At 33.5% G+C, this 72,089-nt stretch overlaps 2 protein-coding genes and 1 long non-coding RNA gene across 4 annotated transcripts; 1 reads left to right on the forward strand and 2 right to left on the reverse strand.

Moving 5' to 3' along the window:
* Positions 1-15,684: 15,684 nt before the first annotated feature.
* Positions 15,685-19,379, forward strand: LOC131618312 (4-hydroxy-tetrahydrodipicolinate reductase 2, chloroplastic-like). The gene is made up of 8 exons (XM_058889561.1): positions 15,685-16,003; positions 16,151-16,388; positions 16,540-16,673; positions 16,774-16,848; positions 18,510-18,611; positions 18,731-18,840; positions 18,951-19,038; positions 19,127-19,379. Exons 1-8 carry the CDS (start codon positions 15,785-15,787, stop codon positions 19,193-19,195), a joined length of 1,035 nt encoding a protein of 344 aa, XP_058745544.1. The 5' UTR covers positions 15,685-15,784; the 3' UTR covers positions 19,196-19,379.
* Positions 19,380-23,238: 3,859 nt separating this feature from the next.
* Positions 23,239-29,585, reverse strand: LOC131616575 (common plant regulatory factor 1-like). 2 transcript variants are annotated; one of them, XM_058887938.1, is made up of 13 exons: positions 29,429-29,585; positions 27,867-27,979; positions 27,720-27,782; positions 26,339-26,434; positions 26,125-26,205; positions 25,867-25,908; positions 25,600-25,760; positions 25,434-25,482; positions 25,266-25,314; positions 24,743-24,963; positions 24,543-24,620; positions 24,096-24,221; positions 23,239-23,840 (listed from the first exon to the last, which is right to left on the reverse strand). In XM_058887938.1, exons 2-13 carry the CDS (start codon positions 27,927-27,929, stop codon positions 23,604-23,606), a joined length of 1,266 nt encoding a protein of 421 aa, XP_058743921.1. In that variant the 5' UTR covers positions 27,930-27,979; positions 29,429-29,585; the 3' UTR covers positions 23,239-23,603. The 2 variants fall into 2 exon arrangements, with proteins under 2 accessions (XP_058743921.1, XP_058743922.1); XM_058887939.1 differs by having other exon boundaries at positions 27,867-27,995; positions 29,429-29,584.
* A 2,880-nt stretch (positions 29,586-32,465) lies between these two features.
* Positions 32,466-33,034, reverse strand: LOC131618313 (uncharacterized). The gene is made up of 3 exons (XR_009288798.1): positions 32,897-33,034; positions 32,714-32,816; positions 32,466-32,637 (listed from the first exon to the last, which is right to left on the reverse strand). It is a non-coding gene; the product is annotated as an uncharacterized LOC131618313 (long non-coding RNA).
* Between the last annotated feature and the right edge of the window lie 39,055 nt (positions 33,035-72,089).

Consider the following 72,089-nt stretch of genomic DNA (forward strand, 5'->3'; position numbering starts at 1 on the left):
AAGGGGAGGGATTTTGGTTAAAAATATGTTTGGTTCACGAGGGGAGGGGAGGGATTTTATTAATAATTTACTTTTCTATCCTTATAATTTTATATAAATGATATGATATTCAAAGGTGGAAATTTCATAAATATTTTTTTGAAAATAATATTTGTAATATTAAGTGATTAAAAATTCATAACTTAACATATAACGTTAAAAATTCAGTACACTTGATTCATATTATAACTTTTTACATAAATTAAACTATGTTTGATAACAATTTTTAATTACATAAAATAACTTATTACTAAAATATTGCAGTGATTATAATTTTTATTAAATAAAAATTTAATTTGAAGTTGAAGAGTAATTATAATAAATTGATAAAAACAATAGAGAAAAATCACAAAAAAGAAAAGCAGAAACACAAAAGAAAACAATAGTTTTAAAATAATAAAATATAATTGAGGATATTTTAGTAAATATATCAATTTATTAAATATTAAAAGTGACATTCCTTCCCCTCCCCTCCGATTCCCCCCAATTCGGGGGAACGCAAAAAGTGTGATTTGGAGGGATTTTGCTCCCCTCCCCTCCCCTTCTCTCCCCTCCTAAAAATTGAACCAAACACATTTTGTTATAAATATCCCCTCCCCTCCCCTCCCCTCCCCTCCATCTACCTCCAACCAAACACACCCTAAGTCTCTTCTCTTTCATCTCTCAATCTGAAGAGAAAGAAAGAAATTTATGTGTTCTTTCAATTCAAAATTAATATCACAGACCTTCCACCACTAACAACCAAACAACATCATACACAACAATTTCTTCTTCATCAACATCATTTCATCACTTAGTTCCACCCTTTACCAATCATTATAATCACCAACATCAAAAACACAAAATTGAAGGAAAAAAAAAGAATAAGAGAGTAGAAAAGAGAAAAGAGGAAGTTTTTGTCACATTAGGACCATGCACGCTACCAGAAATCGCGCCTCCCTACCTCTCCAAATCCGTTGCTGATAATCTTCCTTTGATCTTTCATTTTTCTTTGCTTTCATTATCCCTTTTGATTGAGTTTTTTAAAGGAGAGTTACGGATTTGAGTTATGTTTGTTGTGTGTTTTAGTTTAAGGGAGGAAAAAGTTTTTTTCTTAAAAAAAGAGAAAGAGGAATCTATGAAGAAGGAAAACCATTGTCTTTTGTGTTTTTCTTACTGACTTTTGTATTTTGTTTTTTTAAAAATAGAAAATGTTTGTTTGAAGACCTGGAGAACAAATATTTGGGGTTGGGGTTTGACGATGATGAAGTTGTTGGATTTTAGTTAAGGTTAAATGAAGATTTTTTAAGGCAATATGAAGATTTATTGAAGTTTTGGGTACTTTGTGGGAAGAAGATCATGATTTGGTAAGAAGGTTTATGTGTTTTTGGTGAATTTTTTGGTTTCTTTGGATTTTTGATTGAAGGTCAGATGAATATTTGTTTAATGTGTTTTTAAGGAGTATTGCATTTTCTAAGTAATAAGGAGATAGAAAATGGGGTTTGGGTGAGTTGAGAGAAATATGATGAGAGTGAAAGAATGAAGGAAAAAGAAAATCTAAGAGAAGGACTGAGAGTTGACAGCTGGGGATATATGGCAGAAGACGTGGCAGATGAAAAAGAATAGGAGAGAGAAGATTAATTGCAGGGATATGAATCCTCTCCTCCCCTTTCTCTCGTACTTCCATCATGCTCAAAATCTTAACCATTAATTCACTTGATTTATTTGTCTTTTATGAATCATTACTTTATAGTGTGGATCTATGAACCATTAAATTAAAATATGAGAGATGGTGGAACCATAAAAACTGAAGAGAATCCAAATGCGTGTGTATATATATATATATATATATATATATATATATATATATATATATATATATATATATATATATATATATATATTACAATTTTCACGGTAACTTGAATTACTCTGCGTTAGTGGAATAGAAAAGACCAATAAAAATTAATTAATATTTGTTTTTAATAATAATTTTATTGGATTAAAAAATATTTAATATTTACTTTAAAATCTTTTACTATTAATAATGTTAAATGAAATTTATAATAATATGAAAAAAATTATATAATTTTTTTACATCAAATTTATGATAATATGAAAATATTTAAAATCATGAAAATATTGATAATATGAAAAATATTTGATATTTGAAAATAAAAATTTATGATAATATAAAAATATTGGATATCATTATAAATTAAGTAATATTAAAATTATAAGATAATATAAAAGTTTTAACAGTAAGTGTAATTAGATTACTAGAATTGCCCTACATTAGTGGAAAAGAAAAGACTAATAAAAACTAATTAATATTTGTTCCTAATAATATTAATTAAAAATATTATTTTATTGGATCAAAAATATATTTAATATTTTATTTAAAATATTTTTACTATTAATAAAGATGCCATATATATTTGATATTATTATCTAAAATAAATGATGTTAAATGAAAACAATGATAATATGAAGAAAAAAGTTATATAAAAAATTTTTATATATAAATTTTTGATAATATGATTAATTTTAATAAATATTTGATATTTGAAAATATTTGATAAATTTTATATGGGAAAATTTATGATAATACGAAAATATTGGATATTATTATAAATTAAATAATATTAAAATTATATGATAATATTTTTTTAAAATTATTAAGTAAGAGAAAGAAGATGTTGTAAAAAATAATAATATGTCAATTTGTTAAAAATTGACATAAATGCTAATTGAAGATATAATTTGTTTAAAAAGTAGGTTTTTGAGATAACTTTAACACACAACTATTTATTACATTTCACACTAACAAATAAAATATATTGTCATACACCAACTAAAAATTAGTGTATGGTTTTTAAAATAATGATTAATTTAAGATATTGTATACTTTAAAATAATGGTTGCGTTATTAGATAAAAAAAAACTCCCATATGAAAGAAAAGATGTAAGTAATTAAAAATAACTGCATCATATGCTATAGTATATTCATTTCCGACTTCTTTCTATTCCATACCATTTTATTTATAGTAACTTTTCTTGTTAAAAATAATGAATAATTTATATAACATAATTAAATATAATTTCAAAAATAAATTAAAATTAAAATTTGTTTAATTAAATAAATCACATTTTTGCATATCATTCAAATATTTTTATAACTATCTTAACAGTATTAAATACGTGAAAAGTTATTATTAAAAATATCATATTTTAAATGGTAAAAAAAATCATTAGAGTATAATAATTGGTATTAATTTTTAAATTTATGGTGTAATGTTAGTATTATTTTGTATGGTTTGTACAATGGTACAATAACTATTACATTATTTGTGCAATTAAAAAAAATAAAAGTAAACATATTTAAAATAATTTATAAATTCAAACACGAGAAAAATTATATAGTTTTTTTTAAATTATTGATTTTTTTAATAAGTAATTTGTACCTAGCGGGTTTCAAATTATTGATGTTACTAATATTTTTAATTTGAAATTTCTTTTAAAATTTAAGATACAATATTATTTAAGAAAACGTATGAGAAATTGAGCTATAATTAACGTGTTTATGTTATAGTTTATATTACCAATTAAAATTTATACAATTAAAATGATATTTACACGATTAAATATTAATTTAAATATTTAAATATGAAAAAATATATGTTTCTTATAAATTAATTTAAAATATATTTAAATATGAGAAAAGTATATTTTCTTATAAATTAATTTAAATTATTTTCAAAATTTAATTTAATTTAAATATTTAAATACGAGAAAAATATATGTTTCTTATAAATTAATTTAATTTTTTTAAATAAACGAGTGAATCATAATATTTTTTTTAAAGGGGAGTGAATCATAATAGTTTTTTTTTTTAAAGGGGAATAAGTTTTCTATTGATATAAATATTTTAATCAAAACAAAAAATAATATTTAAATACGGGAGAGAATATACTTTTGATTCAATTTTTTTTTATATATGGAAAAAATTATATTCATAATCTAAATATAAATAAAAATGTGTCTTTCTTTTAAAATTATAAAATCTTTTGGTTAAGTCATTTTGTTTTTTTTTTCATTTTATTTTTATTATATCAAGGAAAAGTGTTACACAAAAATCTTTTCATTCACTTCCTCTTCACATTTCAGGTACGTATACGTAGACGTTTTCGCCTTTTATGTTATGAGATGTGATATTTTTGATGATTTTTTTATATGTTATTGTTGATAAAAGTTCTATGTCATTGATGATTTTGTTTTCTTGAGCTCTGTTATATGTTGTTTAAAGCGTGTTGTTGTTGATAAAAGCTCTATATCTCTCATATCTAACATGTCGTAGGTCATGTAATATGTATGCTTTTTTGTTTATTCTATTTTTGCAGTAAAAGTATAATGATATCATGGATAGAGCATGCCTTGTACAATTAATTCCTATACGATTAAATTCAATAAAAAGTATCAAAGAATCATATTTGACGAGGTTGACTGAAAATCATGTCAAGTTAATTGCATCTTGTATTATAGTCTTGAAGGATAAAATCCATTTCAATAATCTTTATGTTGTTTCATGTCTAAAGGCAGATATTATGTTCAATTTTAAGAGTATAAATGATGACATATATATATATATATATATATATATATATATATATATATATATATATATATATATATTAGAAAAAACACTTGTTAAGTTGGTTAAAAACAACTCGTTAAGTTGGTTCCGAGCCTGACCTAAGAATTGTCGACATAAGAAGTTTTGACCTCTTAAGTCGGATTTGGACCTGACTTAAGAAATGGTTATTGGGTCTGTAAAATGGTGTCCGACTTAATAAGTCTAGGTTTTAGAAAGCACTGATGTCATCTTTACCCGACCTAAGAAATCGTTCTTAAATCAGATATACTTAACCGATCTAACAAGTTAGATTTTTTATCACACTTGTTAAATTAATAATACGGCTCCTGTTGCTTTTGAAAAATACATACACCTAAGCTAATACCTAATAAAATTTTATTGATACATATTTCTGTAGAAAAAGTGTATCATATATCTAGAAAAATATGCATGCATTTGTAGGAATTATATATATATATATATATATATATATATATATATATATATATATATATATATATATATATATATATATATATATATATATATATATATATATATATATATATATATATGCCCATGCTGATGAAACCTTGACCTGTTTACTACATCCGCACTCTATTTCTGATATATCTATATCATCAATCGCTTATTTCGTTGCATTCCTCATGCTTAATTCTATTGCACTTATTTTATATACATTCGTCTACACAAAATCAAAACCAAAATAATTTAATATGTTTCATCATAATTCAAATTTCTAGATCTCGCAAATAATACATGTAGATCACAAATTACTAAATTACCAGCAAAAACTGAAGTTGAGCATCCCAAAAAATTATATTCTCTATAATGTTATTGCTTCCAAAATGAATATTTTGAGAATATTCATCATCTTCAAGCTGTAAGCATGTCAAACACATTGAAAATAACAAAAATATTAGATACGTCTAATAATTGTGATAAACATATATAGAAATTATATCCCATATTTGGTAAATAATTCATTTACCACAATATGAATTGTAACTGAGACTTCATAAATCTACATGAAAGAGGAAACATATTAGTCAAGATTTTTAGCTGTGCAAGTGCGAAGAGTATTGGAATAAAAAATTAGCTGCTTATTGTATAATTTTTCATTCTCTGAAAGATATCTCGGCTGGTCAAAACAACACTGATAATAACACTTAGGCCATGTCCAGTTAAAACAATATCAAATGTACTTCGAGCAGCATCAATAGCATCTGCAACCGCTTTACAAATGTCTATCTTCTTGAGAGCAGATGCATCATTCACTCCATCATCGGTCATTCCGCAAATGTGTTTCCTAACTTGCAAGCATTTCAAAGTCTCATACTTGTGCTCTGGCCAAATACGTAAAACATTTAATATAAGTAAAGAGCCACATGATACATGATTACTATATTAAAGTGCACACCTCCATACGCAAAAGGGAATTTTGGGAACACGCATGCACAAATTGATATATTAAATACACATGGATCACATGCATTCTTTTGGTAAGTTATAACAATGATATAAGCAAGTCAAAGGAGCATGTTATCATATGCAACAAACATGCAATCGTTTTGACATTCACTCCAAGGTTTAGTGCCCTCCGCATTGTTTTTTTTGTTATAGTCCTACTTCTACATGAGCCCTGAGCACCTGTATAAAGCACTAAGCAACATTAACCATTGAATCAATAAGGATCTGGTAACCTTCTACTACAACACTCTATGTCAGTACACATCCTGTCAATGCAGGAACATCAGTATGAGAAGAAGATGAAAATCTAAAATTCACTTCACAAATGGAAGATTTTTAGTCCATTCAAGATGACTCTTCAGTGCCTTTGCAGTCACTTGAGTGCTCTGGTTCTGAACGGGAAATGTCGATGAAAGAGGACCCTGCAATTTGGTAAAAGCGCACTCATGAGTTTCACATTGCTTTTATTATTTTCAAAGACTAAGGCTTCAAATAATATAACATGCCAAATTTGTATCCCATGCATGGATAACATAACAGGAAGAAAATGCTTCAAATAATATGGCATGTCATACTAGTATTGACTAATCACATGATATTAAACCAATGAATAAATCATTATTATATCTAACTTCTTTTATGCCAAGATAACCTTGATTGTTTTGTTTCAGTTTTATTCGGTGTGAGGGGAGGTAACCAATTTTCCTTCTTAGTTTCATTTTAGGGATAATAGACATTTACCCCTCTGCCATATAGGCGAGATTCGGGTTACCCCCCTATTAATTTTTTTTGAATAACCCCCCTGTATTTTTAGGGTACCCCCTTAAGCGTGTAAAAAACAGTGAAAAATCAGGGGGTAAATCAAAAAAACAACTTTACAAGGGGGTCCTAGGGGGGTAAATCATAGAACTTTTCATATTTCAAGGGGGTAATCCAAAAAAAATAAAAATAATAAGGGGGTAACCCGAATCTTGCCTATATGGCAGAGGGATAAATGTCTACTATCCATTCATTTTATCACAAATAGCATTTTTCAACAGAGCACACATTTGTTCTACTTGACTCGCGTCTTGGGCAATCCTCCACCAAAATAAGGATTTAATTGTTATTGGAATGTAGAAGAAAAGAATGATTCTTATGACACTGCTAAGTTTACACTAAACATATACTTACTTGGTTCCAATGACAAAGGTATACAGAGGAAAAATTGGACTATAAGACTTTAAACATTTATACAACTCTTTTAACATTTGTTTAGCTTGTTAAAAAAACAAAATAAATATTGTAGATAATTTACCAACCACTAAATAAATAAATTTGGCTAATCCAATTCAAAGAGAGTGACAATTGGAATCTAAACTCAGATTAACCGAGGACAACTATTTCAAAACAAGAGCGTCCCCACAGTAGCAATCTGGTATAATCGTTCCAATTAACTAGAATCAACACTAGTTAGTAACTTAATCAATAAATAAATTTTTCTTATCCAATTTAAAGACATTTTCTTCCAGTACATAAACTCATACTACCAAAAAGGACAAATATTTTACAAAGAGAGCCCCCGTAATAGAAATTGGCAGACTCAATTCAAACTCATCACTATGAAACATATCTTAGTAGATTAAAATACTCAAAAGAATTTAATGGTGGTGTTGATATCTCACTAAACTTAGACAAAATAATAACAGTATGTCTTAACAATACAACTATAACAAATATCTAGAAGCATTCAGAAACCACAAGCATACACGTACTTGGAAAAACAAAACCAATATCATTGTACAAAACTTCCACATACTAACTTAGTTTCAAATATTTACATAATTTCCATCGCGTCACTTCTTAAGTCAGGTGGCAAGTGAACTGACTTAACAATCCCTGCTAAAAAGGTATTTTTGTACTAGTGTGTGTGTATTGTTTTCATTATAATTCATTTGTATCTATATTTTATTGAGTTAGAGTGTGGGGTAATATTATGGTTGGTTGTCACCCCTTATTAACTCTACTCTCAAAGTGTGGACAGAGGCCGGTATGTGCGCTTTTTGTTTTAAAATGTGTTAATGTTTTTTTTTTCTCTTCTTGAATCCTTCCACAAATATTTTAAAATATTTTTTCAAAGTGTCATGTATTTCCAATGAACCCTTTTTTATTCATGATATTGTATGTCTACCCCCAAGTTTCCTTTTTATTGGAGTTCTCATTATATAAGTATATGGATTATATATTGTAGTTTGTTTCCATTTACAATTCATTGTCCTGTTGAGTTGAAATTCTCAAATTCATACGAAGTTTAACCTTATTTAAAAGCTCAAGTCTAAACCTAAAGAATTTGAGAAGTACTTCATAAAGTGATATTTATTTGTTGCTTTATATATTAATTTTAAACTTAAAATATTTGTTCATCCTTGTTGTTTTCTAGCAGATAACTTGGCTCTTAGAATATTTAGGAGAAATTTTGTTGGGTTCCTTGTTAAGACTAAGGCATTAGTGAAAGTTCCTAAAAACTTCAGAAGCTAGGCAAAAGACTTAGGTGATATGTTTCATGTCCCTAAGAAAAAGGAAAGGAAAAGTAATTGTTTAATCATCCCAAAAAAATCTCGAGCATATCAATGTTAATGTTAAGGATTGGTAATTTTGTTTACATAATTTTAATCATTTTTGATCCACCTTATTTTTTATTTTGTCAACTTCTCAATGCTTTCACATTAAAATTGGACTTTTTTATGGATCTATGTGCTTGTAGGTGATCTAAGATGGTGAAGCTTATGGATAGCAAAGTTGCAAGACAATTGAGTAAATATTTAATTTTGATGATGACAATACTTTAATATCAAACAATATCTTATGAAGTTAAGTATTTGCTAAAGATATATCATGCAGTCTAATATGCACAAGATGATTGATTAACCTATCCTCCCGAATGAATCTATGTTCTTAAAAATCAAGATAACTATTTAAAGTCAACACAATGGTCAAACAACATTCAAGTGAAGACTTCTATTTCAAAGATCAATGGTGGTCTAACCTCTCATATGATGGTAATAAATATGAGATATCTCAAGCCTCGTTAAAAAGATTCAAAGCTCTTATATGTTGTTAAAGTCAAATATAATTATGCCAAGACTTTAAGTTTCAAAGCTGTGAAAGTTCGTTCGATCGTGTCTGTCTTAGTGACTAGTGTCTATAAACGATGATATTTCTGGAATTCTCTTATTATTTTACTCAAAAAAAGTATTTGAGGCCTAGCCAGTTGATTAGAAAAGTGTATAATTAACTGGAAGATATTTTCTAACTGAACAATCGATTAACTGTGAACATAATCGATTAGACCATGCTTAGTTGAGTCTAAAATTGATAGGGATAGTCTTTAAATGATTGATATCATCTTTATATAAAAACCTTCCATTTGTAGCATTAAGTATTAATTATTTAAGGTGTAAGCGATTATCCTAATCGATTAAGACAATAATTTACCTCATGGATTATTTTTTTTAATTTATTCCAAGCCTTGGCCTATAAATAGAGAACATTTCTATCACTTTTCACATCCAGAAAATGAGTTTATATCTCACTTTTAATTTCTATAATCATCACTTAAAACCTCTCATTTTTCTCACATATATTTAGCCATATTGCTTCAATAGTATTTCAAGTCTAAGTGAGGTTCATTGTTCTCGGTGAGGAAAAATTGTAAATTTACCAATAGTGTATTATCTATTGAGTAAATAATTCTTCCATAGGAAGTTATCATCTTGGTTGCAAGATAAACCAAGTAAAAGCTTTGGTTTATTTTAGGGGATTTTCTTAGGCAGTCTCTGTTTAATTCAGGAGTTTTGCCTTGAAGAAGAAACTCTTTTTTGGTTCGTGAATATCAGCCAGTGAAAATACCCATAACGAGACTTGAACTCAACCCGGTTAAAAGCTCTATTGATTTGAGATTAGCCTGGTTAAAATCTCTCTTGGTTCCTAAGTTCAGCATGATGTAAAATTTGAGTAGGTTCAAGATCAACTTGGTAACAATCTTAGTTCGGCTTGTGGTCAACCTGTGTAAAACTCAAGTTTAGTTATAAGGATAGGCAACTCAAAAATCCATCTTAGTTCGAAATCAACCCGTGGATAACCTCGGTTTTGTTTGGAGACCAACCGCTCTAAGCCTTGTTCGTTGTTTGGTTAGAAGTTAGTCTGAAAACTTCATTTCCTTGTATAAGGAGCACTACAACAAAATACACTTAAGGTAAAATGTTATTAGCTCGGCTATTAAGCCAACCGAAGTAAAAGATCTTATTTAGGCGCATGTATTTTTTTATTTAAATACATTTTACTACGGTCCATATAAATAACCATAATGATAGGTAAAGACATATATAGGCTTCGAATCCCAACAATAATATTTTTTTTGGTTACAAAATGGGCGTGTCAATTATAATCTTAATATTTATATTAAAATTAAAATACTTTTCACCATGATCTAGAGTAGAAATCATTGTGAAATGTACTTACATTTAATCATGATCGTTTATATCAACTGTGGTGAAAAGTATAACTTATATTTAAGATGAATTTTGTTCTTTTATGACAGAACAACCGTTGCTTAACAAAACCATAACATTTTATCACGCCTTATCCTTGCCACTTCTACTTAAAACTCTAACATATATTATTTAACTCTTATGTATCAAGGAAAAGTGTTACACACAAATCTTTTCTTTCACTTCCTCTTCACATTTCAGGTACGTATACGTAGACGTTTTCACCTTTTGTTATGAGATGTGATATTTTTGATGTTTTTTTTTTTGGATATGTTGTTGTTGATAAAAGTTTTATGTCATTGGTGATTTTGTTTTCTTGAGCTATGTTATATGTTGTTTAAAGCATGTTGTTGTTGATAAAAGTTGTATGTTGTTGATGATCTTGTGTTTGTTAAGCTATGTTGTATTTTGTTTAAATTATGTTATTGTTAGTTCTACGTTGTTGATGATTTTGTTTTTGTTGAGTTATGTTGCATGTTGTTTAAAGTATATTGTTGTTGATAAAAGTTATACGTTGTTGATGATTTTATTTTTGTTGAGCTATGTTGTATGTTGTTGATGATTTTATTTTTGTTGCACTATGTTGTACTTTGTTTAAAGTATGTTGTTATTGATAAAATTTCTATGTTGTTGATGGTTTTATTTTTGTTGATAATGTTATTACTTTACTATGCAGCTATCATGTTGTTCATTCAATATGTCCCTAAAAGATGATTTTATTATATCGTATGTGGACTGACTGTTTTACCAACCCCTAGAAATTAATCAATGTTTTTCGAGCTTTCTTCATCATATTATCTGTATCTCGCTCTTTTATTGTTAGAAATTGATTTAATGCTTGTAGATCTTCAATGAACATTTTCTTTTTTACTAGTTTATTTTGCAAAATTATTAACTTTATAGAATTTGTAGAATTTTTACTGAATTTTTTTAAAAAATAAACACGATCATTCATAAGCAAATTCAGGATAGGGATTCACAAATGTTCTACAACCACGGTTGGAAGATTGCGGCTTTTGCGCAACCTGACCAGCCGTGGTTCCAAGATGTACTAGCAGTTTCAGGCCTGAGGGACCTCTGTCAGGTGGGATACACAACGATACAACACGTATCCATGAGTACAACTGGGGAGCGGCTGTACTGTCGTACAATCACTACAGACTGGGAGAGGGATGCCTATGGAAGACAAGGACAGTTAGGGGTGGACATCGGTTCGATTCGATTCAGATTCGGGCCCAAATCACTGAACCGAGCCAGCCCACGGGTGAATATTAAAGGCCCACTTTCGACCATTTAAATACTCGGTTTATTCGGGTTCGATTTAGAATATCGGTTTTTTTCGGTTAAACATGCAAATGGGCTGAATTAAATATCAAGCCCAATTTTAAAATCAATCAAAATTTTATTTTAATTAATTTTTTTTACAGGATTGGGCCATTTGAAACTAATGTCATACATTAATTTAATCAAATTTTTACTTTTTCTACTATGAAACGAATGTCATACATTAATTTAATCATATTTTTACTTTTTCTACTATATTCCATGTCTTTCCAGCTAACAAAAATTATCAATTTTTTCCCTTTTTTAATTTAAAAACAAAAAGAAAGGCTATTTATGTCTAAATATTATTAGAACTTTCATGAACATCCAAATTTTGAAATTATTTATTTTGTGAGGTTAAATGTCCTGCTGGGTTGTGCTTCCTCCAAATAAATAATTTCATAGAGAACAACCAACGTTCATATGTTATAATCCAACCCCAAAAATTTCTTACATAAAAAAATTATAATAGAAGTTAGAAAATTAATAAAAGATATGATAGAATAGTTTGCACATGAAATAATAGAAAACATTTTTAAATTCAATCTAAATAATATAAGCCAACCTACAGATCACAAATTTGTTCTTGGTGTTGTCTTTGAAGAGGCTGAGTGATGATAACTTGCAGCCATCCTTGGAAGTCTACTTCATCTAATATTTAAATTCAATCTAAATAATATAAGCCAACCTATATGATAACTTGAAACAAATCATTTTAATCACAATCAAATATAATATAAGTTAATAAAAAGATATCGTAACAAATTTTGACAATGAAAACTCAGCATAACTCAATTTACTAAAACAAACAGAACTAACACTAGTTTTAAAACATGTTCATAACAAGTTACCAGCAAATTATGTCCATTACTAATGATTATATGTTGAATTTACCTGTCAGTTTTTGAGGACAAGATGGTGAGTTGTGCAGTGAACCATTAGAGAGTCCAGATCTGGATCTCATATACAAAAGTTTTTTCAACCAAGGGCAAGTGGTATTGAGTCCCATTAGAGAGTCCAGATCTGAATCTTCTATACAGAAGCAACCAAGGACAAGTGGTATTGAGTCTTTGTGGAGTGGACCATTAGAGAGTCCAGATCTGGATCTTCTATACAGAAGCTTTTTCAACCAAGGACAAGTGGTGTTGAGTCTTTCTTCATTGGATTCATAAATTAAAATAAATAGAGTAAAAAACAACTTAACTTAACTGAAACCTTAGGTCAAAAATCACTTAAATTTAAACATAAACTTAAATCAAAGCCATAAAATGTTGCAGCAAACAAAACAAAATTGAAACTTTAAGTAAGATGTGATTCTTTAGAGAAATGAGATAAACTAACCTCCTCAAGAGTATGAAGCTCCTCAAGAGTATGGAGGTTCTGGTTCAGCAGATAAATGAGGTATATGCACATCAATGACAGGGGTGGCTATAAAAAGATCATAAAACACACATGTTAGTGAAATAAATCAAACCCTAATAATATACATCTATGAAATTAACAAACCACAACATATTATACCTTCCAGACAAACACCAGTAGATCGTAAATCGTTCTTCAAGTATTGAGATGATATTGAAAAAGAAATCTAGTTCGACTGGGGTTTGGTTAGATTTCATAACAAACCCTGTATTTAAGTATCATTATTTTGGTTGTGACAACTACGAAGGGGAGCGACGTGATAATAAACGACACCAGGAACATAACGATGGTTCAATGGTGTTGATGGTAGTGAGTAGTGACAAAGAAGATGAACAAATGCAGGAGAGCGACGACTGAGTGATTTCAGAGAGGATGAATGAATGATGTTAGGGTTAAAAATTGGTTTTATCAAATTGGTCTGGGCCTGGAATTTGGGTTGTGTTGTTTGGATAAATCAAATTAGTAATAAACCAGTAGAATAATAAAGTTATCGGTCGGTTCGGGGTCCGACGGATCCAACAAATTCATCTGAAACCGACCACACTTACCCATTTAAACCCATTATTCTCACCCGCACAAACCGCAGATCCGAAGAAGACCGACCGAAGACTTAAATATTCATATGGGTCGGTCGGTTATTTTCGGTTGGTTCCAAGCTGTCCACCCCTAAGGGCAGTGGCAGGCAGTTGTACCCTTTTAGTGGTAACAATCTTATCCCCTTATACTTATTATATATTTGTGATAGTAAATTAAAATAACTGTGTTTTTTTCAGGCTTGGATACTACAACACTTCCCAGACATTATTGGCTAGGGAGCGGTGCCTACCTACACTGAGCTCATGCCGCGTGCCAGTGCATTCAGCTCCCAGAGAGGGAACAAGGTGCCGGATCCTCGCGACCCTATAGTCTCCGCTCCTATCACCATGACCCGTCGGCACTTAGATAAGGTCTTTGCAGACTAGCAGCATCACATGGTTCCTGAGGAGGCTCGGGCGATGAGAGTAGAGAGGGACTGGAGCTGTGTTGAGGGGTACATCACCTGGTACTACAGAGTGTCACACCCGTACATGCTGCCCGCTGCACTTTGAGATCCGCCCATACCAATCCACGAGGAGATTCTGCAGGCTCATCAGGATGAGTTGGACCATACTCACGATCTTCTTCCTCGGTGTCGTCAGATAGCTGACACGGGCCTGGGAGCCATTACATATGGTTTATTCTCTGAGGGGTCTGAGGAGAGGCATGTGGTGGATGTTATGATTAGGTTGGCACAGGAGGCATTTGTGTACTGTAGTAATCGTGCCAGGACTGGTAAAGCACTTGACGCTAGAGGCAGAGCCAGGAGAGGGTATGGTGGATGCAAAGGCGGAGGTGGGGCCAGAGGCAGAGGAGAGCAACAGGATGATGTCCGACACACACGGTAGTGATGCATATGATTTTTTTGACGTTTGTATTTCTTTGATGATGTATGTATGTTGCTCATGTTACTTTGATGATGTATTCTACATTATGACCGACGTTATTTATACGATGTATTTTTTTTGGTTTACCTACTATTGTGTTTAAAATGCATTACTTTAATTTTACATTTCTGTAACCAAAATTTAGTTTTGGAATGAAATGAACATGATTTGAAAATATAACAGACTGTTTTGTAGGTGCATCCATGGAACACTCAGTTTTCACCACGTTCCGTAGATGCATTTACAGAAGGCTTCATCAACTCAAATCATTTGCTTTTAAACTATACTATACTATTTTTTAAATGTTTCTGTAGATGTATCTACGGAAGGAAACATATTTTTTTACAAAATAGGAGTGATTCTGGATGTGCATCTATAGAATTAAGTGACAAAATTAAAATTTCGCATGGTATCTTAGAGATCTATGAGGTATATTGAGAAATCATCTTGTATAGAACATCCATTATCTAAATAAGTGAAGTAAACGTATGCTAATGAAATATATAATTTTTTGGAAAAATTCTCGATCATGTTTTATTTATGAGTTAAAAGGTAGTGCACTGGCAGTGTAAAATAATTACACTGTCATCCAATAGAAAATCATAAATGTGCCATGTTATTAAGTTTTTTTTTAATAAAAAAATGGTTTAATTGGATACATGGGTGGTGATTGGTTGTGCATCACCCCTTTTCTCTTTATTTATACTTTTCTAGAAATTATAAAGATTAAACAAATCCATCGTTTTTGTAAAAGAAAACAAAATACACATCGTATCATTTTTTTGCTAAATATAATAAAAGACAAAATTTAAATAACTATTACGATCGAACGCTGAAACTCTGCATTGGCATATCGCAGCTTCTTCCCAAAACCCTAAACCCTAATTCAACCTCAATCTCTTTCCATGGCAACTTTCACACTGAAAACCGCAACTAACGTGTTTCACAGAAACCACAACAACCTCACATTCTTCTCCAATAACGCGAATCCGAAGAGAAATTTCTCCATTTCTCAGAAAAAGAGTTCGCGTTTGGTTCCTAAAATCTCAATGTCAGCCACAAATGTTCAGACTTTTCTCGAAAATTCTGTTCCTTCCACTCAGAACACCGCACTTCCAATAATGGTAATTAACTTTGAATCTCGAAGAATCTGTGTATCTGTTTTAGCGCATAATTCATGATTTAGCACAATGTTGTTGATAGCGGTTTGCGGAAAATACTATAGCTGTGAATGTGAAGTACTGATGTTGATTTTTGTTTATTATGGTTAGGTTAATTCGTGTACTGGAAGAATGGGGAAAGCTGTCATTAATGCAGCAGAAGCTGCTGGACTGAATGTTGTGCCGGTGTCGTTTGGGGTTGAAGAGGAATCGGGAAAGACTTTCGAGGTCGGTGGAAGGGAGTTTCTTGTGAACGGTCCTTCTGATAGAGAGGGTTTTCTTCAATCTGTTGTCGATAAATATCCGAATTTGATTATTGTGGACTATACTGTACCAAATGCAGTCAATGGTAGGTATTGGTATTTTGAAGCATGTTTCCTTATCATTTGAATATGTGGGCTGTACTTGGCTATTTATTGATTTTATAATATACCATTAGGAGTATTTAATGAAAATTTTAATGGTGTTGGTGCTATATATTGATTCATTCTCATTTGCAGGCAATGCTGAGTTATACAGTAAGGTTGGAGTACCATTTGTGATGGGAACCACCGGTGGAGATAGGGATTTGTTGCATAAGACAGTTGAAGATGCAAAGAATTATGCTGTCATATCCCCACAAATGGGAAAGCAGGTAAATCATAATTTTGAAAACCTTGTTCAATTTTCTGTTTATCATGTCTTTTACACTCATGTAGTGTGTCATTCTTATGCTGCTATACTTTTTCCTCTAGGTTGTTGCTTTTCTTGCAGCTATGGAAATTATGGCAGAGCAATTTCCTGGAGCCTTTTCTGGGTATTCCTTACAGGTATCTCTTTTGCTGTATTTACACTTTCGGGTTTTGGGTGGACTTTTTTATCTGTCATAACATTCCTATTGAAACTAAAAGACTAAATGGTTAAAGAGAATTTTACTCAGATAGGCAGATTGTCAGATTGTTCAAACAAATTGACTTTTCTTTGCTAGAAACTTGAATTGAGTTCTAGGCAAGCATGGTTGTCAAACTCAAGTTACCTCACATCATTCAATCCCTAAATTGAGTTATAGCTTACATATAAAAATTGTGAGTAAAGAAAGATGACTAATAGAAAATCAGATCTTAGTAGATTTGTGGCACTCATTGATAAGCTCCCAATGTTCCTTTTCCATAGAGTTTTTCTACTTCTCCATCAGTATATAGTATCTTCGACAAAACATGCTAGAGTAACATTGTGTCAGAATCGTATCACTTAGGTGGCAGAATAACTTTAGAATAAAAGAGTGAGCTTAGCACATGCTTCCTTTTTGAAGAATCATAAGACTGAACAGTTCATTCATAAAACCTACAGAACATCAATATGCCAGAATGAGAACTTGAATTATAAATCCTAAGAAAACAACAGAACTGAGGGCTAGAAGGCGACTGAAAATTAAGCCAGTAATTACTTATTGGCTTACTGCCCTTTGCGCAGATATTTATTTGTTTACAGGGGTAGTACCTTCAGTGAAGAGGAGTTATATTTCACCAATCCTATCTCAAGGGTTGAATTCAACAAGAGAAGACGATATGCTTCATTTGTCTCTACAAAACCACTTTTAATTTCATGCCTACTAGTCGACCTTATACTTGAAAAACCAAAAGAAACTTTAGGAGGAAGATGGATGTCCCTGAGCCTGAACCTCCTCTAAATAGCAAGATGAAACTGGATTTCATATGGATAGTGAAGAACAAATATTCCTAGTCATTAGAAAATGAACTATAGAGTGCACAATTCAGCCCTTATACCCTGTTGTAAGCTTCTTTTTTTTTTTTTTTTAAACCATGTTGTAAGCTTCTGATCTATTAAGAAATTTTTACCATTCCATAGTCTTCTTTATAAGCCTAAAAGCCATTATCATCCATACCATCTCTTTGTCCTTGAGGCTTTACAACACTAACAAAACTGAAACCTCTTCCCACCAAGCGGGATCGGCTACATAGATCAAATGATGTCATAATGCTTTATCATGAATTAAGTTTGAAGTTAGACTGTATACACTTGAGTGAGTTGAGTCGTGAGTTTGAGGATAATTGATTGACTCTGAAATGTATCTGGTCTGCATACACGTGGTTAATTCTATTGGTTAGTTGCATAATGTTTATATTTTGTTGTTCTGGTTTGCTTTATCCTGGTCTGGTCTGCAACCTCATGTTTAAGTAGATCGGTTGATTAAATTGCCTATTACTTAAATAGTATTGGCGTATCTTGTTTTAGAGAGTACAATCCCGTGGATTGTGATTGGAAAGATAAATTGCATTTACATTTAAATTATTACCTTACTTATTACAGAAGCAAATCCTGCTGTATAAATTCTCTGTTAAACTCTCATGTTGCTAAAAGTAACATTAGGTTTCATGAATTCATCAATTTTTTTGGTTCTCATCCATCCTTTAATAAAGCTTCTGTTCAATGCAATATTAAAATCTGATGCATTCTTCCAAGATTGTAGGTATTAGAGTCTCATCAAGCAAACAAAGTTGACGTGTCTGGAACTGCCAAGGCTGTGATATCTTGCTTCAATAAGTTGGGGGTCTCTTTCGATATGGATCAGGTGCGTTAGATCACATTGCACCAGTCATTTTGGTACAACATATTCCCATTCTTCTTTCTATTTTAAAAGAACCACAGATTCTTACTGGAGTTTTCCCCTTCTTTCCATGAATTTGTTAGATACAATTGATCAGGGACCCTAAGCATCAAGTTGAAATGGTGGGGGTTCCAGAGGAGTATTTGTCGGGTCATGCCTTTCATATGTATCATTTGACATCACCAGACGAAACGTAAGAATTAACAATTTTCATTTTCTTCTCTGATTCTATGTTTCGACACAATTATTGTCACTAACTAATTTTTCTTTATTGTGTATTGTTTCTTCATCAAACCGTTGCAGAGTTTCGTTTGAATTTCAACATAATGTTTGTGGTAGATCAATATACGCCGAGGGCACTGTTGATGCTGTACTATTTCTTGCTAAGAAGGTGCTTAAAATTTAAGACAACTTCCTCTATTTCCACCGTCGGTATATAACAATTAATCTCTTACTATAATTATATTTGATGTATGCAGATTGAAGCAAAGGATTCCAAGAGAATCTACAATATGATTGATGTCTTGCGAGAGGGTAATATGCGATAAAAAGTTCTATGCAGTATGATGCAAGATGAGGAAATTTGGGATTCTAATAAGGCAATTTTCATCTTGTGTCCAATTTTCGTGTCGATTTATTTGAGGAAAGCTTAGTTTGTACTATTGTGAATCGTCAATCAAAAACTGAGTATTTTTGTATCAATTTCAGTTTCTAGATCCTTTTATTAATGAAGTAACCTCGCAAGTAATTTTGGTTTATCTATAACATGATTCGAGTAAGAACAATATAATATGAAGAGACGTATGGTTACTAATTTCCTTTATTTTAACTAAACGCCTGAATATAATAATAATTACAAATTCTACAGTCCGGTTTAAAAAATTAAGGAATTGTTAAGTTTCGTTCTAAAAGTCTTGAAATTTTTTTTAAAGAAAAAAGCAATCTCAAAATCTAATTTTTTTTGGGTTTGAATTTAGAGATACATCTTAGAATGCAAAAAATATTATTTTTTGATAAAATTTAATTTGGAAATGCATTTTTGAATATATCCTAATAGTAAATTCAGAGATATACATATCCAATTTATTCTTTCATTTTGATTATTTTTTTAAAACTATTTAGTGATTTTTTTTTGGAGATGCATATCTGAAAATGTTCGGTGAAAATTTGAATATATTAATATAATCACCTTGCATGATCATCTTTCTGACTCCTCCATAACCAAAAAAACCTTGAAAAAAAATCTCATTATCATTCAATTTTTTGATTTTAAACCAGATTTCTTGCATTTTATCACATTAAAGGGAGCATAATAAGATGCAATTTAAGGTAAAATTCTCTCATTTCATTCCTCATTGCTGGCATTGATCTTGAGATTGGGGTCCAAAGTGACCAAATACTTATATAAATAGGGTGTGTCTCAACTCTTATTTGTTGCACAACTTAAAAAGACTACTGAGATGTATCTCTGAAATAGACATTTTAGACATTTCGCACGGGGCCTGGGAGAATGTATAAGAGTGCAGTGAGAAATTGCCAAGAAAAAAAAGGACGTAATCAATAACCTACAATTTATCTATTAAAAATCAATTGCATGAACTCTCTAAATTGTCTTTTCACCACAAATTCTTTACTCTAAGAAAATGACATTTAAGAGCATCCACATCCATACCATTCAATTTGGTGGTATAAATGGACCCCACTTAATATATTACATTATTTTATAATTTTCAATTATTTAATTGATTAAAATACATCTTTCAAATATTCATACCACTCATTTAAAATTTTAAATTGGGTCCCACTAATACTAAAATATACTACCAAAACCTGCCAAAGTCATGGTGCCACAAAAGGCAACGATGGTTTATTGATATCTGGACCATTGCATTTAAATATTATTTTCTGACATTGGGTGGCCTTATATTGTTAAGGAACCATCGATAATCATGCTCTAAGTAATCAAGCGTTTACTTTTTTCATTTCCATCATGACAAGTGGCAATTATTCAACCTTTCACCAATTAAATCACAATTAAATATTACACACTCATTTTTCCTCTTAATTAAAATTTTAAATATCTCTTATTTCTTTTTCCCACACTTTCTTATTTTTATTTTAATTTTTTTCTTTATTTATTCGATACGACTAAAAATACCAATAATTTACTTTTTAATTTTAATAAAATTAAAAATTTATTTATCTCACAGGTCACAATTAACACAATATCTATTTTATTTTAATCAACCATTATTTTAATTTGAGACACAAAATTCTTATTTTTAAATATTAATTTTTTCCTTCTCCATCTATTGATTACTTTCTTCTTTTTTGTATGATTATTTAATAAAGTTCAATTTATAAGATCACTATTCATTTTATAATTAAGTAAATCATTTCAAATTTTGAATAGTATCTTAATACATTTTATATCCTATTGATTAATTTTTTTATCACACGGATCATTATCAGCACAATGTCTATATTATTTTAGTCAACAATTACCTTTATTTTCAAATGTTAAAATTTCACTTTTTTTCCCTCCATCTCACAAATCCCTTTTTATATGATTATTTAATACATTTGAGTTTATATATGATAATTGTTCATTTATAATTAAATCATTTATTTTAAATTGACATGGGTCTATGTATATTTTATATCATATAAAATAAATTTACTCGTAGGACAACACAAATATCTTGCTAGTTTTAAAATAAGTGTTAAATATGTTTTTAGTCCTTATAAATTTTTTAAAAATGACACTTAGTTCCTATAAAAAAATATTGACTTTTAGTTCTTATAAAATTACTTTTGTATGCAGATTTAGTCCTGGTAAAGGGAATAAAACTTCGTGCAAAAATAATTTTATAGGGACTAAAAGTCAATAATTTTTTTATAAAGACCAAAAGTCAAAATTGAGATATTTATAGAGACCAATAAGATATTTAACCCTTAAAATAAAAGCTTAATCATTTTGGAATCCGTGAATTTAATTTAGGGTTATATTTGTCTCTTTTCTTAGAGATGTTTTTAGTCCAGTTAAATTTTGTCTAAAAGTTTTATAATTGTGTTTATGTGACAATCCAATCAGCAAATCTCATTTAACTCAAAATAATTAATTAAAAACGGAAAGAAGTGAGTAAATTTGTTAAAACTTTTTCTCTTCGATTTCTTCACCATGATCTCCATTTTTATATGCATGATGTTTTTTTTTTTTTAATATTTTAACCAAGAAAACAATTAATTAAAACATTAATCATTTTCTCCCTCCAACAAATCTTTCTCAAGAGCACAAGCCAACATCCTCTCACAATTCAACCTCCTAAAATTAAAATTTATACCGAATACAAAAATGAGTAATTTATTCCAAATTAATATTGAAAAGTTAAAATTTATATCAAATTCAAAAATGAGTCATTTATTCCAAATTAATATTGAAAATGATGTAATTCAAAATTTGTGACCTGGTTTCCTATTTTTATTTGTTTCAAATTATTTGTCCATTTTTAATACCAATGTGATATTTATTATTTCTTTCTACTAATTTACTTTTATTTATTGTATTTTAATTCATTTAAGTACTCCACTGCCTATTATTAATAAAGTTATTTTAGTAAATGAGACTTATTTTATCATTGAAATTAACATAATTAATCATTTTTTAAAAAAATGTGAAATTCTAAAAAAAAACACCTATTGTGAGACGGAGAGAGTAACTATGAAACCGATCAAATTGGATGATTCAATTTCTAAAAAAATCACGACACCGCCAAAATTCTAAAATATCTTAATTTCACACGTTCATTCTTTAAATTTAAATTTTAAACATAATCATCACATACAACACAATAGTACAAAATTCATATTCAAATAAATTTTAAACAAAATTTAATTTTAAGAGAGAAAAGTTGTTTCCAATATGTTTTGAATAAAGTCTTTATATTTTTATTTTAATTTTATAAAAAAAATTATCAAAACATCGTTCTGCCTTTGAAAAAAAAAATTAATCCACCGATTTTTTTTCAATCCAACCGGCCATTTGACGCTTGCCTTAAACAGTATATCCAATGGAAAAACTAAAAAAAAAAAAACAAAAAAGAGAGAGAGAGAAAGGTGCCTTAAACAGTATATCCAATGGAAAAACTAAAAAAAAAAAAAAAGAGAAAGGTGAATTGTAGTTATATAAACGGTAAAGAGAGAGAAAAGAATAAACCAGTTCCTAATCAATCTAAAAAAATAGAAAATAAAATACTTTTTAATAATAATATATTCCTATGTCTTTCACTTAAAATCACGAGGCAACACAATATATACTTAAAACTTTTGAAATATATCCTTTTAATTCTTAATAAATAGAATATGAAAGCTAAATACAGAAAATGCATTTCCAAAAACATTAAAAACAATGTATAATTTTTTCAAAAGTACTCTATCTATTTTTAAAATCATTTTCAAAAACTTCAACAATATATCCCTGAAAATGGAAACAGGCCTTGTGTTGTTCCAGTTTTCCCCATCTGGTGATAAATATACTTATGTCATGAGCCACAAACATAAGGACTTACTTGCAAAAACATACAAATCAAAGTAACAAAAAAGTGAGAATATCATTACTCAAGATACTATAAGGTTCACACCAATAGTTAATGCACAACCAATCATATATAGATTCCAAACACAACCGTTTTCTAAAGTCTATAAACTAAATACTCCTAATTCTCTGCAATTTACAAACTTTTAAAGCTGTTAATGTTATCCATTCCTATCAAAAAATTTAAACAGAAAACATAATTTTGTCCTAACTGAAAAGTAATAAATTAGTTCTGGCATTGATGGATTTAGATCTTAAAATTCAACTGATCCACCCCTTAGAAAACTGTTAGCAGTAATTTTGGACTTGTTATAATATGCCAAAACTACATAATCAACAAACCAGTGCAAAATTGCTGGTTTTCAACTAGCTGCCACAGCATTTGCTCTAGGATTTGCATCAAGTAGTTGATGCAGTTTTGCACCGGAATTAGGTTTGTTCTCACAGAAACCATTCTCTTCCTCTGCAGTTCTATCACCAGAGTTTGAATTATTAACTCTGGATAGTAAGTTCTCTGTATTTACAGGTGTAGCTCTCTTGTCAATGCTGTTCAAAATTGTCTCTTCTGTCTGTTCCAGTTGAGTGTTTTTCAGCTTTTCCTGAATCAAAATTATCTTTAGTCAGTATCACAAAGTACCTATGAGTTATGTAGCACTGTTGCATAGTACATACAGAAGGTGTGTACTGTGTCTGACACCGACACGACATTGATATATGTGGTTATATATTTATTCCATTCTCTCAAGTAATTACCAATGTCAAAATATCAATATCGTGTCTGGTGTCCGTGTGTGTGTCAATGCTTTGTAGCCTATGAAATGCCAAAGTGTAAAGGAATTTTATGTGTGCATTACCTTTAATGTAGCATTTTCTATCTTCAGTTTCTCAGAGTTTTCAGCAAATTCATTTATTTCTGATTTCAGCGCCAAATTCTCAGCAGTCAATGCATCAACTCTTCGTGCCAATTCTTCAGCCTCAGCCTGAATAGAGGAAATAAGAACATTAGTCATGAACTTTGCTTTTATGAAAACTTTTTCTTGAGTACTACTACATGTATATGCATCAAACTATAAATTGTTTTCATAAACTATCCTGAAGAGCTTATGGAATTCAGCTGAAAACAACTTATAGATATACCATAAATTGTTTCTACAAGCTCTCCTGAACAGTCTCACATGTGTTTATACATGTATATAAGTTAAAATATGTCAATCTAAACAAGCCCCAATTAAGAAAACATTTGACAATAAAAAAAAGAGACAGGGAAAAACATGTGAAACAAAAATTGCAACAATTCAGACCTGCTTCCTCAGCCTGGATCTTCTAGCAGATTCACGGTTCGATTGTTTCCTCCTCTCTCGTTTCAGCTCACGTTCATTCTAAGGAATTCAGACCAATAATTAATTGTGTCAACAAAAGATGAGGATGCTGCAATATTGTTGTGTTTCAAAAGAATCTCTTATGTACTAGATGTGAGAACAGGACTAAATTTTGACGGTACCTGCATCCAAGGTTCAGGAGGCAATACTCCACAAGGTTGTGGAGCACCAGTGGGAACAGTTGAAGGGTTCCTCAGCTCCAGTGCTGTGGTCATACATGAAGAAAGTACAGGTCCAACAAATTTTTCTGCAACACTGGTTGGGGTAACTGGCACCATCTTTTTGGAAGCTTCCGTCTCTTTAGAAATTGGACTAATTTGCATCACAGTTTTCCCTTCTCCATCTGCTCAGATAATTAATACCATAAGATACTTGCACATAACATCACAATTTGAATATATGTAGGATATCTTATCTATAAATGCATCCATAGGACACCAAATATTTGACTGTAATTGACTCTAAAAAAAGGCGCCAATCTTTGTATCACGTGGTTTAAATTAATTAGAAAGTTAAAAGCATAGTAATTTTATCTTAACATGCATTAGCAATTAGATAGTATCTATTTATCAAGATCATACTCAAAGAACTGTTGAATTCAGAAGTATATTTGTGATCCAGAATAACTATTATTGTTTATCATACCAGTGGTTGTTGGTGTTCCGTCCCGGCTTCTTTTCCTTGTGCTGTTGGTCTGCATAAAATTGGCAAATATTTTCATGCTTTTGGGTTTTAAAGGCATTTTAAATAAGAGACTATTATTATTAGTATACACATTTGAGAAAAAAATTATAATAGCATGAAATTTCTCACCCCTGCAGTGTTGCCATCACTTCCATCATTGGAACCCTCAGTATCCACGCTGTTAATATCATAATAAAGTTATTTAGTTTACACAAACCTAATATAATATCAAACTCATAGACCAAGGAAAGATTGGAAGTGCAGTTAATTCTGGTAATCATCAATTATAACAAACCTCCGAGATAGCCGGTTTTCCGCTTCATGCTCAGCACTCTCAGCATTGCCATTGCCTATTGACATCGCAAGCCCGTCAAATCCTTTCAATTTTTTTACTAAACCCAGATCAGTATTTCCAGGTGATTTGGTTGGTGTCTCTATGCTTGCAGTAGTCCCAGCCTGCATAGTTTCCCCAAGTCAAATCCATCATAATTTACAATATTCAGAGAGTCGATTAATCAAAAGATTAGGAACTTAAAAGAAACTTCAGAAAAATAAAACTTACAGCGGGTGAAGATGGAATTCCTTGGCCATGTGAATTTGTCCCCTATAGTTTACCAACAGAATTCGTAAGTACATAGGAAAACATTCAACAACAAAGGTTAGCTACATTAAGTGCATCAAAGAATGAAGAAGTTAACTAGTAGTTACAGTAAAAATAAGCCAGTACAAATCAACTAATTCATGGTTCAAGCAAATAGTAAACCAAAACTTCAACAAGTGTGTAAGAACCATAACAAAAATAGTGAGAATATAGACTTACCATGGCAACCGCAGGGTGAGTATAAACCCCTCCATGTGAATAAAATGGTGCATACGGCGGCCCATATGGATGCATCATAGGCTGAAAAACACAATAAGTTGGCAAATTATTCATCCCTGCCATCAAGGATGTACACAAGGACAACCGCACACACACACAAAAAAAGTAGACACAGAAATATTAATGGTAAAACAAAGTAAATGAACCGCACTACCTGTGGCGGTCCCCACATATATGGGTGAGGAGGATGACCAGAAGCAACAGCTGAGTTGAAGTATGGTGGGATGTTGACTCTTTGCCCATAATATGCCTGAAGATACAACAAACTTTAAATCACCAAAAGAAGTCTTTAATGGGCATTCTTTTCAAAAGCGAAAGCAATCGGGGACCGATGTAAATCCCATCATAGATATCATATTTCGTTCTCCTACGGAATATCAAAACCAGATGCAACACGGTGCAGAATTTGAATATGATATCAATTAGTAAATCTATATTGATTGTTAAGAAATGTGGTTAGGCCTAACTCAACCCTACAAAACCGGCTTGGTAGGGTGAGGATTGCCCCCACTTATAAGGACATGTTCAGGCCATATATTGTCCGATGTGGGACTCATAACACACCCCCTCACGGGCTTGGTAGGGTGAGGATTGCCCCCACTTATAAGGACATGTTCAGGCCATATATTGTCCGATGTGGGACTCATAACACACCCCGTCACGCCCAGGACTAGAGAACTGGAGCGTGGAAATAAATGGTGGGTGGCCCGATAGCGGAAACCATAGAAGGTGGCCCACCGGATCTTAAACGAGGCTCTGATACCATGTTAAGAAATGTGGTTAGGCCTAACTCAACCCTACAAAACCGGCTTGGTAGGGTGAGGATTGCCCCCACTTATAAGGACATGTTCAGGCCATATATTGTCCGATGTGGGACTCTTAACATTGATAATTGATGTTGTATGGCAACTCAGAAAAATACTGGATGTTGTGTAACATAAAACACCACAAGAATGATACTATTTGTATTGACTTAAAAATAGTTGAAATTTGCAAAAGGGAACAGAATAAACAGCTTTCATGATATCTTTGGTTTGAGATTAAATCAAAATGGGAGAAAATGGACATTATATTTCAAATAAGGTAGTAGAAGTCTATATGAAAATATGTAGATGAAGACAACTCTGCAGTGGTTGATAAATATCAATATGTAGATCACAAAACTCTTCAAAAGAGTAAAGTAGCTAGTAGGGAAAGCAATAAAGTTGGTCACATCTTTAAACTACTTTACTTTTTAGAGATTAATTTTGATGGTCAAGTAAGACTTTTAAGACAGATATAATAGAAGTCAAATGTTTTTAATAATCCAATAGTTATGTTTGATTGAAAATACAAAAAAAACTTTGTATATCAATGAAATCCTACTCTTTATGGATTTATTTTACAATATACTTATATACATGCATCAATTACTAAAGTGTCAAATCAATTTATTACACTAAAATGAAGTTAGCTAAGCAGATAACAATAATGAAAATCCCAGTCATCAAGGTAATGAAGGTATAAAAAAGAAATGTAAGAAAAAGGTTGGTAACCTGCATGGCAGCCCAATCAGGATAGACATGAATGTTAGGCTGGTTGGTTTGATTGGTCTCATCCTGTTATTAACAACGAAACAACAATAGTATTTAGTCACTGACATTATAAAATGTTGCCACACGCACACACTGTTCTCAACTTACAGTTGTTACAGGTGAAGAAGGCCTTTCAGTCTTAGGGGATTTTCCATCCTCACTGTTCCCCATGAGGTAAGCAAGCACCAAAAGGAAAGCACTGAGACTGAGTCAAATACTTCCTGAAAAATTATACAACTGCACTTAAGAAAAAACTACATAAACTGTTATCGGCTGACGGCTATCAAAAGAGAAAGATAGCCACAAAGTAAAAAGTAAAAAAGAAGCATAAAGGAAGAGCAACATTTAAAATCTCTGAAGCATCGACACAAACATGGACTCGGAACATGGACACATAAAAACCGATGATAATTTAATAAAATAGAAATGATGGTATGTAATTACAAGTGTCTGTGTCAGACACCGACACATGTCAAACACATGACACACCTTGAATCTCAAGAGTCAATGCTACATGGTTTAAAACATATGTTCAATAAGAAAACTATAAAATCAGATACAAACAACATACATTAGGTGTGAAAATGGTTCCAGACTTATTCCTAGCATTCTTACTAATCAACAGACAATATATATTAGACAACTAATTAACCTCTTCTGATTGACACTGACCCAGTAAGCTACTATAGAGAAAGATGCCATCATGTCATCATACAAACATCATATTTTCTTTCTTAGGACCACAGATAAATGATGAAATCAAAGCCGGTCAATCAATTACTGAATGGTAGAGAGTCAAACATGTTTTTTTCCTACCCCACAAGTCACATACAAATAGAAAACAATCACAAAGTGACACAGCTTATCATAATTAACATTCCAAAAAACCCTTAATTTCAGCCAGCTCAGTTGGTAGGCAAAAACAACCGACTGCAACGGCGGCGCAAGTTTGAACCCGCAACATTTTTCACCTTTTAAGAGGTGGAATTTTAACACCTTGACACTTCTGAAAAAAAGTGTGTCCATGTCGTGGCAGACAGTTGCACCCGACACTTATGATTAAGCTTAATTTGTTCATTTTTTTTCAAATTATTACGCCGCCGTGTCAGTGTCAAGGTCAAATTTGGGGTGTCCGTGTTTCATAGAGAATTTCTGCCACTAACCTACTAAACCAAAAAAAAATTCCAAAAAATACCCTTAATTTTTTTGTACAAAAAAAACTTGTTCACTTCAACATGGTGAGAGAGAACTATTTAAACTCCTGAATTTTGCTACCTAATCCTCCATAGTTTATAATTTACATATAATACTTTAATCCCAATCCAAAATATATTTTTCCAGCTACTACACATGGCAAAACTAAATTAACATAAAAAATTTGAATAGAAACAAATTAGGCAGAGAAAATTTCAAAGATTTTAAAACATAAACAAAACAAGATCCATGGCAGAGAAAATTCACTCTAAGCTTCAATTTTCAATATTTCACCAAACAAACAAAAAATCAAACTAAACCAGATAATTATCTTCTTCGGTGCATATATATCTTCCATAATTTCTCATCAATAAACAAAACTTCAAACTTCATAAACTCAAAGAAAAATCAAAATTCTCTTACGTTACCAAAATCGAAATTAAAACAACAAAACGTTGATATTCAATTCAACATACCTCAAAACGAAGAACCAAAATCAAAAACCCTCTGGGAAGAAAATAGAATCCAATCCTGAAATTAAGGTCGAAATTCGGAAGAAAAAGAAAACTCTCAAAAAAACGAGGGAAAGGGATTTGCTTTGAGAAAAGGAGAGAGAGAAGAAGATGAAAGGGTGGCGAGAGAAAAAGGAGGTGGATGAAAAAGAGAGAGAATGCGATTTCCACGTCATCTCGTACACGTGTCGTATGAGGAGCTGGCGTATTTCTACACCGTATATACGGTTGGGTGGACATTGTTAGGGTGAGCTGGCTGTTTGTTTATTTGAGTTAATCTGAGCCGTACACGTGGTGGGTGATTAGAATGGCCAACCTAGCTATGGAAACCCACCACGGATCTCTCCGTCATGTGCGCTTACGTGTCTACTATCAGATTTAAAGTTTTTTATTTCTTATATTTATAGATAATAATAATATTAATAATGAAATTATTACTTTATTATTATTATATTATAAAATGTAAGTCGTGTATGCATAAGTTTGTGCCATGTGTTTTATGGAAAACAAAATAAACAAAATTTAACAAGTTCTTTGGAATCCACCAATAGCAGCTTGTTTGGCCTTTCGCTATTTTGATGTGCCACATTGAGGAATCTTCATTTTTAAGTTTTTATAATATTATGGTTATTAGTGTATGATATCATTAAAATTTATTTAAATATTTACTTTATATAAGGTATTAATTCTCCCTAAATTTAGCATATCATATCAAATCAATAATTTTTTATATTTATTATGAATACTCTTAAAAATAAAATTCCATGCACAATATATAGAAAGTAAACGCATAGAAATTTTCTCGGACAAAAATTATTTTAAAGAATTATGGTGAGTGAGACTGGTCGTGACTTGTTTCTTTTGAGTGGATGATATATAGTAGATCATGTGTGTCACACAATTAATCACTTTCTAAAAAGTACTGTCCTTTTATATGGTTGTGCTTAGGGCTGGACAACGGGTCGGGTTGGGCGGTTTCGGGCCCAAAAGCCTCACCCAGCCCAACCCGCGGTTTAGATATATAAGCCCATTTCCGCTCATTCTTGTAGTCGGTTTGGACGGGCTGTGTTAACACGGTTTGCGGGTTAATATACACGGTTTAATCGGGTTATTCAGTTGATTTTTTGTTGAGCTTAATAACACATTTTGAGCTACAAATAAATACAACTTAAATCCAAATTACCAAGAATTCAATTCCAACATAAAACAGCATTAATACAAAATCCAGTATCAACATAAACCCAAATTACAACAATTTAAATAATAATAATAGTACTATGGTCTTTTAATAAGAATAGTATCAATAACTTATAAATTTGGCAGGCCAGCATGAGTTTGTTCTTTCTTGCATTTGCCAAGACAAACTACAAAACAAAATATGAGAATAAGATCAAACAATGATTGTGAGGAGAATAGTATGTAATGTTGTGACAGTAAGAATGAGCAAAATAATGAGTTGAATCATGATGGTTGTATATTGAGTAGTATCTTTCTTGCACTACCAGCTGTATATCAAGCATGACAAATATGCCTAATACACTATTTATTGAAAACAATCCAATCTAGACAGTAGGATATGCAACTAAGTTTGTCAAAACAACAAGAATATGCAACTATTGTAAATTCAGCAACTATCATTAGAAAAATAAATACATGTAATGCTGCGATTACGAATCTTATTTCCAAAATATCAGCACAAAAGAAAAGGAATGTGCGATATACCTTAGACTTGAATCAAAAGTCATGCAATATTTCTAAAACCAGCCAAAATCTGCTTACACCGCTTCTTCAATACGAGTCATTGATTGTGATATGAGTCATATATTTCAGAAGCAACAGTAGACTCCTTTCGTTCCAACTCTACACATACAACAGTAAGCAATTAAGCATTTCATGCATATACCTTAAGCATTTATAAAAATCATGCCAAGAGTTTTCTCCAATCAAGCGCCATCAATACACATCAATAAGAAAAGTAACATCTATTGTCACACTTAAAAGCATGTCAATAAGAACTTTATAAGAAACCATCACAGTATTACATTATTTCTGCAACAGATAATAGATTAAGGAGGAAACAAAGGAAGCAATTATCATTAATTAATACTACAAGAAAATAGGGCAAAAACTTACTGGTGACCTCATATTATGTGACCTCATATCAATAAGCTCCCTGTGATTATCACTACTACCAGAAACCAATGTATTTAGATCCATGCTCACTAATTCGCTAGCAACAGCTTTGTATGCAGTTAGCAACTCCAGTGACTTTCTGTTAACATCAAACAACACTTATAAAATAAGTAATTTCATATTACAGTTAGTGATGCTAGACCAGAAAAAAATGTCACCCACCACTACTCAATCAACATGTATTGCAATGATTAAACATATAATTATTAATAAATAAGTTAAATGGATATGAAGAAGAAAAATTAAATGGGACATATAATTATTTCGGCTGGGTGAGAAAAAAACAAAAATTAAATGGGACATATTACCATGTAAGAGACATAACAGAATTACGAGTTTGGGTTCCTGGAGATTGGAATGTCAAAGATTCACCACTAAAACACACCTAAGTTCAGCAGCATATGGGACTGTTAGATTCATATCCAGCAGCATCTGATTAATATGGGACTGTTAGATTCACCACTAAACCACTAGAGCACACCTAAGTGCAACAACAAAATTATAAGTTTTGTTAAATTATTAATCAGATGCACAGTAAAACAGATGCAACATTCTAACTTACATGAGAGAATTAAACAGATGCACAGTTAAAGACCTAAGTGCAGCAACATATGGGACTGTTAGATTCATATCCATGCACTTCCCCGACAAGAGAAAAGATAGTCCTAGTGCCTGTCATTACAATATCAAGTTCAGATTATAGACATTGTGTCATTTTGTTACATAAATTCAGTCATGTTAATGAAAAAATGAAATTAACTACTCTTGATTTCAAGAAAACATCATGTTATCTAGTTTGAATCACCTGTAATGTCACTGGTAAAGTAAAATTGAAGCAAAATACGATGGATTCTTTTGCGTAATAGCCCAACTAGCTTCTTCAAAATCCACGCGACAAAATAATTATTCTTTACTAGGCCATTGAGTAGTAATATTTAAGTCATGTATGACTTCAAAAAAAATCAAAAAACATAGTTGATCTGAAAAATTGGATAAAAAACATTAATATCAGTGTTATACCATAATACTTGAGCAATATATAGCATAATAGAATACCTGAATTTTCAAGCACAACCAGAAGGTTGTGGCTGAGAATGTGATGATGAAACACCTGAATTCCCGGATCCTCCTCTTGCTCTTGCAGACATTTCTTGAAACTCTAAAATAATGACAACCAATTTTTTAGTAAGACACCTGAATTAACATCTTATTTCTCTAATATAAAGTTAAATTTTTTACCTGTTACAATATCTTCCGAAAGCTCAAAATCTTCCATGAGGTTCATGTCTTTGAAATATGTAAAAGAAGGCCTTAACCAATTCTGGGTGCAAATTAATGCCTCTGCCATTTCAGCTGTTAGAGAGGTCCTGTAAGTTTATATGACTCTTCCTCATGTGCTGAAAGCACTTTCAGAAGCAACGGTAGACACTAGTGTGGCTAAAATATCTTTAGCCATTGTAGATAAAACAGGATATTGAGCTGAATTGTGTTTCCACCATACAAGAATGTCAAAATTAGGATCCTTTTTGACACACTTAGTAGAATTATAACCCTCAAGCTCATTTTCTTGATCAATCGAGTCTTGTTCCTCTAAATGTTGCTCAAAAGCTTCGGCTCTAGCCATAACTGAAGAACAAACAACAGTAGCATTTGTTTCAGAATTGGATGCTTGTCCACCACTACTAAGAGTCTGTCCATAATTGAGCTTTTGGTCATAAGCTTGCTTATACCAATCATACAACTTTTGTAAACTCTCTTTTATATCTTTGAGCAAGTCACTACCAAGCTTGGATCCAACTCCATACATATCCTTAAAAGTCCACTCAATAAATCTCAACTTGTATCTTGGATCAAGAATAATACCAAAATATATCATTTTGTTCATCTTATCAGCACTCCCCCAATACTTATTATACTTTTCCATCATATCCCCACCCACACTTGCAAAAATATAATTTAAGTTCATAGTAGCTTGCTGCAACTCACAATAAATGGAAAACACTTGGTGAAAACAAGTATGCAAAGTCACATTTTGAGAGATGGAAAAAATCTTAGTTGCGTCATAGAATAACTTTAGAAAATCGGAAAAAGCCCTAGCAATGTCCCAATCATCACTACTAGGGGGTTACCTTTTCCAAAGAACTCCCTGTAGCTCGAGTCTTCATCCTCAAGTTTTTCAAATGTGAATTGAAACTTCTCCACAGCCTCAAGCATTAAATATGTCGCGTTCCACCGAGTTGAAACATCGAGACAAACCAATTTTTTACAAGTTATTTCAGCAAATTCAATGCATTCTTTAAACTTGTCTCCCTTTGAGGTGATGACTTGACAAATCTAACAGCATCCCTAACACTAGTTACAGCTAAATGTTTATCTTTCAACCCCTCATTTACCACCAAGTTCAAAATATGAGCAGAACACCTCATATGAAAACATTCTCCATCTCCCATCAACCCATTCATATTTGCTATTTTTTTCTTCAGATATGTCACAACCACATCATCTGCAGTGGCATTATCAACAGTTATGGTTGACACATTCCTAATCCCCCAATCCTTTAACACTTCTTCAATCTTCCTACCTACAGTGCCACCCTTGTGGTCTGGTATTACGGCAAAGCTTATAGTTCTTTTTTGGTACTTCCATTCGTTATCCACAAAGTGTGCCGTAAGGGTCAAGTAGTTGAGATTTTGTAGAGAACTCCAGCAATCAGTAGTAAGTGCTCCCTATTGCAGTCAGACTTAAAAAAGGCCTTTAATTTTTCTTTTTCATCCAAGTGTAGCTGAAAACAGTCCCTAGCTACTGTACGCTTAGATGGGATGGAAAACTGGGGCTGCATTACTTTAGAATAAAATTTAAACCCTTCACGTTCCATTGCACTAAATGGTTGCTCATCTAGCACTACAAAAATTGACAAAGCACTCCTACAAGCTTTTTTGTCAAATCTAGAGCTAACTTGAGCCAGGTCACCATCTACAGTTGGGTATGTTAGAATAGTTTGTGTGGGGTCAGTTGACACAGCAAGGGGCATCTGAGGACATTTTTTAATATGATGGTTCAAGTTGTGGTGCCGTGAGTCCTAGGGTCACACAAGTATTTTTTGTGGTAGTGTTTGCAAGCTGCAGTGGGAGCATCAACTAAGTCATCGGGTAGCCTAATAAAATGTTCCCAGCAAGCAGATGATTGCCTAGAACCACTTGCACTAGATTTCCTTTTCTTTGAAGGTTGCGCATTAACTAATTCAGGTGCAACAGGTGCAGCCGTTGCAGTTGAACCAATTTCATTAATTGGTAGATTTTGATTAGGCTGAACCCTCACTGAAAAAATGAAGGAGCCATTATCAACACTACCAATCAACAACTAACAGTCAATTCATACACTAAGCAAATAGGATGGTATATATTTCAGCCTAAGACACAACCAATCACACATAAAACACTTTGAAAATCAGTTTGACATCAGAAAATCAGTCTAAGACACAACCAAGCATATATAAAACACTTACAATTACATTGCCCTTGCTCTAATACTCCTTCCATGCTATGTTGACCTTGATCCATCTATACACAAGAAATTAAACCACTTAAAGATTTTGGTTAACTATCAGCCCTACTCTTTTAATAGAACTTAAGAAATTACGTGTAACAAAAAAATACTACTGAACTCAAAGTTGAACAGCAGTGGCATTGTAGAACAAATTTCTAACACACAAACAAAAACAAATAACAACAATTTATTTTCTCAGTTCTCACAAACAAAGTTTAATATATATTTTTTTATGCAAAGAGAAATACATTAGAATCATGATCTTTTCTAAACTAACAAAAGGATGATTGATTGATGAAAACCATTCTTACAAAGGTAATAGAGGATGTAAATTCACCACCACATAACCAGCAACCCTGAAATATTTCAATTAGTGAAAAAAACCAAAATCCACTATGAATTATTCAAAAATTATAATCTTTAAGAAATCTACCTCCACAACTAAACACTTTGCACACTTTGCAGTATTATTGACAGAAGGAGAGTTCATAAAAAAAAACTCTAAATCAAATTTCAACAAGGTATAATGTTGTTGATTAATATTCTATAATAAAAAATGAAAATAATTACCTCTTAAATCTCCCCAGTCCTTTAAAGCAATCATTTAAATCAATAAACCTGGAAATAAAAAAAACAGTAGGACAACATTTTAAAACCAGCAAATTATGTGAAGAAGAAAGCAAAACACACCTATGAATAAAACCCACAACTCCTTATTTCCACTCCACACTCCAACCAACTTTACAATAATAAATAACAACTTCACAAACACAAATCTAGATCTTTACTTGTAGACAAGAACGAAAATTAAAACAAAAATATTAGAAAATGCTAAGCTAAATCTTTACCTTTACCTGTAGACAAGAAGAACGAAAATTAGAACAAAAATTAGAATGAAACTATGAACCCTAACCTAAATATTAGAAGTAAACTTAGAACCCTAACCTATCTATTAGAACGAATGACAAAAGGAAATTGATGGTGGTTAACTGTGGGTGAGTGATGGTGGTGGACGGTGGTGTTGTTTTATACGAGGTGAGTGAGTAATGAGAGGGAGAAGAGAGGAGAAGTTTCTTGTTGCGGCTGAGAGTGAACAAGAGTGAGAGTAGTGAGGTTGAGAAGAGAATTCAGGATGAGAGTAAGGGATTAAACCTATTGCAAAACGGAAGAGTTTTGTACATGTCACATACTTGGGCGGGTGAGGGTAATCGCGGTTCAGTTTTTTCTACCCGGGCCCGCCCATTCAAACCCACTTCAAACCGCATATGTAACCCGTCAATCCGCTAGCCCATTACAACCCGCCCAATAACATTATTTTTTTCGGTTTTGTGCGGTTTTAATTGGGTTGCGGTTCCTTGTCCACCCCTAGTTGTGTTGTAGATTTTTTTAAAATGTATTTTAAAGATATAAAGGCTTAATAGATGGAAGCTCAAGATTACAATATGTTGCGGTTTTGTGCGGTTTTAAAAACTGTGGATGGGAATATGTCGGACCGATGTCTATAGACTAGTCTACTTAAGACTAAGTTAGGTTAAACTAATTTAATAAAAATGTCAGACTTAGACTTTTTTAAAAGCCTATTTAATTAAATAGATCAGGCTTAAGCTATTAAAAAAAATCTATGAAGCCTTATAGGCCGACCTATATATATACTAAAAATAGGCTAAATAGATTGGCTTATATATTTATATATATTTGAAAAAGGTTAAATAGACAGACCGATATATACATATATATTAGAACAAAGGCTAAATAGGTCGAGCTATATATGCATATGTAGGACGACCTATTAGGCTTCTTAAGTAATTGAAAACTTTAATGAGAAACTGGTCATAGTCAAACCAGACTTTTAAAAGGGTCAGACCAGGCAAAAAAACTATAATAGGCCATATGCCAGACTCAGACTTTTTAAGTTTATCGTAGGCCATAATCATGCCTTCTAAAGTCTAGCCTAGTGTTGCACCCCAAAATTGGTCCTCCTTATTTATTTCTATTTGGCTTAGGCTTCGCATTCATTTACATCTCTCCATTAAGGCATTAACATAACTCATGCATTCATTAATCAATAATATGGCAAGGGATCAAGGGTCGTGAAGCAAGCTGGAGTTCCACAGAGGTCTTGGCAAAAGGTTATTTATTCCCTCTAAGATGGAATCTGGCATTTAATCAAGAATGTGTTTGGTTCAGATGGTTTCTATATACTTGGGTTTCTTGACCTAGGGTTTATTTCCCTAATTTTTTTGGATTAAGATTCTTTGGGTTAGGGCTTGTGCCCTGAGGCTTTTGGTTACCAGTCAATTTCATGATTTTCTCACATCAAGGTTGGTGGGCACTTCACCACCAGACGACATTCATGGCGTTATGGTTTGGAGTAGCGACCAATTTAAGGTTTTTTCCTTCATAAGTTATTAGGTTGATTCATCTAAGAGGATTGTGCTACAAGTCATTGATCAAATTTTCCTCTCTATTATCATAAGTCATTGCGTGATTGCAATTGAAGATTAAAGGGCATCGGGAATTCAAATTTCAATGGAGAAAGTCATTACAAAGGTCATGTTCATTACATTCCAAGACAAGGTCATCACCACTACATCATATTGCAAGAAAAATAATACAAAAAAGCCAACTTTGACTTTTGGTCAACTATTGACCAAGTCAAACCATAGACAAAAGTCAACACCATATTCCTATCTTGTTTCCAAGTCAAATTCAGTTTGCTTCCATCAGGCTATTTCACTTCATATTATTTTACCCCTTCAAGTTTACTACTTTCTTTTTTATGGCCATGGCTCCCACTAATAATCCATACGTCCAATCTGCATCATTATAAGCAAAAGCCTGCGGACCTGCCACAAACATCAAAATTAAAGACAATCAAACCTGCATAATTTTACCAGACAATGCGTTGGACTTTTTACCAAAATTTATCATAAAAGCTAGTGTGTTCTCATTTTTCATAAATAAAAATTATGAACATACATACTTAGGCTCGTTTCTTTATGATCTCAAAAAAAACTCTTTTACATATTTTGGACGAGAATAATATTTTTTATAGCATTTTGTTCTTTATATTAAAAAAAGTAATAAAGTAAATTTAATAGGTAAGAGGGGAAGGGGTGCGTGTAGGGTGCTATTAGCATAAAATTTCGTTTTAATGGTCAAAGGCACTTATTTATAACTTAGACAACAAGAAATCTCCTAACTAAAAATCAGTTATAACTAATTTAATTGATTTTCAACTACTTAACAAACTAACAAGCTTTCTACAATTAACAAATTCTCTCTCAAACCAAGTTGTCCAAGGAAGTAATTTACAACCAAATATTCAATCAAACATTAAAAACTAGAACTAGTTATCTTGAAAATTCTGCAAATTCTGAGTAGTTTCTTGAGCTTCTCGAACAATTCATGCTTTAGAGGTGTTTCCATTATAATTGTTTGATGGCCTTGTGAGTCACAATACACCAATTAAACTTCACCTTCTTTACTTAGGTTCCTCAGAAAATGAAACCTTATATTCATATGATTACTTCTTCCATGCACGACTGAATTTTTGCTTAACTTGATAGTGGAACTATTGTCATAGAAAACAATTATACTTTTGACTTGCTTTAGGCCAAGCTATTTATAGTTCTCTACAACCATATGGCTTGACACACATAATGAGATTTAACTCTGAATTCAACTTTAGTTGATGACAATGCCATAATAAATTTCTTTTTTTGTTGATCAAGACAATGCACCAGATCCTAGCATGAACACATAACCTGAAGTACTTTTCCTATCATATACATCTTCTCCACAATCAATGTACAATAAAATCACCAATTCAGATTATTCACCTTTCTTATATTGAATTCCCATCATTTCATATGCCTTAGAAAATTTTTAGCTGACATTAGGTGAGGCTCAACAGGTGGTTCCATGCATCTACTTATCATGCTCACTACAAACATCAAATAAGGCCTAGTGGCAGTTAAATACATTAAAATTCCCACCAATTTGCTTGAACTGAGTATGATCCATATTATTTCCTCTGCCCTATTTTGATAGCTTGGTTCTTGGTAAAATAGGATTGTATACAACATTGTTTTAATTTATACCAAGCCTATCAAGTCTCTCTTTGACATGTCTTTGTTGGGGCATAGTATGCCCTCATTATCCTGCACAATTTCAACTCATAGAAAATGTCTCATTTTTCGCAGGTCAATCATGTTAAAGGTTCTCAACATGGATTGCTTGAAACCTTTAAACATATTGCTATCATTTCTTGTGAAGATTACATCACCTACATATAGATTGGTGATCAACCATTTTCCATTGTTGTCTTCTTTCACAAAAAAACGTGTTATCATAAAGACACTCGATGAATCCTTCATTTTCAAAGTACTTCTATTTTGTTGTACCAAGTCCTTTTTTGAATATTAAGCAGAGGAAAAATAAATTACAGAATATAAACAGTTTAGGGAAAGAGAAAACATCGAGAATTATAGAGGTCCGATCAAAATAAAAGGACCTACTCCTCTCTCCAAGAATTGATCTTAAGAGTATCTAATAAACTTTAAGAATTTTTAGTAGGTAATACTCGCGAACTCCCTTATACAAGAAAAATGGTTGACTTCCTACCAAACAGAAGACTAGTTGTAACACCCCGAATATTTTATTTATTATTTTTAATCGGTCTTTTTTTGTTTTATTTGATACTATTGTTGTTTGTCGATGTTTTATGCGGATTATTGTTGAAATAGGATTTTGGGGAGAAAAAGCCTAATTAAACAAAGCTATGAGAAATAATTATTTAGAAAATAATTATTTAGAATTTTTATAATTATTTAAATTGGAGTAAGAGGAAGTTAGTGAGGGTAATATGGGATTATCAGATTAAGGGTCCAAGGGTTAAAGTAGGAAAGGAAAGAAATTAGAGAGTGAGAAGTTTTGTTGGAAAGATCGTGTCTGGAGAAAGAGAGTAGCAGATATAGGGCTAAGAGAACATCCACCAGAGGAATTTGAAGAATATTTGCCAGGGTAAGGGTGAATTTTTGAGTCTATAATAGTTGATATAATTGTGGGTATGTGGGAATTTCGATTACATGGTTGTTGTGGGTTTTATTCATGAAAAGTGTTTTTGTATGTTTGAGTGCATTTGATGAAGGTTTGATATAATTTTGATGAAATTGGTCTGTAATTGATGTTATGGAATGATTAAATATCTGGTATAATGTGTAGTAACAATTTGTAAACAATGAGCCCCTGTTTTGATGCAACTTTAGGGAGTTTTGGGGTTGAAGGGTTTAAAAATTGCAACCTGGAAATAGCAGATTTTTCCACTGATACAATGAAGTAACCGGTTACTTGAAATGAAGTAACCGGTTACCTGACTCATAATTTAAAAATAGTGGCTACTGAAAGTTGAAGTAACCTGTTACTTAAAATGAAGTAACGGTTACCTGGGACAAATTTGGCCTTACAGAGGTTTAACTGGGTTGAAGTAATCGGTTACCTGAAATGAAGTAACCGGTTATTCTGGGACAAAAATCGGTTTTTTCTAAACTTTAAAAATCCATATCTTTTGACTCGGGTGTCCGTTTGACGCGTCGTTTGGACCGTTAGAAAGCTAAAAAAATTCTCTTAAACATGATAATAATTTTGGTATTTGAAAATGATGTTTTTATGTTGGAGACTTATGCCTCGCGTGTCAGGGTTGTATGAAGGACAACGAATTATGTTGTGATTAACGGTGATATTGCAGGAATGAAGTGTGAATAAATTGCATAATATAATGCATAACGATGTCGCTGTTGTTGACACCCATAACAATGTCGTTGTTGTATTAAGAACTCCCTTTTTATTGAATAAATGTTGTTATTATATTGTTGAGGATTTTTGAAGAGAATGATGTGTTTATTTCTGTTGTGTTAATGAAGTTAAAGTTGAGAACATATGTTAATTTATTGGTTGTTCATCCACATGATGTGTTATGTATCTATGTATGCATGATTGAACGTGTTATTATCAGTTGCGAAGTGTAGCATCCTAATTGTTGTATTTTATTTTGAAAAATAATTTACTCTGGTTTTATTAAATTACCGTTGGGGAATTAGGGTGTTACACTTGGAATACAACAGTCGGGTCTTCTCTTCTAAATAGTGGATTGAAGTAGTTAGTATTCTTTCCACAAATGGTAGATTGAAGCGGTTAGTCTTCTTTCCAGAATAATCCTGGAGCGGTTAGTCTTCAAGCTTCTAAACAACCTTTGTAAGCTTTTACCACAGGTTGAGCTCACGAACCTTAAACAGGAAGATTTTAATACCTAGCTAATCTCGAACCTTATCTAAGCATTTACCACAGTCTAAGCTTTAACTTAATATTTGTTTTACCATAGGCTTATCAAGAACCTAAAGATATTTTACCACAGGATGATCTCGAACTTAAACAAGGGCTTGATCACACAATTTCCAAACCAAAGCTTTTTACGGATTTAACTTTTAACCCACAAATAATTCATAAATGGATAATATTCAACCAAGGTGTTGATAAGTGCCAAAATGTTGTTATTTTGAGTATATAATTGTGGCACTTATCGATTCTATTTATTCTGTTTTTGTAATAAAATCCCCACTTTTGTGTATATATTCACATTATTTAGTTTTCATATGTTTTATATACCGTTTAATAGTTTTTCCTTTGTTTTTATAGGTATTCATGCTTATTGGAGCCTCGAGGAATAAAGTGTCGAAGGCACGGCTCCGATTGCGCGATTTTGGATCAAATAAGCAAGTTTTGTGCAGAGAGCGCCGCTGAGCGGCGTGTAAGCGCGCTTTCCAGGGGCGAACCAATTTTCCCTGGCCGCTAAGCGGTGGGTCTGGCCACTAAGCGGAGGCCTGTTTACTGTTGTAGATATTTTGTGAATACGTGTAGTCCGCTAAGCGAGATTTGGCCGCTAAGCGGCCGTAGCAGAAATTGTCTTTATATTCTTTCATTTGAACCATTTTAGGGTGATGGTTTTGGAGAGTTTTTGGTTCCAACTCCATCATTTTCATTCTTAGAGTAGGATTAGCTTAGAAAACAACATTGGGTCATGCACTTGGAAGATCGGAGGTGGATTTCTCATCAACCGGAGCTGACAACCCGCGAGATGTTTGGTTTATCTTCTCTATTCTTTGTGTATTTCTTTGTGTTGGGTTTGTTTGTATAGTTACTCGAATCTTATGTATATTTACCGATTATAATGTTATATTTAACTTGCTTTACGAATCTGTGTTGATATTGTTCTGGATTTTTGCTCTGTGCTGAAGATTTGAGTTGCTTTAGAGATAAACTGCTTGAATCTTTATCTAGGATGATAATCTGTTGGTTCTGAACTCTAGAGATAGATTTAGAGCTAGCATTCACCGATTGTATCTGTACTTAATGCTTTCGTGTTTGAGCGGCGCGCGAGAGATCGCCGACGCGAGAATACGGATGTTCTCGCGACTTCGCGTTAGAGATAACCTTAGTTGTGAGATGATCTCGTTTGTGCTCCAGAGATGGACTCTTATGTGAGAGATACGTGATAACATAGACGAGTATCGCAGGTTGAGTATAACGGGTTGGTAAGTGTATGTTTGTGAAGAGTGAATATATTTACATTCCTGATAAGTTATTTCTCTTCTAAGAATGTGTTTATTCTTTTCCTGTCTATATCTTTGTTTACTTTTTGCTCATTCAAACCCAAGTTCGAAACCGTAGAAACTGTTGAATGGCATCTCTCCATCTCTGTGGACGATAATTCCCGGATCAATATTTCCAAATCTTTTTTGTTGCTTGCCCTATACTGCATTCAACAGGTGTATACAAAAGATTTCTTTGATGAATTTTACAATTCTACCATTCCAGATTTACAACTTACCCTTATTCACAAAAGAACTTTCTTGCAGAAGCACCTCGGCTAAACTATTAGTGAGAGAAATTAAAAGAAAACATTTAGAGAGAGTGAGAGTGTCAAAACACAGATCTGGATGTTTTAAAATGAGAGAAGAGACCTCTGTTTATAGGCTAGAAGTTGGCTCAGAAAGAAATTTAAAATAAATGTTTTTATGACATTCTAATTGATTAGATATTTAAAATATAATCGATTGTAAGTTCAAAATAGGAAAGAAAATATCTCTAGTCATTGCACATCATTAAGGTGTTGTCCCAATTGCTTGGAACTTAATTTTGAAGTGAGCTAATCGATTGGGTCAATGTGCAAATCGATTAAAAAAAGTTAAAACTTTTTCCATAGCAATTTTGGCAACTCCCAATTCATCTGGTACAACTTTAAGACGTTTTAGAAAACATTTTCTTGAGAAAAATTGATTTGAAAAGATGTTTTAGTATGTGCGTGCTTTAACCATGTACTTTTATGAGAACACCCTTATACTTTACAATATGTTCACTCATAGTAATTAAGGTAGAGCTTTCTTGCGTCCAAAACTTTGTCATATACTTCTTTTTGTAGACACTTTCTTGAGTTTTATTGAGATTAGGCGTTAGTTACATTCCATTTGACTACCATCATCTAATAAGCAAGTCCATCAAACCCTAATACTTAGGTTTGCATCTTTATCCTCTTGATCGCTTATGCTTGACTTATCATATGACATTAGTTTACATCATCAAAAGCTGTTGTCCTTGTTAAAAGCATATCATCTGCAAAACAAAGTTCTGCATTCTCGCCCTTTTTAATGATGACCGCACATCTCTCAGGGAAAGTGGCAGAAGAAAATAACACACATATGTTTGAAGTAATTAAATTTCCCCTGATTTAGATAGAGAGTATACTTCCCACTCTTTGTCAAAATCAAAACACAATTAAAGATGCATTGAGAAAAATAAATATGCAAATATGGACAATTAAGACATATAGAGAAGGAAAAACATCACTCATATTATTGCTAAGAATTCAAATTACAAAAGGGAAAAACACAGTCTTTTAAAGATAAAATTACTTAGAATTCAAAGTACAATAATTAAAATTGTTGAATTGAAATTTATGGAAAGAAGGAAACAAAAAAAAACTTAAGACATATAAGTAAGACTATTATATGCCATAAGTAGGGGTGTTCAAAACCAAACCGCCCCAATAAAAAATTGTAAATCAAACTGAACCTTCGGATTTAGATGCAGATTCATAAATCTAAGGTCGGTCGAGCTTTATGTCACGCTCAGGCGAGCAACACTTTGGGTCCGACCCCACCAAGTGCACCTTGTTGAAAGTATTTGTGGGTAAATATTTTCGGTAATATATCGTATCCACAGGGATTGGTTAATATCACTGCCGTTCTATAGTTAATTATTTTGAGTTAGAAAAAGTAATTGGATTTGTGTTATGATTCTAATATTGTCAAATATAAATAATAATAAGAATGCAAATAATGAGAATTTGTTAACGATTAAGGAAATATGTTGAGCTTTAGGGTTCATCAACCTATTCCTATACAACTTATGGATTAATTCACAATTGAACAATCATTTGAACTATTATCTTCACTTATCCTCAAATATGATTCCATGTCTGCAAACCAAATTAGATAACTTTTACCGGTATGAGATTCGATCTCTCCAAATATCAATAACGATAATAGTAATTAGGAACGATAATTATGAAAACCCAATCACAATTCCATCTCTGCAAATTGCAATTGAATCAATATAGTAACCTAGGGCAAAAGTAAAAATCCTCTCTTTCGATCAAGGATTCAACAATGATGTAAATTAAAAGCAAGGTTTCTTATTGATAATAAAATTCAAACAATTGTTCATAGGAAAGAATCAATGGTATTGTATATTCATAGGTTAACTACTACCTTAAACTCAACAAGAGGAATTTAGCTCTCCATAGACATGAAGAACAAACAAGGTTTCATGGATGGATTCATCTTCATCAAGGGAATGTCTTCAATTGATGTTGAATTCTCCGTCGGATGTTGTTTGCTGTTCTGGATTAGGATTGCTCTCTGAATTTCGCTCACAAAAGATCTCTACCAAGTTGTTTTTCTCTTGGAAGCTAGGGCTTTTTAAATAGAAGTTTTGGGCTTTTAACGCCGAGGCCGCGGCGCGGCATCGGATTGGCGCGGCGCGCTTCAAAACAGAAACTTTGGCGCGGCGCTGGCTAGAACTCCCGCGGCGCGCCCTTGTCAGACTTCAACTTTTTGCTTTGCCTTTGAGACTTCCAGCTTCCTTTCCTCTTCTTGTTTTCCTAAAGCTTCAGTTCAGCTCTAAACCTGCATAAATAACACCCACAAGTGATTCGATTTGCTTTATACATGAACTAAACTTATTCAGTTCAATTCTTCATAAAAACCTATGGATTCATCACATTTTGCATTGGTTTGGAGACTAAATCACTTCTATTAACACATGAATTTACCATTAATTTACTCCTAACAAACTCTCCCCAACTTAGAGCTTTGTTTGTCCCTAAACAAAATTACTTACCTCCATTAAAGTCTACCGACAATCATGCAACAGGTTTTTCAAAAAAAGTTTTTCTCAAGTGGTTCAATACAGTAACTAAGTCAAATACTCCTCTTCTACCTGCAAACTCAGAATATACACATGAAACAAACTTTGAAAGCAAATTACCTCCAGAAGTTCAAAACACTACACAATTGGAATTGAATCAGCACTAAACACTCTCATCAAAAAGTATGATGAATAAAAGAGGGGTTAAACACTCATCCAAACACTTAAATCAACAAAGATCCATATCATACTTTCACCAAATTGTTAGCATCAAGTCTTGTGGAATCTGAGAATCAGAAGGTCTTTCTATGGTTGTAATGTGGTTTAGATTCAAAGAAAAGAAGATAATCAAGGGTTGTTCCTAATATAGGGAAGCATCCAATTCATAACTTATTTCTTTTTCTCTAACACTCTAATTCCTTTACCTGTCCATCTTTTTTCATTCATTCGTAGCTTGATTCTTCTTTTTCACTTTTTTTTTCAACACTCTTTATATTCAAACGTTGTTACTTCTCCTTTTTTTTTTTCAAGCTACAACTTCTTTTATCTTTCACCGATTACCATAAGTACTTACTCTTCTTTTGAATGTGACTCTCCCCAACTTGGAGATCAACCTGTATTCAGATTATATGAATGCTCCCCTACTTTCTAAAAAGGTTAAAGAGAAAACACATCACCAAATTTTTTTTTGGTTGATGGTCCTGAACAAAACTTTTTTTATTGAGATCAAAACTCACCAGGTATTTTCCTTGGTGCATATTATTATGCTTATCTTGACCTCAGGCTCAAAGAATGGTTAGCAAAAGATCACACTCTCACAGAAGAAATTAAGTTTTACATTGGAATAGGCTAAAAGAACTCTCAGATTCAAATAAGTGCCTAAATCACTTTCACAGATTTCCACAGACGATGCAACAACCGGTTTAGCATGATACAAACAAGTCAAAATAATTGATGGTCTCCTGCATATAGTAAACAATGGAAAGCTTTCCTCACAATGGTTAAGGCTAAGCTGATCCAATAAACACTGTACCATAAAGAACTTCTGACAGTATTTACTAACACCTAAAGTTTCATGCACACATTAGGAGTTTGAGTTCAAAAATTCATACCTGCTTTGTCATTTTATTGAAAAAGAAAGTGAAAATTTAATTTTCTCAAAAAAAAATTCACTCACTACCACTTTCATGCATGTTGCTCCTTTGTCGGTGCTTTGCTTGAGATTCTCATTCTGTTGTGGGACTACTTACTCTAAATGGGAGTACATAATTAAAAAAAAACAGAAACTAGAAACTTTGAACAATTCAAAAATAAATAGGTCCACCCCCCAAACTTGAACTAAACATTGACCTCAATGTTTCGTAACAAATCCGAGAGGGTGACTTACAGAGAGTAACGCAATATCAATTGCTGCCTCCTAGCTTTCACTAGACGGGTTCCCTGATTATTTCCTGAAATAAAACTAAACAAAACAAAACATTAGAAGTGTGGGTTACCTCCCACAAAGTGCTTCGTTTAACGTCGCATGGCTCGACGGTTCATGCTTTCAAGGAACTAAAAATTGTGCATGTTGCTCCACTCCCCCGAAGAAATCTTTTAACCGTTTTCCATTAACGGTTCTCCTCTCTTTTGTCAGTGGATTCTCTACCATAATGGCACCATGGTCGCATATATCTTTTACTATCAATGGTCCAGACCATTTTGTTGTTGCTTTACCCGAGAGACATCTTAGTTTTGAGTTGCACAGGAGTACCTTTTGTCCCACTTGGAAGTAGCTCGGAGGTTGATTTTTGTCTTCCTTGGTTGTTCCCTCAGTTGTATCGATTTGGAAGATATCATTCTTGTTTTTAAGATGCTTCTTGGCCTTGAACAGATTAAATTTTACCTCTTCATCTTGCACCCTTATTTTCATGATCCCTTCATCCAGATCAATCATCATTCGAGCGGTTTTCATGAATGGTCTTCCTAGAATCACAGGTACCTCATGATCTTCTTCCATGTCAATCACCACAAAGTCTACCGGGAAAAAGAATTTGTCTACTTTAATTAGCAGATCCTGAATCACTCCATAAGGTGAAGTGAGAGACTTGTCGGCCAATTGTAAAGTCATGCTAGTGGGCTTCATCACAATATTCCCTAACTTCTTGACAATAGATAAAGGGATTAGGTTGATGCTCGATCCCAGATCAATTAACCCATCGCCAGTGAAATTACCTCCAATATTTAATGGTAAGGTTACTCGCCCCGGATCAGATTCCTTTCTTGGAGTAGTTCTTTGGATTATAGCACTATATTGAGCATCAAGCACCACAGTTTCTTCATCTATGCATCCCTTTTTCTTTGTGAGCATTTTCTTCATAAATTTAGCATATTTGGGCATTTGCTCTAATGCTTCGGCAAATGGTATGTTTATATGGAGTTGCTTGAAGATGCTCATAAACCTGTTATATTGCCTGGCATTGTCTGACTTTGACGGAGCGTGGGGGTATGGTAGATGTTGGCTTGGTATCACAGGATCTACCTTCTTTTTCTTAGAACTTTTTCTTTTCTCCGTCATCCCTCTTTCTTTCTTGGTCTCATCTATTTCTCTTTCAGCATCTTTGCTCATGGTGCTCACTATGATTTCATTCTCCTCATCTTCCGCAGCCTGATTATTATCCTCTTTCTCGGTATCATTGATTTCAGCTTCTTTCTCAGCACCTTTCTGACCGGTTCTAGTCGTCACTGCTTTGCAATGTTCCCTTGGGTTCTCTTGAGTGTTGGCCGAGAAAGTTGCATTTGATTGATTAGTTGCAATCTGCTTAGCAAGTTGGCCCACTTGAGTTTCTAAACTCTTTATAGCTGCTTCTTGATTCTTTTGATTTGTTATTGCCGTTTGAATGAACTGATTCACGGTCTCCTCCAACTTGGATTGTCCTTCTTGTTGCTGTTGTGGCGGTTGAGTGTATGGTTGAAATGCCTGTTGTTGATACCCTTGATTTGGTGGCCTTTGTTGGTATCCCTGGTTGTTATGTCTCGGTGGGTACCCTTGTTGATATGGCTGATTTTGGTATTGATTCTGCCTTGGTCCTTGAGTGTTGTTCATGTAGTTTACTTCTTCTTCTAAGACTGGTGGACAGAATCCTGTTTGATGATTGCCCTTGCACAATTCGCACTTAGCAACTTGATATGAATTAGATACCCCGTTCAGCTCCTTGATCTGTTGTGGTAATTTAGACATTTGTTGTGTCAAAAGTTCCACTTGTGAAGTTAGCAATTTGTTCTGAGCAAGTAGAGCATCACTGTTGTTCAACTCTAACATTCCGGGTTTCTTATCTCTTACTGTTCGATCATGATTGCCTTGACGATCATTTAGAGCCATTCGCTCTATTATCTGAGTAGCTTCTTCAGGTGTTTTGGACATGAGAGAACCACCAGCTGTGGCGTCCAAAAGTGTCTTGTTTGTGGCTGTGAGACCGTTACGGAACATATGGATTTGATCGACGTTTGTAAAGCCGTGTCCTTTGCACTTTGTAATACGGTGAACTGACTTTTTAATAATCGAAATGTCGCGGTAAGCAAGAGTCGCCACCGACTTTTATTTTATCCAAATATTAGAAAGGCTAAAAGAACAGAAAAAAACCTTTTAAAGAAATTTTGAGTTCGGGGGGTAATTATGCAAAGGGAAGGTGTAAGGCACCCTTTGCATCCATGGTTTTCCATGGGCTCTTAATTGCTTTGCTCGTTTTGAAACCAAAAGTTTAGAAATGTATAGGAGAAGAAGAAACAAGGACTTTAGCTCGTAAATGAGCGTAGCCTTGAAAGTGTTTAGAAAATAGTAGAAAGATGTTTTTAAACCAGAGCATGCAATTAAGGGCAAATTACCTGGTTAGATGAAAAATGTTCTTTTTAGCCTTTCAGGGTGAAAGGGTCTATCCATGCCATAAGAGGGCAGGAAGCCTTTCATTTGGAGGTTGAAGGGTCATCGAAGCATCCTATGCCATAAGACTGTCCCATGCCATAGAAGGGCAGGTAGTCTAAGGCAAGGATCAGAATAAGCCATTTCGTAGGCAGCCAGAAGATACCTCAGCCTTTTTCCGTAGGCAACTTCCGAGGGTCAAGGTCATATTTGTGTATCGAAGGCAACATCATTTAGGGTCGTATGACCTTTGGTTATCGAGGCAGCATGGCTGAGGTATCCTCATATTCGAGGGACATGGCTTATTCTGCAAAAAAACACGAAGGCAACAGGCAACAGGCAACAAGGCAACAAGGCAACAGAGAGGTTACCCCAAAAGCGTGCGTGTGTGCAACAATCACGTGATTATATTCAGAAAATTATCTTATAATTAATCATCTATATTGATTTAAGGCTTGCACTCCCTAAGATTACTAACCACACAATAATATAACAATAATAATGGGGAAGGGAAATTGTAACCAGCGGAGGAGAGGGGAATTGAAACCAGCGGGATATAATTAAAAATTAAAACAGAAAATATTAGAGTTAGGGTTTAGGGTTACCAATACGCGTAGCTTTGGCATTAGATAAACCCTGAAAATTGGAAAAAATGGCAAACAAAAATAGGATGAGTGCATTATCGGTTCCAATGCAGGTATGGTTAACCCTCATCAATAAAAATAACAATAAAAGGAAAAAAGGTAAAAGAAACTTAGCTTCGATGGATGAAGGTTGATAGTCGGAGGTTGCCTTGAGCATTGACTCTGACCATCTGAGAATTGACAGAAGAAATAATAGGAAATAGTGAGTGTAGGGAGAGTTCATTGACTTTTGAAGTTAGACCTTAATTTATTTTATAAGGCAAAAAATAAATGAATAAATAAATAATAATAAAAATCAGGGAACTTAGCTTTGGATTTGATCTGATATGGTTTGCAGTCGGGAACTCGGGGATAACCCTGAAAAAATTTGCAGAGCAAAGGCAAACAGAAAAAGAATTGAGTGTATGCAGAGTTCATTATATTTAAAGGTAAACCCTAAAAAAATGGATAAAATAACAAATATTTAAATAAGTGTAAAATCATGACTTAGCTTCGTAATGAGCGTGGCGCGTAGTTGGAAGAAACCCTGTTGCTAACCCTGAAAAGAATACACAAAGAAATATTTTTTCATTGTATGGCTAATCCTCGTAAACCCTGATTAGGGCACGAATTAAATAAAATTAGCATAGGCAATTTAATTAATTATTGGTCTCGCGACCTAATTAATTAAATCGGGAAGAGAAAATCAAATTGGACACAAAGGTATTTTTTTTTATGAATTTAAATAAAGTAAATATAATTTTTTAAGAATTTCAAATAAATAAAACTAAACTTTAATCATTAAAATAAATGAAATAAATAAATTGATAAAGAAAAATATTAATAATAATTTTTGTATTCGGAAAAAAAAGGAAATTTAGTAAAAATATTTTAATAAAAGAACTATATGTAAAAGAAAAGAAATAGTAAATATAAATATATAAATATATTAAATATTTAATTGTGTAATAGAAAATAATAAAAAAAAATACAAAATCCTTAGCTTTTGATTCTGTATGGTGAGGCGCATGGTTCTGTGATGCACCTGCGATCCTTGGCACGTTGGATTGAGGAGGAAGAGGATCTGAAGGCTCAGATGACGCAGGAACGTGGTATACGTGTTGGTGAGGCACACCGGATCTCAGTATCCCACGAAAGGAGAAAACGCGCGCGTCTTTTTGAAGGGACCAACCAGATCCTGCCACGAATTCATCCCTGAGCTCCAGCCGTCGCTTTAGGTTCTGAACTTCTACCCACGGACAAAAACCATGGCCATAGCCCCTGCACATTACGAATAGCCCAAACACGTACAAGAAATTTTTCGCGACACCCTAAATCGATCGCATTCATCCTTCTGAACACGATAGTGGCCTTAATTTGTCCTAATTTGGGCTAAAACAGAAAACCCTAACTCGGAGCTTTGAAACTCAATAATGGTGATTCACTCATACCTTTATAAAACATAGATTAAACATCCAGAAACGTTCATAGCATTACACTAAACACAAATACATGCTTAAAATTTATTCATAATGCATGGAAAAACGTAATCGAAAGCAAAAAGAAACTGACAAACCGTGGCCTCTGTACGCGTATTCTTGGCGATTCAAGACCTTGTAATGAACGAGATGGCTTCAGTATACCTCTAGGAACAAGCCTATGTGATCAAAACTTGGTGAATTGGTCTGCAATCGAGAATTCACTCTTGAGTTTTTTCTTGACTTTTGCCCTCGGGTTTGTTCTTTGGAGGCAGCCAAAAATTCCCAACTAGGGGTCTGAGATTGATGTATTTATATAATTGAGTGAATTAGGTCAACAAGTTTGATCAAAATCCAATCTAATCATTCTTTGCAAAAATTGAAAAATTTGATTCACATATACTTCTATTTTAGTCCAATTTCAATCTCTTTCAATCCAATTTCATTTATCACTAATTTGGAACTGAATATTGAGTATTTTCTTTAACTAATGATAATTGAAATTAGAGAGGAATCAAATCTTTTCAATATTCTTTTTGAATATTTGATTAAATCATGATTTAATTGAATATAAATTCATATAAAATCAATTTTTTAATCAAAAATTCGTGGCCTTCTGATTAGAGCTTCTAGATGACTTGTTTAGAAAGATTGGATTAAAAGAAATTGGGCCCATTTGCAAAAATATTCAAATTCTTTCATATTTTTCCCTCCAAAATAGCTCAACTTTGACAAGGCCTAACTCTCTCAATTTTTGGGATATAGAGGTGTTCTAGGACTTTTTAGAAACCTTAGGGAGTCCTCTAACCAGTGTCTTTGGTCTCATATCAAAATCATTTTCCATGCTCATTTTATGTCCTTTTGAAAAAAGTGTCTTTTTGTTGACTTTTGAAAAGGACCTATAATGTTTTAGTCCATATCTCTTAAATGAAGCATTTTTGGACTTGGCATGTGAGAGACAATTTTGTAGAGAATCAAATTTCCTTCAAAATGAGCTTTGGATGGAAAATTTCTGATGTTTCATGTGAGAGTTATGGCTGGTCAAAGTTCAGTTGACTTTTCCTATACAAAACCCTAATTTAGAAACTTCTTGATTTATCGATTTTTGTTCTTTCCTTGATGAACCATGATCAATTATTGATCAAATGGTGAATGACACTTCAATATGAGGATCTTGACAAAAAGTCAGAAGTTTTGACTTTGCTTTGACCACAGTTGACCTTTTGGATCAATCGGTCGACTGTTGACTTTCTGAACTTTTGAGTGACCAGAACTTTGAGATATGTCTTGATACTTGTCATGGAGGTAATGTGAGACATGTTGAGCCATATGAGATGCTTGGAAGCCATTGATTCAGTGATTTTCTTTTGAATGAACCAAACCCTAGTTCAGAGCCTTGTATAGGAGAGTGTGTCTTGGAGCTTTGTGTATTGGTTTGAGTTTGAATAGGAGAAAGAGTATGGGCAAATTTTGGGGTATGACAGCTGCCCCTGTTCAATTATCTTAGACCTGAAGATGTAGAGTGGTTTGTATGCCAGTCGGTATCTGAAGGTGGAAGATGATTGAACACTAGAATACCAAGAAATTTGCCCTAGCTGAAGTAGGGACTTTTGTCGGAGATGGGCTTGAAGATGCCATCCAGGTGTTTCGAGAAGATGTATGATGGAGATGGGCTTAAAGATGCCATCCGGCTTGATATACTTGAGAGTCAGAATGTGTCGTACGTTAGACTATTCTCAATTGCATCCTCAGATGTCTGGAAGACCGTGCGTTAGGTCGAAGAATAAATCGTGCATTAGACTATTCTCAATTGCATCCGTAGATGTCTGGAATGCCGTGCGTTAGGCTGATGGATGAGTCGTGCGTTAGACTAATCCAAATTGCATCCGTAGATGTCTGGAATGCCGTGCGTTAGGCTGATGGATGAGTCGTGCGTTAGACTAATCCCATTTGCATCCGTAGATGTCTGGAATGCCTTGCGTTAGGCTGAAAACTTTTTGTATTGAGGAATATTTGTTGGAGAGTTGGTCGTGTCAGCACCGTTCGTAGTAACTGAATTAGACTTTGGAAGATGATCGTGTCTACACCGTTCGTGATGATAGAATTAGATCTTTTTGTCGTGTCAGTACCGTTCGTAATAACTGAATTAGACTTAGGAAATAGTTGATTGTGTCCACATCGTTCGTGATGATGGAATTAGATCTTTGAGAGTCGATCGTGTCGGCACCGTTCGTAGTAACCGAATTAGATCTTTGAAAATGATCGTGTCATTACCGTTCGTGGTAAATGAATTAGATCTTGGAAGATGGAGATTTCGTTCATTTGTCTGTGCCTGTATCCTGCAATAGGTATAGTTAGTCTTTATGCAATGTCATGATGCATGTATTATATAATGAGTCCCTCAAAATAAATGAGAAACTTTGTATGTTATGGATGAGTTCATTATGAGGTAATGTATGCAATGTATGAATATGTTTATGACATATGATATGTGAACATGATTTATGTTGTCTTGATTGAGAAAATAAATCTCTATGTCTTTGTGATTTTGATGTCTGATCTTATTTGAAGATGCTCAGCTGGGAATTTATGATTCTTGCTTGGGGATTTATGATTTCTGCTTGGGGATGATCAGTAACTTGATGTTCCCTGATTGGGGATTAGAGATATTAATGAACCATATTGGAGATAGGTGTCGGGGAACCGACAATGTTGAAGAGGTAAACTCTGTTGAGGAGCTATGTCTTTTGTCGAGAGTATTTGAAGATATATTCTTAATGATTACTCTGTGGGGATATGATCTTGTGAAAATGGAATTGCGGGAAAGTGTGGGTGCCTTGAACATTGCCCCCAGGATTATAGTAACTACCATTCCTGGATTTGTATTGATTAGAAAATGCCTATGAGTATTGATTGAAGATATCAAACTGGACTTGCATAGATTTGCCCCCAGATAATAGGGAATTTGGAAAGATTCGCCTCGCGAGGATTTCATGAGATATGCACTATGGGTGACATGCCCCCACTAATCATAGGCTCATGACAATGTCCCATGTTGATTGGGAAATAATTTGAAACCCACTTGGGATGTACGCCTTTTCGCATCTTGACTTAATTGCCCCAGACTGATTGGGCAAAACGTGCCATGCCCCTTGTACGTAGGAGCCATTGCTTCTTGGAGTAATTTTGTCTGTCAGGATAGCTTTCAGTCATTAGTTGTACCCTGTGCAAGTTTTTTTTTGATGCTAACATTTGAAATTATGTAGCAGAATATGTTTAATAATGAATTCATGAGATGCAATGCATACGTTTGTCTTGAGTTTTTGAAAAACCTTTAAAACATGAGATGTAAAAATGATATTTGTAAAAAAAATGAAATATCAACTCAGCATTTTTGATAAACCTTAAGGAGTCAGGATACCTTTTTGGTGACAGTATGCTTTCGAACTAACCATGCTTCAATTAGGACTTTCAAGGGTTGTAACGTGGCTTGGTTCACGGTTTAAGAAACAAAGGACAAAGGCTCAAAATTTGATTGTACCCACCCCTCTTCGTGATGTTCTTCATTCCTAAGTTCAGTTGGTTCGACTTAGGCATTCAGGTTCCAAGAGACTTTTGGATTTGCACCTTTGATAATGATGATGGTTCACAAGCAGAGAGAACTTTTGAGATGGCAGTCACTTCTTCCTTTTGGTAGTCACAACATTGTGTTGTTCAGGAATTTATTGACTTCTCTTTTTTCATCTTATTGATATCCCTAAATTTTGCCTGAACTGTCTATTTTGGAGCTTACAGTCAGCGGGATGCCTTGATTTTTGCCTAAGTCATCTTTTTGATTTTGACTTAGCAGGCTTTTCTTTGTATATATGTTTTGTCATCATCCTTTTTTCTTTTTGAAAGATATTGACTGCCTTGCTTAATGATTGGTGAACCATCATTGGCCTTTGATTGATGTCTCCAACACTTCTTTGGTGTGTGTGGATGAATGCTTGTAATTGAAACCTTTGTTGAAAGGTGTACTGAATGATTCTCTTAAAATAGAATGCACAGCCCAATTAAACTGAGAACTACCCTGCCCCAGGTTATGATCAAGGGTTTTAATTAGTACAAGAAAGAAACTTCTACTTCTTAGGCTCAAAGGGGTTGACGAGGGATTAACATCCTTATATCTCCACTGTTTAGGAATTGAAACAATGCCTGTACATCGTCAGCATAGTCCGTTCAAAAGCATACTGTATGAGGTTGCGGTATCGTTTTCGTCATCCTCCCTCAGAAGGCTTACAGCTTAGCAGGAGTTGAATATCACAAAAACATATGCGAAATAAAGACATAATTAAAAATGAGTGATAACGAAATAATTTATTCAAGACAAACATATGCAATGCACTGATGATGATTATTAAAACAGATAATGTCTATCATGAGTCAAATGTTTAAACAAACAGAATAGAAATTGCACATGAAAGTAGATCTAATGATCCAATAGTTCGTCCGTCTAGATCTCAATCAGTCTTGTCATGACTAGGCATAAGAGCGGCGATCACCACAGGAGTCTCAAGAGGGGTGAATTAGATTTCTCCATCATTGATCAGATCTTGAATCTTATTCTTCAATGTCCAGCAATTGTTTTTGTAATGTCCAGGACTGTTGGAATGGTACGCGCACCTCGCGTTGAGTTTATAGTCAGGAGTGGAGGTGTTAGCATTTTTAGGAGGGTCCCTCAGAGTAATCAATTCGATCTTCAATAGATGTTGTAATGCTTGACCTAATGACATATTGATCTCGGTGAATTGATGCTTGGGTACGTCTAGCTTTCTTCGTTGTTGTGGAACTGGTGTAGAGATTCAGAGTATCCGGGATTCGAGCTTCCGGAATGTATCTGACATAGGACATCAGAACGAGTTATTCATTAAACCATATCTGAAGAGGAATGCCAGAACGGGTCATACATTAGACCATATCTGGAAGTGGGAAATCAGAACGAGTTATTCATTAAACCATATCTGAAGGAGAACAATCAGAACGAGCCATGCATTAGACCATATCTGATGAAGGATGTCAGAACGAGTCATTCATTAGACCATATCCGTTAGAATGTCAGAACGAGTCCTACATTGGACTATATCTGTTGAGGAATGGCAGAACGAGTCATACATTAGACCATATCTGTTGGAATGTCAGAACGAGTCATACATTAGACCATATCTGACCGAAGATACCGGAACGGATCATATATTAGACCATATCTGATAGAGAATGCTTGCTTGTTAGAGTCGATGAGTTATTTTGACGAAGTTTTGGAATGTAAAAAGGGCTTGTCAGAATGAATCTCCAGCTCGATTATATCTGAGAGGAATGATTGTCGAGGAGGAACCTGAAAACAAAGTTAGAAATATGCAATGTCATGAATGCAAATGAAATGTTTTCAAGGATCTTTAAGGAATTTAGTTAGCAACATTGGAAAGTGATTTGGTCGCATCTTTGTCTGAAGAAATCTGAACTTTGTCTTTGAACGTCTTTCTTTGAGAATCAAGCTCACCATATCGAGTGGGTCATCGCCTCTGATTCGAGATACTTCTGAATTTGAAAGTATATGGCTAGAGGAAAGTACATCCTCTTGCCCCTTGCTAGGTACTGAGTCTTTGAATTGGAAGGTGTGTGACCAGAGGAAAATAAATCCTCTTGCCCCTTGATTAGGAAATCAGTCCTTTATAGGAGTCCCTGAAATTGTGCGCCCTAAATCCCTAAGATCCTTGAAAGGGTTAGTTAAATCATGTTATGCTTATGATGTCATGATGTCATGATGTCATGATGTTATGCGAATGCAGTTCGTTAGACTTAGTGTGAGATGGTAAGGACAAACAAGTCTTTTCAACAAAACCTGCGAGGAAACGAATGTTAGTAGTAAACATAACTAAGTCACGCAAGTCACACGAGTCACACAAGTCACACAATTTTTGGCTTAAGGCTTGCATGGAGTCTGATCAGGTGTCCTTCCCAAGGGTATTTCTATGGATGAGGAGATTTCAGCAACGGGTTCTACAAGTTATCCAGAATTGTCAGCCCTTCTAAAGCACCCTCGGACATGATGCATTCGCACCATGCAATGATACTTTGAGAAAGGACCTATCTGAATTGTAGTATCGGGTAGCGACTAGTCCTTAACATTTGTCAAGGGTAGTCCCCCCACTACGTTCCTAAAGGCCAGGATGGGTTAAGGGTAACTAAAGGTCCTTGAGCTCCGGCGCACCCACAGACACATACATAGACCCCCCTCATTTGAGAAAGGTGTGCATATGCTATGGAGTCCTAACTCAAGCGTGAACTTCATATTGACTCATCTCCCACATATGTGAAAGAGGTCGCCATGACTATGCCACTCCTAATCTTAAGTGTTCTTGAATCCGGGAATAGGATTCGTCCTTCAATTTTCCCAAAACGCCCCTGAAAGATAAAACAAACAAAGCAAACAATAGAAAACATTTAAGTGAATCCTAAACTTTTAAGGTAACCCCTCTTTTATCGAATTTTGATCCCCAGCAGAGTCGCCAGTTCTGTAATACGGTGAACTGACTTTTTAATAATCGAAATGTCGCGGTAAGCAAGAGTCGCCACCGACTTTTATTTTATCCAAATATTAGAAAGGCTAAAAGAACAGAAAAAAACCTTTTAAAGAAATTTTGAGTTCGGGGGGTAATTATGCAAAGGGAAGGTGTAAGGCACCCTTTGCATCCATGGTTTTCCATGGGCTCTTAATTGCTTTGCTCGTTTTGAAACCAAAAGTTTAGAAATGTATAGGAGAAGAAGAAACAAGGACTTTAGCTCGTAAATGAGCGTAGCCTTGAAAGTGTTTAGAAAATAGTAGAAAGATGTTTTTAAACCAGAGCATGCAATTAAGGGCAAATTACCTGGTTAGATGAAAAATGTTCTTTTTAGCCTTTCAGGGTGAAAGGGTCTATCCATGCCATAAGAGGGCAGGAAGCCTTTCATTTGGAGGTTGAAGGGTCATCGAAGCATCCTATGCCATAAGACTGTCCCATGCCATAGAAGGGCAGGTAGTCTAAGGCAAGGATCAGAATAAGCCATTTCGTAGGCAGCCAGAAGATACCTCAGCCTTTTTCCGTAGGCAACTTCCGAGGGTCAAGGTCATATTTGTGTATCGAAGGCAACATCATTTAGGGTCGTATGACCTTTGGTTATCGAGGCAGCATGGCTGAGGTATCCTCATATTCGAGGGACATGGCTTATTCTGCAAAAAAACACGAAGGCAACAGGCAACAGGCAACAAGGCAACAAGGCAACAGAGAGGTTACCCCAAAAGCGTGCGTGTGTGCAACAATCACGTGATTATATTCAGAAAATTATCTTATAATTAATCATCTATATTGATTTAAGGCTTGCACTCCCTAAGATTACTAACCACACAATAATATAACAATAATAATGGGGAAGGGAAATTGTAACCAGCGGAGGAGAGGGGAATTGAAACCAGCGGGATATAATTAAAAATTAAAACAGAAAATATTAGAGTTAGGGTTTAGGGTTACCAATACGCGTAGCTTTGGCATTCGATAAACCCTGAAAATTGGAAAAAATGGCAAACAAAAATAGGATGAGTGCATTATCGGTTCCAATGCAGGTATGGTTAACCCTCATCAATAAAAATAACAATAAAAGGAAAAAAGGTAAAAGAAACTTAGCTTCGATGGATGAAGGTTGATAGTCGGAGGTTGCCTTGAGCATTGACTCTGACCATCTGAGAATTGACAGAAGAAATAATAGGAAATAGTGAGTGTAGGGAGAGTTCATTGACTTTTGAAGTTAGACCTTAATTTATTTTATAAGGCAAAAAATAAATGAATAAATAAATAATAATAAAAATCAGGGAACTTAGCTTTGGATTTAATCTGATATGGTTTGCAGTCGGGAACTCGGGGATAACCCTGAAAAAATTTGCAGAGCAAAGGCAAACAGAAAAAGAATTGAGTGTATGCAGAGTTCATTATATTTAAAGGTAAACCCTAAAAAAATGGGTAAAATAACAAATATTTAAATAAGTGTAAAATCATGACTTAGCTTCGTAATGAGCGTGGCGCGTAGTTGGAAGAAACCCTGTTGCTAACCCTGAAAAGAATACACAAAGAAATATTTTTTCATTGTATGGCTAATCCTCGTAAACCCTGATTAGGGCACGAATTAAATAAAATTAGCATAGGCAATTTAATTAATTATTGGTCTCGCGACCTAATTAATTAAATCGGGAAGAGAAAATCAAATTGGACACAAAGGTATTTTTTTTTATGAATTTAAATAAAGTAAATATAATTTTTTAAGAATTTCAAATAAATAAAACTAAACTTTAATCATTAAAATAAATGAAATAAATAAATTGATAAAGAAAAATATTAATAATAATTTTTGTATTCGGAAAAAAAAGGAAATTTAGTAAAAATATTTTAATAAAAGAACTATATGTAAAAGAAAAGAAATAGTAAATATAAATATATAAATATATTAAATATTTAATTGTGTAATAGAAAATAATAAAAAAAAAAACAAAATCCTTAGCTTTTGATTCTGTATGGTGAGGCGCATGGTTCTGTGATGCACCTGCGATCCTTGGCACGTTGGATTGAGGAGGAAGAGGATCTGAAGGCTCAGATGACGCAGGAACGTGGTATACGTGTTGGTGAGGCACACCGGATCTCAGTATCCCACGAAAGGAGAAAACGCGCGCGTCTTTTTGAAGGGACCAACCAGATCCTGCCACGAATTCATCCCTGAGCTCCAGCCGTCGCTTTAGGTTCTGAACTTCTACCCACGGACAAAAACCATGGCCATAGCCCCTGCACATTACGAATAGCCCAAACACGTACAAGAAATTTTTCGCGACACCCTAAATCGATCGCATTCATCCTTCTGAACACGATAGTGGCCTTAATTTGTCCTAATTTGGGCTAAAACAGAAAACCCTAACTCGGAGCTTTGAAACTCAATAATGGTGATTCACTCATACCTTTATAAAACATAGATTAAACATCCAGAAACGTTCATAGCATTACACTAAACACAAATACATGCTTAAAATTTATTCATAATGCATGGAAAAACGTAATCGAAAGCAAAAAGAAACTGACAAACCGTGGCCTCTGTACGCGTATTCTTGGCGATTCAAGACCTTGTAATGAACGAGATGGCTTCAGTATACCTCTAGGAACAAGCCTATGTGATCAAAACTTGGTGAATTGGTCTGCAATCGAGAATTCACTCTTGAGTTTTTTCTTGACTTTTGCCCTCGGGTTTGTTCTTTGGAGGCAGCCAAAAATTCCCAACTAGGGGTCTGAGATTGATGTATTTATATAATTGAGTGAATTAGGTCAACAAGTTTGATCAAAATCCAATCTAATCATTCTTTGCAAAAATTGAAAAATTTGATTCACATATACTTCTATTTTAGTCCAATTTCAATCTCTTTCAATCCAATTTCATTTATCACTAATTTGGAACTGAATATTGAGTATTTTCTTTAACTAATGATAATTGAAATTAGAGAGGAATCAAATCTTTTCAATATTCTTTTTGAATATTTGATTAAATCATGATTTAATTGAATATAAATTCATATAAAATCAATTTTTTAATCAAAAATTCGTGGCCTTCTGATTAGAGCTTCTAGATGACTTGTTTAGAAAGATTGGATTAAAAGAAATTGGGCCCATTTGCAAAAATATTCAAATTCTTTCATATTTTTCCCTCCAAAATAGCTCAACTTTGACAAGGCCTAACTCTTTCAATTTTTGGGATATAGAGGTGTTCTAGGACTTTTTAGAAACCTTAGGGAGTCCTCTAACCAGTGTCTTTGGTCTCATATCAAAATCATTTTCCATGCTCATTTTATGTCCTTTTGAAAAAAGTGTCTTTTTGTTGACTTTTGAAAAGGACCTATAATGTTTTAGTCCATATCTCTTAAATGAAGCATTTTTGGACTTGGCATGTGAGAGACAATTTTGTAGAGAATCAAATTTCCTTCAAAATGAGCTTTGGATGGAAAATTTCTGATGTTTCATGTGAGAGTTATGGCTGGTCAAAGTTCAGTTGACTTTTCCTATACAAAACCCTAATTTAGAAACTTCTTGATTTATCGATTTTTGTTCTTTCCTTGATGAACCATGATCAATTATTGATCAAATGGTGAATGACACTTCAATATGAGGATCTTGACAAAAAGTCAGAAGTTTTGACTTTGCTTTGACCACAGTTGACCTTTTGGATCAATCGGTCGACTGTTGACTTTCTGAACTTTTGAGTGACCAGAACTTTGAGATATGTCTTGATACTTGTCATGGAGGTAATGTGAGACATGTTGAGCCATATGAGATGCTTGGAAGCCATTGATTCAGTGATTTTCTTTTGAATGAACCAAACCCTAGTTCAGAGCCTTGTATAGGAGAGTGTGTCTTGGAGCTTTGTGTATTGGTTTGAGTTTGAATAGGAGAAAGAGTATGGGCAAATTTTGGGGTATGACACACTTTCTCAACATAGCTTTATACCTTTCCCATGCTTCATTTAAAGATTCATTACTACCTTGAGAAAATACTGCTATTGCTGTTTTTGCTTCGAAGAATCGGTTTTGAGAGTAAAACCTTTCCAGAAACTTTTCTTCCAATGTGTTCCAATTAGTCATCACTGCTTCGGGTTGATCCAGATACCAATCTTTTGCCTTAGATAACAAAGAGTGTGGGAACAACCTCTTAAATAATGCTTCCTCATCAGCTTGAGCGACACCCGTAGTACCTGCTAACTCATAGAATCGAGTAAGATGCGTGTACGGGTCTTCATGGTCCAATCCGGCGAAAGGACTTGCACAAATCAATTGTATGATACCGGTCTTCAGTTCTGTCGGTCGCCCGTTGGCGGCAGTTCTAGCGAACTGAGGATTGAGTCTTGGACTATTAGCACATGGACCATTAGCAGCCATGTTGACAACAGTAGGTTGTATAAAAACTTCCGGTTCTTCCTCCGTGAATAGTTCGTGAAAGAAGAATCCTTCTTGCGACTCGTCAATGGTTTCAAGTTGTTGTGACGATGTCGCGGTTGCGTTGTCTCTTGCTTTTGCTATGTTTGCTCTTCTTCGTGCTTTGCTATTTAACCTCCTAGCGGTCCTTTCGATCTCGGGATCAAAAAGAAGTTGATCGCTAGAAACTTTGCTGCGCATACACGATCTTCTGCAAAACTAGCAAACACGTGAAACAACCAAATCGAGAAAATAAAAATTAAAACTCAAAATAAGAACTATTGCAATACGTGCAATATTGACACCAATCCCCGGCAACGGCGCCAATTTGTTGAAAGTATTTGTGGGTAAATATTTTCGGTAATATATCGTATCCACAGGGATTGGTTAATATCACTGCCGTTCTATAGTTAATTATTTTGAGTTAGAAAAAGTAATTGGATTTGTGTTATGATTCTAATATTGTCAAATATAAATAATAATAAGAATGCAAATAATGAGAATTTGTTAACGATTAAGGAAATATGTTGAGCTTTAGGGTTCATCAACCTATTCCTATACAACTTATGGATTAATTCACAATTGAACAATCATTTGAACTATTATCTTCACTTATCCTCAAATATGATTCCATGTCTGCAAACCAAATTAGATAACTTTTACCGGTATGAGATTCGATCTCTCCAAATATCAATAACGATAATAGTAATTAGGAACGATAATTATGAAAACCCAATCACAATTCCATCTCTGCAAATTGCAATTGAATCAATATAGTAACCTAGGGCAAAAGTAAAAATCCTCTCTTTCGATCAAGGATTCAACAATGATGTAAATTAAAAGCAAGGTTTCTTATTGATAATAAAATTCAAACAATTGTTCATAGGAAAGAATCAATGGTATTGTATATTCATAGGTTAACTACTACCTTAAACTCAACAAGAGGAATTTAGCTCTCCATAGACATGAAGAACAAACAAGGTTTCATGGATGGATTCATCTTCATCAAGGGAATGTCTTCAATTGATGTTGAATTCTCCGTCGGATGTTGTTTGCTGTTCTGGATTAGGATTGCTCTCTGAATTTCGCTCACAAAAGATCTCTACCAAGTTGTTTTTCTCTTGGAAGCTAGGGCTTTTTAAATAGAAGTTTTGGGCTTTTAACGCCGAGGCCGCGGCGCGGCATCGGATTGGCGCGGCGCGCTTCAAAACAGAAACTTTGGCGCGGCGCTGGCTAAAACTCCCGCGGCGCGCCCTTGTCAGACTTCAACTTTTTGCTTTGCCTTTGAGACTTCCAGCTTCCTTTCCTCTTCTTGTTTTCCTAAAGCTTCAGTTCAGCTCTAAACCTGCATAAATAACACCCACAAGTGATTCGATTTGCTTTATACATGAACTAAACTTATTCAGTTCAATTCTTCATAAAAACCTATGGATTCATCACATTTTGCATTGGTTTGGAGACTAAATCACTTCTATTAACACATGAATTTACCCCGGCAACGGCGCCAATTTGTTGAAAGTATTTTTGGGTAAATATTTTCGGTAATATATCGTATCCACAGGGATTGGTTAATATCACTGCCGTTCTATAGTTAATTATTTTGAGTTAGAAAAAGTAATTGGATTTGTGTTATGATTCTAATATTGTCAAATATAAATAATAATAAGAATGCAAATAATGAGAATTTGTTAAAGATTAAGGAAATATGTTGAGCTTTAGGGTTCATCAACCTATTCCTATACAACTTATGGATTAATTCACAATTGAACAATCATTTGAACTATTATCTTCACTTATCCTCAAATATGATTCCATGTCTGCAAACCAAATTAGATAACTTTTACCGGTATGAGATTCGATCTCTCCAAATATCAATAACGATAATAGTAATTAGGAACGATAATTATGAAAACCCAATCACAATTCCATCTCTGCAAATTGCAATTGAATCAATATAGTAACCTAGGGCAAAAGTAAAATTCCTCTCTTTCGATCAAGGATTCAACAATGATGTGAATTAAAAGCAAGGTTTCTTATTGATAATAAAATTCAAACAATTGTTCATAGGAAAGAATCAATGGTGTTGTATATTCATAGGTTAACTACTACCTTAAACTCAACAAGAGGAATTTAGCTCTCCATAGACATGAAGAACACACAAGAATTAATGGAGGGATTCATCTTCATCAATGGAATGTCTTCGATTGGTAAAGAATTGGCCTTCAATTGTTGTTCTTGACTGCAAACTCAGAATGCTCTCCTAATTTCGCTCACCAAAAAAATCTTGGTCACTTGGAAGCTAGGGCTTCTATTTATAACTTTTGGGCTTTTAACGCCGAGGCCGCGGCGCGGCATCGGACTGGCGCGGCGCGATCACAAACAGAGACTTTGGCGCGGCGCTGGCTAGAACTCCCGCGGCGCGCCCTTAAACAGAGATATTCTCGCGCCGCCTCACAGGACTTCCGCGGCGCGCCCTTTGCAATTTCCATCTTTTTCTTCTGCCTTTGAGACTTCCAGCTCTCTTTCCTCCTCATGTTCTTCTCAAACTTCAATTCAGCTCTAAACCTGCAACAATAACACCCACAAGTGATTCGATTTGCTTTATACATGAACTAAACTTATTCAGTTCAATTCTTCATAAAAACCTATGGATTCATCACATTTTGCATTGGTTTGGAGACTAAATCACTTCTATTAACACATGAATTTACCATTAATTTACTCCTAACACACCTTCCCATGGATCCTGTCAGAAATTGAGGCAAGGTTTAGCCCGAACCCGAAAAAAATTCAGAAGGATTCATCCCTAAGAGGTGTGTCGGGTTCAACACCATCCCATATAATCAATATCGGGTATCTTAACATCGTAAAGGCCTCATGTCATGTAAGTGGGGTAACTCATGGGATCAAATATCGCTTTAGCATCCGACCGATGGAGTAAATGGGCGCCATCTGTATCTCCATCGGCTGGATAGGTCTTTAACATCCGACTTTGTTCCCAAAGAAAAACTAGGAGAGTTGGCAGGGTACGATTCAGAGAGATGGGCGGTCAACGCCCCATGGAGCATGTTGAGGGATAACCGCCCAAGAGGTTTTGCATAACATGAAGCTAGAGGAGCATAAAAACTGATCGACCTCAACAAATTCCAATTAGAATCCCTCAACATCTGGCTACATAAGAGCCCTTTCAAAAAAGCTTAGAGCCCTAGAAAATCGAACTAACCTAACCCCGAATACCAGATTCAGGAACGCACAGTAGAGGCCAGACACACCCTTAAACCATCCAAGCATCAAGCCATGCAGATACCACATCTATCTAGTTCAGGACCCATTACATATACCTTCGGAGCTATAGGCATAGGGATGTTGTGCAATTGGAGAACCTCGCCCTAGATCTATTCACGACGAGTGTTTAAATCTACTCTCTTAAACACATTATTGTCTCTGATGGGAGAAGTATAATTACTCTTCCTCTGGTGGTGTGAACCTTCGATGCTAGGAACATTTTTCATGATGTCTTATGCGCATTCTTCTCGATTTTGCTCTCCTCGCCTTTTATGTAACATTCTGCTATGGTGACCACTTCCGCTAACGAGAATACATGCTTATTGATGAGAGACTCATTAAAGTGTCCCTCCTTGAGTCCATTTTGGAAAGCCTCACAAACATTTATTGGTTTGGGGGGACAACCCTAATGGTGGCTTCGTTGAACCGAGCGAGATAGACCCCTAGCGGCATTGATGAACCCTATTGTATGTTGAACAAAGTGGTGGTGGACATCTTCCTATGACGGCTGATGGAGAACTAATGTGAGAATTTCTTTACCATCTCATAATAGCTGGCGATGGAAGCTCGGGGAAGACCCATGTACCATCGCAAGGTTACATCCCTGAAGGTTCCAGAGAGGGAAGTTTGAATCCTTCGGTGACAAGCGCTTATTATATCTTGTTTGAGAGTGACTAGGGATCCAACACTTACATCTCCTCTGAGGAGTTGGACTCTTGTTGGTGTTGTTAGCTGTTGTGGACATATCCTTGAGTGTCTGATTCTAGCGACGTAGTTCATCCATGGAGGTGTGCATCTCTACCAAGGTGTTGGCATCATCGTTACCACTGGTATCCTTCGGCGTAGGGGATGGACCTCTTTTTTTACCATGACTGAGAAAGGATAGGTATATGAGTGAAGGGTAATAATGAGTGTGGTAATTGTTATGAAGAAGGTGTGACTCAAGTTAGTTTTACCAGAGCCTCACAGTGCGCGCCATGGTTTTGGTCCAAAAGTGCATGTGTGCATGGTATCCATACAAGGGCAGGGGATACTTAGAGACCTTAGTAAGTTTATAACAATTTAAGGGGGGTTAGGGGTCACCTGCAGCGACTAGAAGCCATGTATGATGGTTTTTAGAGGATATGCTTACGTTAGGTGAGAGGCTCTGTATATCAACGTAGTGTGTAAGAATAAGTGTGTAAGTTATGATCTGCCCCTTTTCCCATTAGGAGAGAAGTATACATAGTAACTCTTTAGGCCTAGGGTTTAGAAACTCTTTGAGGTAGTAACCACTTCCCCTTGACTAGGGAAGGCAGTTAACTACTTATTTTCCAAGGAGTTATGGTATGACTCATTCTCATATGATTAATGGGAATGTAACAATACTATATGCATGATCTATTCTAAGGACGAACCCCCACTTCTATGAAGATGTCGCCTAAGCGATGTCACGCAAGACGAAGACCTTGGCGTCGGTCCTATTTGGGATTCACACACACACACACACACACACACACACACACACACACACACACACACACACATACACACACACACCTACTTATTTTTATGAAGGTCTATTTTAACAAGCATTAACTACAAAATGGTTAAATGCACCTTAATGTGCATGTTACTAAAACACACATTTATAAAAATAAGTGGGTGTATTTTAGTAAACCCCGCGACTTATTTTTCTGAAGCTGTATTTTAGCAAACTTTAACTAAAAATACTTAAATGCACCTTAAGGTGCATGTTGCTAAAATAAACCTATCAAGTGGATCTACGTTAACAAACTATATATATATATATATATATATATATATATATATATATATATATATATATATATATATATATATATATATATATATATATATATATATATATATATATATATATATATATATATGGCCGTCTCAAAGAATTTAGAGGCCCTGTTCTAATATTTAAAATGACCTCTAATAAAAATTTCAAAAAATTTATACGGCTACATTAACAATATTTTGGTTTTTAACAAGAAAATTATGATAAATTTAATAAGATTTTTTATTTAAAATTGAGGTAACTCATCAATTTTTTTCCCGTTTTTAATATTCAAAATCACTCTCTAATTTTAAGAGATAATTTAGGAGGCAATAGAGAGAATAAAAAAAAAAGAAAAATTAAAACTTCAAATTTTTAGTGTTTTGATCAAATTTACAGCGTTGACATTTAAATCAATAGATAATATTAAACTTGAATCAGTTAATAAAATTGAAAGATATTTAACAGTTAACAAATAAAATAATAAATTAAAATTTAACAATAAAAGAGTAAAAATTAACAATTAAAAATGAAATTTATAAAATAGAGACAATGAGAAATTACATTATAAAATATAGTATATACTTGAATTTTCAAACTAAAATGTCCACACAAAATAATAAAAATATAATTAAAAAAAAAGAGAGACTGAAATTTCATAGGAACAATATAATATTTTTGCAAAATTGTGCAATCCATCTTAGAAATTAAAATTTAAAAAAATATTCGTAAATTAATATTAATTAATTGATGAGAAAAGAAAAAGTTAAAATAGTGCATTGAAATTCTATAATAAAAAAATAGGGTTTTTCTAACCTATGCAACCTTACATAAGAAACAATTAATACACCACTTTTTAAATATAAATTACCATATTTATATTTATTTATGTTCATCCATTAATTGGATAGCAGAGAGAAAATATAAAAGATTACTTTTTAACAGAAAAATAATTAATATGATAATTTATATGGAAAGAAATAGTTTATTAATTGCCCTTATCCTATGCAATGTTGCATAGGTTAGAAAAACCCAAAAAAATAAAAGATCGTGATTTAAATTATCTCAATTCACAACACATACATATGGATATTACACTAATTAAAATCTTTTGAGAACAATTAATTATATGATCTTCTTTTTAGAATTTCTTGAAGAATATTAGATAGAAAAATAATAATAAAGGTGAATTCTTATCTACCCAACTCAAAAAGTTGGGTAAAGTTACCTTCAATGTAAAAAGTCTTGGAAACAACAAAAAAGTATATTATTTAATAATTAATTAAATAAAATAAAACTAAATGATGCAATGTGATTGGTGGAAGGTACACTACCCAACTTTTTGAGATGGGTAAAGAAGTTGCCCCCAATAATAAAATATGTACTACTATATGATTTTGCTTATTGGTTGTATTTGAATTCGATCGGTAGATTTGATTTGAAGAATTAATTTGCTCCATTTATATCTATGTTGTCTAGTCAAATTAAATATTGCTTAATTTAATACGCTACAAAGCTTTGACCATTTCTTTTTCTTTTTGGTTTTAATATTTTTAATTGGACTCAGTTTATTAGAATTGTTAGGCCCTTGTTTATTTTGAGGCCCTGTGCAGTGGACCGGACTGCACATGGGCGAAGCCAGCGCCCAGCGAGGTCGGGCAGCTGCCCAGGTTCTTTCTTCCCAATACATCTATCATTCTCCACAACCTCCGATCTAAGCCGCCGGAATCGCTTTCTGCCATCCCAAAGAAACTACCGCCGCCTACAAACAGCATCTCCTCAGCACCGATAACATCTCATTTTAATTTGTCTTTTGTTAATTTTTCTTGGTTCACTATTTGTTTGTGATGCAGTTGATTTGAGTAAGAGAGATTAACAACAAGTTGTTTGATTTTATTTACAGTGAAGAAGAGGGAAGGGAGAGAAGAAACTTGTTAAATTGAAAGGGGAAAAGGGTTTTTGGAAAAGGGTTTTTACTCTACTACAGTATATGTTCTTATATGTTCTTTCTGTACTAGAATATGTGTGGGTTTTGTTTTTCTTTATTATTATCATAATAACTGCCACACGTCAAGCACACATTGGCTCTTAATAAAAGGCTTTGAAAAAGTCAAAATGTCATTCTTTTGTATGGCAATGTTAAAAAAATATGGGAAAAGAAAATGGATGAATGGTAAAGTGGGGTGGGTTAGGAAGCATCTCGTTGGTTCTTCCTTTTTGGAATTATGTTTTTATTTTATTTTCTTTTAAATTAACTCTTTTTTTAAGGTTTAGAGAAATTTTAGGTTTTAGTTTTTTTTTTATATGATCCTATGTATTTTTTATTACACTTCTAATTTATTTAGTTCAAATTTTAGTTAACTCATTTTAATCAATTTGGTTATTTTAATTAATTTAATTATTTGAATTTATGTTTTTTTTGCTTAATTAATTTAGTTTATATTAAATTTCATTTATTCTCTTTTAATTATTATTCTAGAAATATAAAAATATATCTTCTTTTGTTTCAGTTATGGATAGTGATAATTTGAAGTTGATTTTAGTTTCTTTGTTATGAGGTTAGTTTGAATTTGAAGTTCATTTTAGTCTCAATATTATTAGGTTTGTGAGAATTTGAAGTTTGATTTTAGCTTTATGATTGTTATGGTGGTGATTCAAATTCATATACCTCTCCCGATAATGATTCAAATTCATAAACTTAAGAACAAATTTTTCGTTACAAGAAATTAGAGTAAGGTAGGGAGTGAATAACTCTGTTTGATTACATTAAGGTAGAGAGTGAATAGCATAAAGAATTAGGGATTTACAAGATCTGGTTCCAAGTGCTAATAAAGTTTGTGAAAATCGTGTAAATTTTGCTCTAAATCATAAACTTGTGAAATTTTAATAGTGCTTGATTTATATGAAATAAATCTACAAGATATCAAAGGGTGGTATGTTTTGTATGATATGTGTGACAACAGAGTTGTTATGTTACACGATTGCTCTAAGTTTTTTTTAAAGAATGTAATGATGCTGAATTATTCCATTCTTTCTAATATTACGGGGAATTTATATTATGTTCAGACAGATATAGTTGTCATGTTAGATGAAATTGTGGATTATGTCAAGTTTTTAAGGCTTCAAGGGAAGATAAGCGGCTACTTTTCTCCTTATTACTTCTCTCCGAATTTGTAATTACTCTTACTTGTATTGTATGTTAAATTTGTTTGCCTATGTTTTTTAATTCTCACTTTACGGAATTCTATTAGTTATGTTTCAGCTCATGTAAATTTGCAATTTTTAAATTTTTGCCCAGGCTTCATAATTTTTCTGGCTTCGCCACTGTGTATATAGCATTATTTCTTGTTTTGCAAGTCAATAAAACACCTTAATTATATCATGAAAATTGACTTAAATTTAATACTCCCTCCGTCCCAAATTATAAGAGAAAATCATTTTTTTAGATTCATTGAATAATTAATGTATTTGGTCTATATATAGTTCAAATACATTAATTATTCAATGAATCTAAAAAGTGATTTTCTCTTATAATTTGAGACAGAAGGAGTACTTATCAAGACTTTTCGGAAATGTATATTTAGAAAAAAATTGTTTTTTTTTTTTTAAGAGTTAGAGGTAAAATTTGGTTGGCATTAAATTGTGGGGATAAAAGTAAAAATGAAGAGGAATGGTGTAAAATTTTCTAATTATTTGACTCTCAACATTTTTCTGTCAAACCGATTGAAGATCGTGAAAATAAAACATTGAGTCAAAGATAAAATTTGAAAGAAAAACAAAAGAGCATCATTAGAAAAATTTAAGCTAGGAAATGAATTGAACTTTTTTCGTTAGTACAGTTTACATGTTAGGTATACCTATGGTTTATCCAATCATATTCCCACATACCCATAAAAAGAACAAGATGACAAAGGCTACTATATAGTCTCCATATATATTAAGTGAAGAACAAAAAGTGCTAACATTATGTTGACCATTCACTTCCTCTAAAGAGAAGTAGCTTGAAGTGTTGAACTATCCATCATTGTGATGCTGACTCACGAATGAAGAAATTTGTATGCATTTAGTATACATCTAGAACTTGCACAATCTTAACCATGTCACGTTTCTGTTAATAATTAGTCAACACTGATATGTTCAATCCAACAACTTAGTTCTCAACATAGAGATAATATAACACCATACTTTTTAACTTTTAAGTAATCTCTTTCTTTGAGCTTCTTTTAACATTATTGTAGGTGGCTAATCTTCCATCCATTTGTTAATTAGTCCACATTAACATAATTATTCATTTCGTTGATTTATCTTTCATAGTTA

This window comes from Vicia villosa, linkage group LG7 (assembly GCF_029867415.1).
Source record: "Vicia villosa cultivar HV-30 ecotype Madison, WI linkage group LG7, Vvil1.0, whole genome shotgun sequence".
In the NCBI taxonomy this organism is placed as follows: domain Eukaryota; kingdom Viridiplantae; phylum Streptophyta; class Magnoliopsida; order Fabales; family Fabaceae; genus Vicia; species Vicia villosa.

Bases quoted from the DNA above. Each gene is read 5' to 3' on its own strand.
- LOC131618312 (XM_058889561.1), top strand. From the start codon at position 15,785: ATGGCAACTTTCACACTGAAAACCGCAACTAACGTGTTTCACAGAAAC. The intron at 18,841-18,950 runs GTAAGAATTAAC...AAACCGTTGCAG, and splicing joins TTGACATCACCAGACGAAAC to AGTTTCGTTTGAATTTCAAC. The intron at 19,039-19,126 runs GTGCTTAAAATT...TGATGTATGCAG, and splicing joins TACTATTTCTTGCTAAGAAG to ATTGAAGCAAAGGATTCCAA.
- LOC131616575 (XM_058887938.1), bottom strand. From the start codon at position 27,929: ATGGGGAACAGTGAGGATGGAAAATCCCCTAAGACTGAAAGGCCTTCT. The intron at 27,783-27,866 runs GTAAGTTGAGAA...TGTTAATAACAG, and splicing joins CTTCTTCACCTGTAACAACT to GATGAGACCAATCAAACCAA. The intron at 25,315-25,433 runs GTGAGAAATTTC...AATTTTATGCAG, and splicing joins GTGATGGCAACACTGCAGGG to ACCAACAGCACAAGGAAAAG.